Below are 72,089 nucleotides of genomic sequence, written 5' to 3'. Positions count from 1 at the left end.
TATTTAAATTTAAAACAATTCTGCATACAAAAGACAAGAAAACAGCAACTTTCAATTTATCAAGTATGGTCTTAATAAAGCATCACAGTATTTAGAAGAACATACTCCACAGTTTCTGCATAAATTTTTAAAGCTTGTCTCATTGAACTTTACTACTATGAAGCCACGCTGAAATGTGAATCCTGCTCCCAGTGCCAATTTTGTGCATAAAAGACAATGTGATATTTGGGGCCATTTAATTTATAGGTTTGGATTCACGGACAACACCGACTTCAGTTTAATAAAAATAGATTTTTCCAGGAAAGTAAGTAAAGAAAATAATTAAAAGATAGCAACTAAAAGTCTTAAAAAAAAGAGCATAGTTACATCACCAGGTAAGATGGCATTACCACCTGAAGAGAAGTGCTGGAGAATTTCAGAAGCATCATTATAACTCTCAGTAAAAATCCATAGCAATTTTGGGAACAGCATTCAGAGTCTCCTTAGTTAAGATACATAGCAAAGCATAAGATTTTTTTTTTTTTTTTTTTTTTTTTTTTTTTTTTTTTTTTTTTTTTAAAGAGAGAGGGAGGAAGGGAAGGAAAGACAGAGAGAAGGAAGGAAGGATGGAAGGAAGGAAGGAAGGAAGAAAGGGAAACATCTTTAAACATTTTCTTGTTTTATTGTATTTTTGTTTGTTCGTTTGTTTTTTACATGGGCTGGGGCCGGGAATCGAACCGAGGTCCTCCGGCATAGCAGGCAAGCACTTTGCCCGCTGAGCCACCGCGGCCCGCCCAAAGCATAAGATTTTGATGAGGTGCTGTCCCTCTCTCATAAGATTTTTTTTTATGATAACTTCACACAGTAGTGGCCAAATTCCAATTAGCTTATGTGACTAGGCCCAGTTTGGCCCTCTGGGAACTGGCTAGGGACCAAGAGGAGCTTCCTGGGACCTAGATATTTTTATTAAAGTACACCTCCTTCTGAGAGGATAGCCAGTCCTCCCAGCTAGAGTGCACATTTTACCTGTTTTGTTTGTTTTACCAAAGTTATGCAATGGCAACATTAATTGTACAGAACAGATTCTTTTCATGAAATCAATTTTAAAACCCTTATATAGATGTTTTCCTTTTACTCTGAAATGTGTAAGATTTAATTCATAAGACAGAGTAGTGATAAGCTGTAATATAAGAAAATTCCTTCTTTTTATTCTTCCTAAAAGTGGTCCACTTTAATTCATACAGTTTCCTAAATCAGTCAGGGGTCAGCTTGATTTCCCAGTCATTAGTGAAAGCCTCTTTTAAAAGTAGAAATCATGCATTTCAACTGTGTCTCACTGACTTCACCTTTCACATCTGTGGCACCAATGATTAGTGGGAGGGCTTGCAGACAAACAGCAAAGGGTTTTGAATAAACTGTCACTTCCTTCAGTCTGGCTGTTCCCCCATGGGGACATTGGGCACCTAACCCCACAGCCAGCCCCCTCCTTTCAAGGTTGCTCACCCTGAGCCATATGAGGATTGCCACAAACTTGCAGAATCCAAACTCATTCATGGCCTGGTGCACAGCCCAGGACTTCTATTCATTCACACAATTACACACACACACACACACACACACACACACACACACACACACACACACACACACACACTCCAACACCCCCCAACACCGCTCTTTCCAGAACTGAACTTGAAGACTTCCGTTTCCCCTGGTCCTCCAACTGGAGACCGGTACTTGGGTACTCTGTGAGTTGATCAGGCTCCCCTTCCACTCAGGCCCCCCTAGCCTTTTATGAGTGGGCTGAAATTGATGCACCCGAGTGCTTACCAGACAGACGGGTGGTGCTCCCAGAAACCTGGTTCCAGAAACTGTCCCGGATCTATTACCACTCTGGCGGTGACAGATGCCCCGTCCAGGGAGTTCAGGAATCTGAGAGATGGGGAAATGCCCTGCTGCTGGCACTGGATTCCATCGGGTCTCAAGTCAGGGCGTCGCCACCACCATGGGCGAGGGAGGTGAGAGTACACCTGCCTCATATCCCGGATGAGCCCCCAGAAATGTAGCGCAAAAACCAGGAATGAGGCCGCAGGGCTCCAGGAACATTCCGCAAAATTAGAACAGGCTGAGACTAAGGATCCGTAGTTTCGGGAAGCAGGTTTTATTTGCTATGGCCACAGGGCTCAGCCGAGTAACCTCTGAAAGTCTGAGCCCCCAACAAAAGGCAAACTTAGCTTTTATAGACTCTTTGACATGTTAAAGACAAGGTAAACAATTGGCTGATTTAAGTTGAGAATGGCCCAGAGCTGAACCATTGAGGGGCCCCCACCCCACGGATGTCTTCTCTTGCCTATGTGCATCTTCACCAGTTACTGAAGGCTAGGGGAGGGGGCTTCTATCCCAGGAAATTTGCCTTATCTTACTTGCCTTCAAGGAGAGGGGGTTTGGGGATTTTCCACAGAGAGCACAGCTAAACCAGAAAGAGGGGAAGGCCTGCCTGCTACAGCAGGAATAAGTTTCATAAGGGTGAACCCCAAAACTGTGGGTTCAGCCTATTGATTTGGTTGACCACCTGCTAGTGAGAATATCAGGAATTTTCCAAATGGGAAGTTGAATATTTCCTCCTTTCTCCCCATCCCCACAAGAGGATGTTTCAAATCCTTCTTTATTTATTGCCCAAACTATTCGGGGATATATTGAGGCATCACACTAACATGTACAAACCAGAACTCATGCCCTATTCAAGATTCCATGTACTCATGGTGTTTTGCACTAAATAAATATTTCTCCCTTTGGTCTCACAGATAAGTTGAAGTTTTATAATATGAACAAACATCATTCTTAACCCTGTATTCTGCTCTATGTTAGCCCTACCCACATCACCTTCCTTTATATCTCTACGTGAAGTCTGATCACTTTTTCAACAGTTCCTATATTGGGTACTACTGACTTTTATGCTTCAGAGCTCTAACTCTGAGTCTCAGGTGTCACATAAATAATCAAAGTTTCTGGGGATGACTAGGTTATATACAAAAAGCTCAGTATCTCAGGATTTAGAAATAACAGTTATGACTCCTGAATGTATATAACTGCTATAAGAGCTTACAGTCTAGGACCCTTTGCAATAGGCTCCAACCTGATAACCAATGTTCTTGACTTCAATTCACTGAATTTTTATACTATAGTTAGTCCATATTATTGAGGCATAATAATATTTTCCTTTTTGCTCCTGATATTTCATTTAATGTACTGCCTTCAGGTTCATTCTCCTAGCTGCATGCCCCACATCAGTAGCCCATTGTATGTATACACCATAGTTCACCCATCTCCTTCAATTTTGAAGGACAACTTGGCAAGATAAAGAATCCTTGGCTGGAAGCCTATCTCATTCAGGATCTTAAGTATATCATACCACTGCCTTCTTGCCTCCATGGTGCCTTTTGAATAGTTTGAATTCAGTCTTATGTGTTTTCTCGTGTATGTAGTAGATTGCTTTTCTCATGTTGCATTCAGGACTTTCTGCTTCTCTTCAACATTTGACAGTTTGCTTAATAAGTGTCTTGGAGTAGATCTATTTGGATTTATTCTCTTGGGGTTTCTTGGACATCTTTGATTTTCATATTTATGCCTTTTATAAGGGTTGGGAAGTTTTCCCTGATTATATCTTCAACTACATTTCTCAGCTCTTTACTCTTGTCTTCTTCTTCTGAGACACCAATGTTTCTTATATTTCTGTACCTCTTCTTGTCCATTATTTCCCTAAGAGCTACTTCCATTTTTTCCCATTGTTCTTGCCATTTGTTCTTTTTTTGTGCTATAGTTCAAATGTTCTTTTAGCTCACTTATTTTTCCTACTGCTTCTTCAAATCTGCTAATGTGCATCTCTAATATATTTCTAATTTGGTCTACTGTACCTTTCATATCTGTGAGATCTACCATTTTTGTATTTAATATTTGAGTTCTTCTTTATGCTCTTCTAGTATCTTCATTGTATCCTTTATTTCTTTATAAATATCCTTGAGCACTTTTTCTGTATTCTTGTCCCCTCTGGTGGTTTGATATGGTCATTTGACTGGAACATTTTTACTTGGATATTCATATGCTTGTGATTTTATGTTGTGTTCAGGGCACTTGACTATTTTAACAAGGTTATTTTTCAAGTTGGTTTCCTTCACTCATCTGAAGTTTTATTTATATTTACTTGATTTTGCAATGAAGATTCCCTTTATGCTTGGTTTGCTAGTAATTCCCTGCAAAACCAAGGCATGGATCTCCTTTAGGGGGTACAATTCTAATTAAATGTCTAGTAAAAGCTAGGGAGTGATGCATGGGTGGTTCAGTGGCAGCTTGCCCATACACCATGTGGGCAACCCAGGTTCAATTCCTGGCCCATGCACCCCCCAAAAATAATAGTAATAAAAATGAGAAAAAAAATGTACCTCAACTGTAGTAGGTTGCAAAGTCTGAAGGAGACACCCCAAGACATATTGGGAATGAATTTAGACTGGTGTCTACAGAATGGAGAAAAAATTAATAAAAAATAATAAATAAAATAAATACCAATAAAATATAAATATATAAAGTATACAGAGCTATGAAAAAATGATAATACTAATAAAAATATACAGAAGAAGTGTTAAATAAAACATTAGGCTGATAGGGAGTTTGCTAGGCTGCACTTACGCGCTCCTGAGGCACCTCCTACCCTCCAGCCCAGTCCTCCCGGACTGCAGCAGTGGCTCAGGAAATGGTGTGCACATCAGGTTGGGGCTGCTCACAGCCCGCAGCGGTGGTATGGGGGACCCCCATAGCAGTGTCCGCGGGAGCAGCTGAGCCCCACTGCCCAGTGCCTGGTAGATCCACTGTTCACTGCATCCAATGGCTATTTGTAGACCCTGGCTAGGTTATTGCTTCCAGTGCCTAGGATACAGCTTTTCATGTCAGATGGCCAGGTATGCCTCCAGGCTCCCCGTGGGTGCTGCCAGCTTCAGAGCCTTTTCTGAAGCAGGTGGGGTCTGGAGTGGAGGGATGGTCGACTCTCTCAGATCTTCCCTGTGTGCCACAGCCCACCTCTGGTGGATACCTTGGCTGATTAAACCCACCCTGCTTTCCCTGTCCTGATCCTCCCACTTCCCTTCTCCCCAAACAACCCTGGAGACCCTCTTCGATCACTTACACCCCAGGACCACAGTCCAGGTCATTCTCTCCCTATCCTCTATCTTGTCCCATAGAGCAGGGGTGTGTAATCAGTCCATACAGCTCCCACCATGTTCCCAGAAGTTGAAATACTTTTTTATTTTCCACCCCAATTACTCTGGGATATATTGGATTATGATACTAACCATATAAATCAACAAGATCTTACTCCCTATTCAAGGTTCAATGCGATTATGGTGTTAAAATTAACTGACCATATAAGTTAAATTACACAGTGTGCAACAGAAAATATGAATTTTGCACAATAGAAACATCTCTTCCTTTGGTCTTACACAAAAGTTGAAGTTTTAAAATACAATCCATCTCACCCTTTATCCTTCAGTCTGATTTACCTTAGTCCTAAGCAGATCTTCTTCATTCATATCCTTAATTGGAGTCTGATCACTTTTTCAGCTTTTTAGACAGCTACTGTATGGGGTACTGCTCACTTTCACAGCTGCAGAACTCTATCTCTGAGTGTCAGATGCCAAACAGACACCCAAGGTTCCAGGGACTGACCAGGTTATACAAAGAGCTCAGCGTCTCAGAATTTAGAAATAATAGTTACAATTCAGGAAGATATATGACTCCTGTAAGAGCTTATAATATAAGAACTTTTACAATAAGCCTTCCTCTGATAACCTATACTCTCAGATTCAATTCTCAGAGTTTGCACATTTGCTTAGTCCATATTAGTGAGGCATTATAATGTTTATTTTTTCATTTCAGGCTTATTTCACTCAATACATGTTCTCATGGTTCATTTGCTTAGTTGCATGCCTCATGAATTCATTCCTTCTTGCAACTATTCAATATATCATTGTATGTATACACCATAGTTCACCCTTCCATTAATCAGTCAATGCACCCTTAGGCCACCTCGATCCATTGCAAATTGTGAATACTGCCACCATAGGCCCACTGTGCAAAAGTCCATTCATATCCCTGCTTTCAGTTCTTCCAGGTATATACCCAATAATATTGTAAGATCATATAGCAATCAATCTTATACTTAGCTTCCTGTGGGTTAAGTATACACTCCTCTCCAGAGGGACTGTACCATGCTACTTCATACCAATAGTATATATTCTGGATGTTAAACCCTTATCTAATACGTGGTTTCCAAATTGTGTCTCCCATTGAGTAGGCTGCCATTTTACTTTCCTGGCAAAGTCCTTTGGTGCACAAAATTATCAACTTTGAGGAGATCCCATCTATCTGTTTCTTCTTTTTTCTTTTTTTACATGGGAAGACACCGGGAATTGAACCCGGGGTGTCTGGCATGGCAGGCAAGCATTCTTGCCTGCTGAACCACCATGGCCCACCCATCTGTCTCTTCTTTTTTTTTTTTTTCCCTTTTTTTTTATTAATTAAAAAAAGAATTAACAAAACAATTAGAAATCATTCCAATCTACATGTACAATCAGTAATTCTTAATAACATCACATAGTTGCATATTCATCATTTCTTAGTACATTTGCATCGATTTAGAAAAAGAAATAAAAAGACAACAGAATAAGAATTAAAACAATAATAGAAAGAAAAAAAAACAAAAAAAACAAAAACAAAAACCTATACCTCACATGCAGCTTCATTCAGTGTTTTAACATAATTGCATTACAATTGGGTAGTATTGTGCTGTCCATTTCTGAGTTTTTATATCCAGTCCCGTTGTACAGTCTGTATCCCTTCAGCTCCAATTATCCCTTCTCTTTTTTTTTTTTAATTAACAGAAAAAAAGAAATTAACCCAACATTTAGAGATCATACCATTCTACATATGCAATCATTAATTCTTAACATCATCACATAGATGCATGATCATCATTTCTTAGTACATTTGCATTGGTTTAGAAGAACTAGCAACATAACCGAAAAAGATATAGAATGTTAATATAGAGAAAAAAATAAAAGTAATAATAGTAAAATCAAAACAAAACAAAACAAAACAAAACAAAAACCTATAGCTCAGATGCAGCTTCATTCAGTGTTTTAACATGATTACTTTACAATTAGGTATTATTGTGCTGTCCATTTTTGAGTTTTTGTATCTAGTCCTGTTGCACAGTCTGTATCCCTTCAGCTTCAATTACCCATTGTCTTACCCTGTTTCTAACTCCTGCTGAACTCTGTTACCAATGACATATTTCAAGTTTATTCTCGAATGTCCGTTCACATCAGTGGGACCATACAGTATTTGTCCTTTAGTTTTTGGCTGGATTCACTCAGCATAATATTCTCTAGGTCCATCCATGTTATTACATGGTTCATAAGTTTATCTTGTCTTAAAGCTGCATAATATTCCATCGTATGTATATACCACAGTTTGTTTAGCCACTCGTCTGTTGATGGAGATTTTGGCTGTTTCCATCTCTTTGCAATTGTAAATAATGCTGCTATAAACATTGGTGTGCAAATGTCCGTTTGTGTCTTTGCCCTTAAGTCCTTTGAGTAGATACCTAGCAATGGTATTGCTGGGTCGTATGGCAATTCTATATTCAGCTTTTTGAGGAACCGCCAAACTGCCTTCCACAGTGGTTGCACCCTTTGACATTCCCACCAACAGTGGATAAGTGTGCCTCTTTCTCCGCATCCTCTCCAGCACTTGTCATTTTCTGTTTTGTTGATAATGGCCATTCTGGTGGGTGTGAGATGATATCTCATTGTGGTTTTGATTTGCATTTCTCTAATGGCCAGGGACATTGAGCATCTCTTCATGTGCCTCTTGGCCATCCGTATTTCCTCTTCTGAGAGGTGTCTGTTCAAGTCTTTTTCCCATTTTGTAATTGGGTTGGCTGTCTTTTTGTTGTTGAGATGAACAATCTCTTTATAAATTCTGGATACTAGACCTTTATCTGATATATCATTTCCAAATATTGTCTCCCATTGTGAAGGCTGTCTTTCTGCTTTCTTGATGAAGTTCTTTGATGCACAAAAGTGTTTAATTTTGAGGAGTTCCCATTTATTTATTTCTTTCTTCAGTGCTCTTGCTTTAGGTTTAAGGTCCATAAAACCGCCTCCAGTTGTAAGATCCATAAGATATCTCCCAACATTTTCCTCTAACTGTTTTATGGTCTTAGACCTAATGTTTAGATCTTTGATCCATTTTGAGTTAACTTTTGTATAGGGTGTGAGAGATGGGTCTTCTTTCATTCTTTTGCATATGGATATCCAGTTCTCTAGGCACCATTTATTGAAGAGACTGCTCTGTCCCAGGTGAGTTGGCTTGACTGCCTTATCAAAGATCAGATGTCCATAGATGAGAGGGTCTATATCTGAGCACTCTATTCGATTCCATTGGTCGATATATCTATCTTTATGCCAATACCATGCTGTTTTGACCACTGTGGCTTCATAATATGCCTTAAAGTCAGGCAGCGCGAGACCTCCAGCTTCGTTTTTTTTCCTCAAGATGTTTTTAGCAATTCGGGGCACCCTGCCCTTCCAGATAAATTTGCTTATTGGTTTTTCTATTTCTGAAAAATAAGTTGTTGGGATTTTGATTGGTATTGCATTGAATCTGTAAATCAATTTAGGTAGGATTGACATCTTAACTATATTTAGTCTTCCAATCCATGAACACGGTATGCCCTTCCATCTATTTAGGTCTTCTGTGATTTCCTTTAGCAGTTTTTTGTAGTTTTCTTTATATAGGTTTTTTGTCTCTTTAGTTAAATTTATTCCTAGGTATTTTATTCTTTTAGTTGCAATTGTAAATGGGATTCGTTTCTTGATTTCCCCCTCAGCTTGTTCATTACTAGTGTATAGAAATGCTACAGATTTTTGAATGTTGATCTTGTAACCTGCTACTTTGCTGTACTCATTTATTAGCTCTAGTAGTTTTGTTGTGGATTTTTCCGGGTTTTCGACGTATAGTATCATATCGTCTGCAAACAGTGATAGTTTTACTTCTTCCTTTCCAATTTTGATGCCTTGTATTTCTTTTTCTTGTCTAATTGCTCTGGCTAGAACCTCCAACACAATGTTGAATAATAGTGGTGATAGTGGACATCCTTGTCTTGTTCCTGATCTTAGGGGGAAAGTTTTCAATTTTTCCCCATTGAGGATGATATTAGCTGTGGGTTTTTCATATATTCCCTCTATCATTTTAAGGAAGTTCCCTTGTATTCCTATCTTTTGAAGTGTTTTCAACAGGAAAGGATGTTGAATCTTGTCGAATGCCTTCTCTGCATCAATTGAGATGATCATGTGATTTTTCTGGTTTGATTTGTTGATATGGTGTATCACATTAATTGATTTTCTTATGTTCAACCATCCTTGCATACCTGGGATGAATCCTACTTGGTCATGATGTATAATTCTTTTAATGTGCTGTTGGATACGATTTGCTAGAATTTTATTGAGGATTTTTGCATCTGTATTCATTAGAGAGATTGGTCTGTAGTTTTCTTTTTTTGTAATATCTTTGCCTGGTTTTGGTATGAGGGTGATGTTGGCTTCATAGAATGAATTAGGTAGTTTTCCCTCCACTTCGATTTTTTTGAAGAGTTTGAAGAGAATTGGTACTAATTCTTTCTGGAACGTTTGGTAGAATTCACATGTGAAGCCATCTGGTCCTGGACTTTTCTTTTTAGGAAGCTTTTGAATGACTAATTCAATTTCTTTACTTGTGATTGGTTTGTTGAGGTCATCTATGTCTTCTTGAGTCAAAGTTGGTTGTTCATGTCTTTCCAGGAACCCGTCCATTTCCTCTAAATTGTTGTATTTATTAGCGTAAAGTTGTTCATAGTATCCTGTTATTACCTCCTTTATTTCTGTGAGGTCAGTAGTTATGTCTCCTCTTCCATTTCTGATCTTATTTATTTGCATCCTCTCTCTTCTTCTTTTTGTCAATCTTGCTAAGGGCCCATCAATCTTATTGATTTTCTCATAGAACCAACTTCTGGCCTTATTGATTTTCTCTATTGTTTTCATGTTTTCAATTTCATTTATTTGTGCTCTAATCTTTGTTATTTCTTTCCTTTTGCTTGCTTTGGGGTTAGCTTGCTGTTCTTTCTCCAGTTCTTCCAAATGGATAGTTAATTCCTGAATTTTTGCCTTTTCTTCTTTTCTGATATAGGCATTTAGGGCAATAAATTTCCCTCTTAGCACTGCCTTTGCTGTGTCCCATAAGTTTTGATATGTTGTGTTTTCATTTTCATTCGCCTCGAGGTATTTGCTAATTTCTCTTGCAATTTCTTCTTTGACCCAGTCGTTGTTTAGGAGTGTGTTGTTGAGCCTCCACGTATTTGTGAATTTTCTGGCACTCTGCCTATTATTGATCTCCAACATCATTCCTTTATGGTCCGAGAAAGTGTTGTGTAAGATTTCAATCTTTTTAAATTTGTTGAGACTTGCTTTGTGACCCAGCATATGGTCTATCTTTGAGAATGATCCATGAGCACTTGAGAAAAAGGTGTATCCTGCTGTTGTGGGATGTAATGTCCTATAAATGTCTATTAAGTCTAGTTCATTTATAGTAATATTCAGATTCTCTATTTCTTTGTTGATCCTCTGTCTAGATGTTCTGTCCCTTGATGAGAGTGGTGAGTTGAAGTCTCCAACTATTATGGTATATGAGTCTATTTCCCTTTTCAGTGTTTGCAGTATATTCCTCACGTATTTTGGGGCATTCTGATTCGGTGCGTAAATATTTATGATTGTTATGTCTTCTTGTTTAATTGTTCCTTTTATTAGTATATAGTGTCCTTCTTTGTCTCTTTTAACTGTTTTACATTTGAAGTCTAATTTGTTGGATATTAGTATAGCCACTCCTGCTCTTTTCTGGTTGTTATTTGCATGAAATATCTTTTCCCAACCTTTCACTTTCAACCTATGTTTATCTTTGGGTCTAAGATGTGTTTCCTGTAGACAGCATATAGAAGGATCCTGTTTTTTAATCCATTCTGCCAATCTATGTCTTTTGATTGGGGAATTCAATCCATTGACATTTAGTGTTATTACTGTTTGGATAATATTTTCCTCTAACATTTTACCTTTTGTATTATATATATCATATCTGATTTTCCTTCTTTCTACACTCTTTTCCATATCTCTCTCTTCTGTCTTTTTGTATCTGACTCTAGTGCTCCGTTTAGTATTTCTTGCAGAGCTGGTCTCTTGGTCACAAATTCTTTCAGTGACTTTTTGTCTGAGAATGTTTTAATTTCTCCCTCATTTTTGAAGGATAATTTTGCTGGATATAGGAGTCTTGGTTGGCAGTTTTTCTCTTTTAGTATTTTAAATATATCATCCCACTGTCTTCTAGCTTCCATGGTTTCTGCTGAGAAATCTACACAAAGTCTTATTGGGTTTCCCTTGTATGTAATGGATTGTTTTTCTCTTGCTGCTTTCAAGATCTTCTCTTTCTCTTTGACCTCTGACATTCTAACTAGTAAGTGTCTTGGAGAACGCCTATTTGGGTCTAATCTCTTTGGGGTGCGCTGCACTTCTTGGATCTGTAATTTTAGGTCTTTCATAAGAGTTGGGAAATTTTCAGTGATAATTTCTTCCATTAGTTTTTCTCCTCCTTTTCCCTTCTCTTCTCCTTCTGGGACACCCACAACACGTATATTTGTGCGGTTCATATTGTCCTTGAGTTCCCTGATACCCTGTTCAAATTTTTCCATTCTTTTCCCTATAGTTTCTGTTTCTTTTTGGAATTCAGATGTTCCATCCTCCAAATCACTAATTCTATCTTCTGTCTCTTTAAATCTATCATTGTAGCTATCCATTATTTTTTCTATGTTTGCTACTTTATCCTTCACTTCCATAAGTTCTGCGATTTGTTTTTTCAGTTTCTCTATTTCTTCTTTATGTTCAGCCCATGTCCTCTTCATGTCCTCCCTCAATTTATCGATTTCATTTTTGAAGAGGTTTTCCATTTCTGTTCGTATATTCAGCATTAGTTGTCTCAGCTCTTGTGTCTCATTTGAGCTATTGGTTTGTTCCTTTGACTGAGCCATATTCTCAATCTTTTGAGCGTGGACAGTTATCTTCTGCTGCTGGCGTCTGGGCGTTTATTCAGATTTCTCTTGGTGTTGGACCCAGCAAGGTTGTAATATTTTTCTGTGAAATCTCTGGGTTCTGTTTTTCTTATCCTGCCCAGTAGGTGGCACTCATGGCACACGTTTGTCTGTGGGTCCCACCAGTAAAAGGTGCTGTGGGACCTTAAACTTTGGAAAACTCTCGCCGTCCTGGGGGTTCGCTAGCCGAAGCGGCTTGAGCCGGCCCGGGGTCCGAACGCAGGGAGGGTGTCCGAACGCAGGGAGGGTTGCTGGTCGCCGCAGCCAGGGAAAGAGCCCGTCTGAATTTCCTAGTCGGCCCTGGGCAACAAGCATGGCGGGAGGGCGCCAGCGGCAGCGGCCCGCCCGAGAGAGTGCACGTTCCCCGGGAGTCACGGGGTCACCGTTCTCCGCGGCCTGGGGGTTTCCGATCCAATTCTCTCAGTTGGTCCGGGGGCTGCGCGTGGTGTGGGCGCCAGTCGCCTTGGTTTCAGGGGACCACCTCTCCAATTCTCCCAGCCGGCCCGGGAAGGGTGAAGGGAGTGACTCCGGCCGCTTGCCACCCCGCCCGGTAAGGCCCGCGCGCCTCGACGATCTCACCCGAGCTGCTTCTCTCAGCCAGCCAGCCGTTCCAGGATGGGGTACGCTGTCTTTTTTATCTCTGTTGTGGCTTTGGGCGCTTTCTGTATCGTTTCTACTCCCCTAGTAGGTGTCCTGGAGAAGAAACTAAGATCCGCGCGTCTTACTAAGCCGCCATCTTCCAGGAAGTCATCTGTCTCTTCTTTAATTGCACTTACTTTGATTTAAGGTATAGGAAACCAGCACCTACCACAAGATCTTTAAGATATTTCCTTATCTTTTATTCTAAATATTTTATAGTCTTAGTTCTAATATTTAGGTATTTGATAATTTTGAGTTAAATTTTTGCATAAGTTGTGAGTTGGGGGTTCTCTTCCATTCTTTTGGATATGGCTATCCAGTTCTCCAAGCACCATTTGTTGAAGAGGCTGCTCTGTCCTAGTTGGTGGACTTGGCTGCCTTATCAAAAATCAATTGATTGTAGATGAGAGGGTCCACTTCTGGACACTCAATTCAATTACATTTTTCAGGATATCTATCTTTGTTCATTACCATGATGTTTTGACCACTGTAGCTTTGCAATACGCTTTAAAGTCAGGTAGTGTGAGAGATCCCATTTTATTTGTCTTTCTCAAGAAAATTTTAGCTATTTGGGGCATGCTGGCCTTCCAAATATTTGATTATTGTCTTTTCTATTTCTGCAAGTAAGTTGTTGGGATTTTAATTGGCATTGCATTGAATTTATAAATCCTTTTGGGTAGAATTGACATTGTAACTATTTTTATTCTTCCAATCAATGAACATGCTATGTCCTTCCATTTATTTAGGTCTTTCTGGATTTCATTTAGCAATATTTTGTAGTTTTCTGTGTGTAGGCCTTTTATGTCCTGGGTTAAATTTATTTGTAAAATTTGTTTCTTTTGGTTGCTATTGTAAATCAATTTTTTTCATGATTTCTTCTTCAGATTACTCCTTACTAACGTATAGAAACACTTGATTTTGGCATGTTGATCATGTATCCTGCCACTTTGCTGTACTTGTTTGTCAGCTGTAGTAGATTTGCTGTAGATGTTTTTGGATTTTCTACATGTACTACCATGTCATCTGCAAACAGAGAAAGATTTTCAACTTCCTTTCAAATTTGGACACCTTTTATTTTTTTCTTCCCTAATTGCTTTCCCTAGAACTTCCAGCACAATGTTGTATAAAAATGGTGACAATGGGCCTCCTTGTCTTGTTCCTGTTCTTAGAGGGAAAGCTTTCAGTCTTTCCCCATTGAGTGTGATGTTAGCTGTGGGGTTTTCATATGTTCCCTTCATCATTTTGAGGAAGTTTTCTTCTATTCCTATCCTTTGAAGTTTTTTCAAGAAAGGATGCTGAATTTTTTCAAATGTCTTTTCTGTGTTAATAGATATGATCATGTGGTTTTCCCCTTTGATTTATTGATGTCATGTATTACATTAATTGATTTTCTTGTGTTGATACAGCCTTGCATGCCTGAAGAAAACCAACTTGGTCATGGTGTATAATTTTTTTTTTTTTGCATGGGCAGGCACTGGGAATCGAACTCGGGTCTCCAGCATGGCAGGCGAGAACTTTGTGTGCTGAGCCACCATGGCCTGCCCTGTATAATTCTTTTCATGTGTTGCTCAATTCTATTTGTGAGTATTTTGCTGAAGATTTTTGTATTTGTATTCATTAAAGCAATTGTGTGGTATTCTTTTCTTGTTAGCATTTTTTCCTGGCTTCGGTATTAGGGTAATGTTGGCTTCATAGAATGAGTGAGGTAGGTTTCCATACTCTTCATTTTTTTGCAGAGTTTGTACAGGATCTGTATTATTTCTTTCTTGAATGCTTGGCAGGATTCACATATGATTCCATTTGGTCTGGACTTCCACTTTTGGGAAACTTTTCTTTTTTGTGACTAAGTCCACAGTCCATCAACATTCTCAATTTTAGATAATTTCATTGTTCTTAAGAGAAAGAAAACCAATATACACACCCTCACCAACTAGAAAATCTAAACCTCCTCTTACCTCTTGTCCCTCTCCCCATTATTTACCTCTCCTGTTCCTGTGGTAGTGCTGATGTTTTCCTTTTGAACATAGCTCATAGCATGAAATAGCAGTTTTTCCCCATACCCTGGACTTGAACATTCTTTGCACATGAATCATATCTTTGAAGTAATTCAGGCAAGAACTAATTAATATTTCTAGTGTTAATCAGTGGGACACATAGGTCTATACAACCCCTTTCAATTTTGTTTATCTTTGATATGGTAATATTACTCATAACCACTAGAGAACAACCTTCACTTCTATCTATTCCCTTACTTTGGAGTTCAACCTCATTAGCTAATGGCTCACCCATCTCTAGCTTCTATGTATCTCTAAGTCCCATATATTCTGTATTATGTCTCTGATTATTCCTTTATGCTGGTCATAAAAGTTAGAATCATACAGTCTCTGTCCTTTTGTGTCTGGCTTATTTCACTCAGCATTACATCCTCAAGACTCATCTGTCTTGTCATGTGCTTCAGGACATCATTTTGTCTTACTGCTGCATAGTATTTGCTCTAGTTTGCTAGCTGCTGGAATGCAACACACCAGAGATGGATTGGCTTTTAATAAAAGGGGATTTATTTTGTTAGTTCTTTAGAGGAAAGGCAGCTAACTTTCCACTGAGGTTCTTTCTTACATGGGAAGGCACAGGGTGGTCTCTGCTGGCCTTCTCTCCAGGCCTCGGGGTTCCAACAACTTTCCCCGGGGTGATTTCTTTCTGCATCTCCAAAGGTCTGGTCTGGGCTGAGCTGCGAGTGCTGAGATGAGTTATGCTAAGCTGCTTGGGCTGTGCTATGTTATGCTCTCTCATTTAAGCACCAGCCAATTAAGTCAAACATCATTCACTGCAACAGGCATGCCTCCTAGCCAACTGCAGATGTAATGAGCAACAGATGAGGTTCACATACCATTGCCTCAGGTCCACAGCAACAAAACTAGGTGCCTTCACCTGGCCAAGTTGACAACTGAATCTAACTACCACATGTCCACCCCTTGTCAACTTGGCGACTACAAGCATCACCTTAAGCAGGTGCAAAAAATTATCTTCTGGCTGTGGACCTATGAATCTCAAAACAAGTTATCTGATGCCAGTATGCAAAGGAGGACAGTCACAGGATCAGAGAAACTGGAAGGAAAACCTGCAGGGCAAAGACCATTGGATTTCAAAGCCTGAAAGTCATTTATCCTCCAGCTTTAGAAAGCGACAGTCCCACCCTTTCTGAGGGCCTAGGCAGTGGCCTGCCTCTTTCCAAATCAACCTCAGGGAACATCGAGGAGACCACCTTTTTCTCAGCTCCACTCTCTCCAGGCATCAGGGCCACCCCTTGGCTCTCTGCCATTTCCAGGGCACATGCTCAACCCCTCCATGTGGTGGCAGCCAGGGTCTCCCCAGTTCCCCAAGGAGCATGCTCTACCTTCTCCAAGGCCTAAGGCTGCATAATTTTTCCACTGCAACAAGGTGGGAGACTCATCCTCACTTTTCAGGGCAAACTCACCCTCTCCATGTATATGGGTGGGTCCACTCTCCTGGCTAAGGTTTCTTGGCTGCAGACCCGAGCTTCCACGGTTCTTACTCTGCAAACTCCAATTTTTTCCCTTTTGTGTCCTCCTTTGTCAAGATTGGCAGGGGTTCCATTTACACCAACAGTCTCTTCAAGCTCTCCAGGACTTCTCTTCACAGTTCCTCCAAAATCTTCCCTTTAGCCATCCAAAAAACTGTTCTAACAGTTATTGAAAAGACTATTCCAATTATTGAAAAGACTATTCTGTCCCAGTTCAGAGGATTTGGGGGCCTTGTCAAAAATCAGTTGACCATAGGTTTGGTGGTCTATTTCTGCACTCTTGATTCAATTCCATTGGTCAATGCTTCTCTCTTGGTGCCAGTACCTTTATGTTTTGACCTCTGTGGCTTTATAATAGGTTTTAAAGTCAGGGAGTATTAATCCTCTCACTTCCTTCTGCTTTTTTTAAGGATGCTTTTAGATATTTGGGGTCTCTTTTCCTTCCAGATTGTAGGAGTCAAGGGTTAAAACAAGACCTGCAGAATTTATTGGGAGCAGCTGGCATAAGAGTGGTGGCAGGAAACTGAGGAGATTTTTATCTGCTTAATTGGAGGACAGTCTGAGTGGGAGAGAATGTTTGTTTCTTCTTTTAACCCCAAGATCTTGTTAGCTATCTCTTGTATGCAGGGAGTAATATACTGAAAAGTAGGCACTCTGTTTTATCATGAAATGTACACATGCTTTTAGTCACATAAACCCTGCAGTAAGTAAGTAGGAACTAGTTAAGAATAAAGTTGTCTGTTGTCTGTTATGGCTGAGGTTCAAACCCCCTGATCCCATCTGTCTCTTTCTTTCTTTCTTGTCATTCCTTAATATCCTTTGAGCTCCATTTAATAGGAAGCAACACCAGATGAATTCGGTACTTAGCTTTTCCAAGTCCTCAAAGTAAGTTTTTAGAATTTTGATTGGTACTGTGTTGAATCTGTAAATCAATTTGGGGAGAATTGACATCTTAACTATATTTAGCCTTCCTATCCATGAGCAAGGAATGTCTTTCTACCTGTTTATATCTCCTTTGATTTCTTTTAGCAATGTTATGTAGTCTTCTGTGTATAGGTCCTTTATGACCCTAGTTAATCCCTAAGTACTTGATTCTTTCAGTTGCGATTTTGAATAGAATTTCTTCCTTAACTGACTCCACACAGGTCATTGCTTGTGTATAGAAATGTTGCTGATTTTTGCACATTAATTCTATATCCCACCACCTTACTGAATTTGTTTATTAGCTCAAGTAACTTTGCTGTAGATTTCTCAGGATCTTCCAGGTATAGTATCATTTCACCTGCAAATAATGAGAGTTTTATGTCTTCCTTTCCAATTTGGATGCTTTTTATTTCTTTGTACTGCTTGATTGCTCTCACTAGAGCTTCAAGCACAATGTTGTATAGTAGTGGTGACAATGGGTATCCTTGTCTCATTCCTGATCTTGGGGGAAAACTTTCTGTCTCTCTCCATTGAGTACGATGCTGTCTATTGTTTTTCCATAAATGTCCTTTATCATATTGAGGTAGTTACCTTTGATTCCTATCTTTTGGAATGTTTTTATCAGATAAGGATGTTGAATTTTGTCGAATGCTTTTTCAGTATCAATTGAGATACCATGTGATTTTTTCCCTTTAGATTTGTTAATGTACTGTATTACATTAATTGATTTTCTTGTGTTGAACCATCCTTGCGTTCATGGTATAAACCCCACTTGGTCATGGTGTATAATTCTTTTAATGTGTTGTTGGATTTGACTTGCTAATATTTTGTTGAGAATTTTTGCATCTATGTTCATTAGGGAGATTGGTCTGTAGTTTTCCTTTCTTACAGCATCTTTACCCGGTTTTGGTATTAAAATGATAGTAGCTTCATAAAGTGAGTTAGGTAGAATTCCTACTTCCTCAATTTTTTTGGAAAAGTTTAAGCAGGATTGGTGTTAGTTCTTTTTGGAATGTTTGATAAAATTCCCCTGTGACGCCATCTGGCCCTGGACTTTTCTTTGTAGTAAGATTATTGATGGCTAACTGAATCTCTTCATTTGTGATTGGTTTGTTGAGATCTTCTATTTCTTCCTGAGCCAGTGTAGCTTGTTTGTGTGTTTCCAGGAATTTGTCCATTTCATCTAAGTTGTCTAGTTTGCTGGCATGTAGTTGTTCACAGTATCCTGTTATGATTTCTATTATTTCTTCAGGGTCTGTGGTTATGCAACCCTTCTCATTTCTGATTTTGTTTATTTGCATAATCTCTCTCTTTTTCTTTGTCAGCCTTGCTAGTGGCCCATCAATTTTTTTTTTATTTTCTCAAGGATCCAACTTTTTGTTTTATTGATTCTTTCTATTGTTCTTTTGTTCTCCCATTCATTTATCTCTGCTTTAATCTTTGTTCTTTCTCTTATTCTATTTGCTTTGGGGTTAGTTTGCCATTCTTTCTCAAGTTCCTCCAGGTCTGCTGTTAAGTCCTCAATTTTTGCTCCTTCTTGTGTTTTAATATAGGCATTTAATATAGGCATTTAATATATGCCAATACTTTCAGAGACTTTTGATGGCTGACTTCATCTTTTTAATTGTGATTGGTTTGTTGAGGTCTTGTATTTCTTGTAGAGTCAATATTGGCTATTCATCCCTTTTAGGAAATTGTCCATTTCATCTAAGTTGCCTAACTTGTTAGTATTTAGTTTCTCATATTTTCCTCTCATTATCTCCTTTTTTTTTTTTTACGTGGGGTCAGTAGTTTTTCTTTTTTTGTCTAATTAAGGGTCTATCAATTTTATTGATTTTCTCAAAGAACTTCTAGGTTTGTTGATTATTTCTATTGTTTTCATATTCTTAATTTAATTTATTTCTTCTCTAATCTTTGCTTTATTTTTTTATATTTGCTTTGGCATTACTTTGCTGTTCTTTCTCTTGCTTATCCATATGAGCTGTTGAGTACTTGATATTTGTTTTTTAATTCTTTTTTAATATAGGTGTTTAGGCAATACATTTTCTTCTCCATGTTGCCTTTACTTCATTCCATAACTTTAGATGTATTATGTTCTCATTTTCATTTACCTCAAAATATTTACTGATTTTTCTTGTAATTTCTTCCTTGACCCAAGGTTGTTTAAGATTGTGTTGTTAGTCTCCTATATTTGTGAGTTCTAGCCTTTTCCCAGTTATTAATTTCTGATTTCATTCCATTTTGCTATGAGAAAATGGTTTGTATAATTTCAGTCTTTAAAAATTTCTTGAGAACTGCTTTGTGACCAAACATGTGGTCTCTGTTGGAGAATGATCCAGTGAGCACTTGAGAAAATGTGTATTTTGCTGTTGTGGGGTGTAATGTTCAGTAAATGTCTGTTAAGTCTAGTTAATTTATCATATTATTCAAGATCTCTGTTTCCTTATTTATCTTCTGTCTAGATGCTCTAAACTGTTGAGAGTAGTGTATTGCAGTCTCCCACTATTATTTTAGAGTTGTCTACTTCTCCCTTCAGTGTTTGACTCATTTAATTTGGAGCACTCTGCCCAAGTGCATAAATATTTTTGATTGCTATTTATTCTTGATGAATTGCCCCATTAATTAATACAAAATGTCCTTCTTTGTCTCATTTATTTTACATCTGAAATCTAATTTGCCTGGTATTAGCATAGCTACCTCAGTTTTTTTCTGATTCTTGTTTGCATGAAATATCTTTTCTCAACCTTTCACTTTCAACCTGTTTTTGTCCTTGGGTCTAAAATCAGTCTCTTGTACCTAACATGTACATGGATCCTTCTTTTTCTTTTAATCCATTCTGCAAGTTTCTGCCTCTTGATTGTGGAGTTTAGTTCATTAACCTTTAATGTAGTTACTATAAAAGCAGTACCATTTTGTCTACCATTTTGACTTTTGGATTTCATGTCATATCTATTTTTTTTTTTACTCTTTTAGTTACCTTAATGATGATCTTGATTCGTACAACATCTTCTAAGTCTCTCTTTTCCCATCTGCCTGTGGCATACCCTTTAATACTTCTTATATACAGGTCTCTTTTTCACAAAATCTCTTAATGTCTGTTCATTGATAAATATTTTAAACTCTTCCTTATTTCTGAAGGACTATTTTGCTGGATATAGAATTTTTGATTGACAATTTTTCTCTTTCAATCTTAAATATATCATACCACTGCCTTCTTGATTCCATGGTTTCTACTGAGAAATCTGTCCTTTGTCTTATAGAGCTTCCCTTGTATGTGATAGATTGTTTTTCCCTAGTTCCTTTAAGAATAACTTTGCCATTGATATTTGATAATCTTATTAGCAAATGTCTTGGAGTTGATCTATGTGGGTTTCTTCTGTTTGGGTTATGCTGCATTTCTTGTACATGTAATTTCATGTCTTTCCTAAGAATTGGGAAATTTTTAGTTATTTCCTCCAGCATTCTTTCCGCTTCTTTCCCCTTCTCTTTTCCTTCTGGGACACCAGTAACACATATATTAATGTGCTTCATGAATACATTCAGTTTCCAGAGACCTTGCTCATATTTTACCAATCTCTTTTAAGTTTTGGATTTTGGATGTCCGGCCTTCTAGTTCTCTAATTCTTTCTTCCGTCTCTTTGAATTTCCTATGATATGTCTCATTGTGTTTTTTAGCTCTTCTGCTGTGCCTTCTATTCCCATAAGTTTTGCCTTTTGTTTTGGTGTTTTTAGTTCTTCTTTATGTTTAGCTTGTGTCTTCCTTATATCCTTCATCTCTTTTGCCACCTTTTCCTTTAACTCATTGAATTGGTTTTGAAGATTTGTTTGAACATCTTTAGTTAGTAGTTTCAACTCCTGTATATCATTTGAAGTGTTAGTTCCTTTCTCTGGGAATATCTTGAATGTTGATCTTGTAACCTGCTACTTTGCTGTACTCCTTTATTAGCTCTAGTAGTTTTGTTGTGGATTTTTCCGGGTTTTCGACGTATAGTATCATATCGTCTGCAAACAGTGACAGTTTTACTTCTTCCTTTCCAATTTTGATGCCTTGTATTTCTTTTTCTTGTCTAATTGCTCTGGCTAGAACCTCCAACACAATGTTGAATAATAGTGGTGATAGTGGACATCCTTGTCTTGTTCCTGATCTTAGGGGGAAAGTTTTCAATTTTTCCCCATTGAGGATGATATTAGCTGTGGGTTTTTCATATATTCCCTCTATCATTTTAAGGAAGTTCCCTTGTATTCCTATCTTTTGAAGTGTTTTCAACAGGAAAGGATGTTGAATCTTGTCAAATGCCTTCTCTGCATCAATTGAGATGATCATGTGATTTTTCTGCTTTGATTTGTTGATATGGTGTATTACATTAATTGATTTTCTTATGTTGAACCATCCTTGCATACCTGGGATGAATCCTACTTGGTCATGATGTATAATTCTTTTAATGTGTTGTTGGATACGATTTGCTAGAATTTTATTGAGGATTTTTGCATCTATATTCATTAGAGAGATTGGTCTGTAGTTTTCTTTTTTTGTAATATCTTTGCCTGGTTTTGGTATGAAGGTGATGTTGGCTTCATAGAATGAATTAGGCAGTTTTCCCTCCACTTCGATTTTTTTGAAGAGTTTGAGGAGAATTGGTACTAAGTCTTTCTGGAACGTTTGGTAGAATTCACATGTGAAGCCATCTGGTCCTGGACTTTTCTTTTTAGGAAGCTTTTGAATGACTAATTCAATTTCTTTACTTGTGATTGGTTTGTTGAGGTCATCTATGTCTTCTTGAGTCAAAGTTGGTTGTTCATGTCTTTCCAGGAACCCGTCCATTTCATTTAAATTGTTGTATTTATTAGCGTAAAGTTGTTCATAGTATCCTGTTATTACCTCCTTTATTTCTGTGAGGTCAGTAGTTATGTCTCCTCTTCCATTTCTGATCTTATTTATTTGCATCCTCTCTCTTCTTCTTTTTGTCAATCTTGATAAGGACCCATCAATCTTATTGATTTTCTCATAGAACCAACTTCTGGTCTTATTGATTTTCTCTATTGTTTTCAATTTCATTTATTTCTGCTCTGATCTTTGTTATTTCTTTCCTTTTGCTTGCTTTGGGATTAATTTGCTGTTCTTTCTCTAGTTCTTCCAAGTGAACAGTTAATTCCTGCATTTTTGCCTTTTCTTCTTTTCTGATATAGGCATTTAGGGTAATAAATTTCCCTCTTAGCACTGCCTTTGCTGCGTCCCATAAGTTTTGATATGTTGTGTTTTCATTTTCATTTGCCTCGAGGTATTTACTAATTTCGCTTGCAATTTCTTCTTTGACCCACTCGTTGTTTAAGAGTGTGTTGTTGAGCCTCCACGTATTTGTGAATTTTCTGGCATTCTGCCTATTATTGATTTCCAACTTCATTCCTTTATGATCCGAGAAAATGTTGTGTATGATTTCAATCTTTTTAAATTTGTTAAGACTTGCTTTGTGACCCAGCATATGGTCTATCTTTGAGAATGATCCATGAGCACTTGAGAAAAAGGTGTATCCTGCTGTTGTGGGATTTAATGTCCTATAAATGTCTGTTAAGTCTAGCTCCTTTATAGTAATATTCAGATTCTCTATTTCTTTATTGATCCTCTGTCTAGATGTTCTGTCCATTGATGAGAGTGGGGAATTGAAGTCTCCAACTATTATGGTATTTGTGTCTATTTCCTTTTTCAGTGTTTGCAGTGTATTCCTCACGTATTTTGGGGCATTCTGGTTCGGTGCGTAAATATTTATGATTGTTATGTCTTCTTGTTTAATTGTTCCTTTTATTAGTATATAGTGTCCTTCTTTGTCTCTTTTAACTGTTTTACATTTGAAGTCTAACTTGTTGGATATTAGTATAGCCACTCCTGCTATTTTCTGGTTGTTATTTGCATGAAATATCTTTTCCCAACCTTTCACTTTCAACCTATGTTTATTCTTGGGTCTAAGATGTGTTTCCTGTAGACAGCATATAGAAGGATCCTGTTTTTTAATCCATTCTGCCATTCCATGTCTTTTGATTGGGGAATTCAGTCCATTAACGTTTAATGTTATTATTGTTTGGATAATATTTTCCTCTACCATTTTGCCTTTTGTATTATATATATCATATCTGACTTTCCTTCTTTCTACACTCTTCTCCATACCTCTCTCTTCTGTCTTTTCGGTTCTGACTCTAGTGCTCCCTTTAGTATTTCTTGGAGAGCTGGTCTCTTGGTCACAAATTCTCTCAGTGACTTTTTGTCTGAGAATGTTTTAATTTCTCCCTCATTTTTGAAGGACAATTTTGCTGGATATAGGAGTCTTGGTTGGCAGTTTTTCTCTTTTAGTAATTTAAATATATCATCCCACTGTCTTCTAGCCTCCATGGTTTCTGCTGAGAAATCTACACATAGTCTTATTGGGTTTCCCTTTTACGTGATGGATTGTTTTTCTCTTGCTGCTTTCAAGATTCTCTCTTTCTCTTTGACCTCTGACATTCTAACTATTAAGTGTCTTGGAGAATGCCTATTTGGGTCTAATCTCTTTGGGGTGCGCTGCACTTCTTGGATCTGTAATTTTAGGTCTTTCCTAAGAGTTGGGAAATTTTCAGTGAAAATTTCTTCCATTAGTTTTTCTCCTCCTTTTCCCTTCTCTTCTCCTTCTGGGATACCCACAACACGTATATTTGTGCGGTTCATAGTGTCCTTGAGTTCCCTGATACCCTGTTCAAATTTTTCCATTCTTTTCCCGATAGTTTCTGTTTGTTTTTGGAATTCAGATGTTCCATCCTCCAAATCACTAATTCTATCTTCTGTCTCTTTGAATCTATCATTGTAGGTATCCATTGTTTTTTCTATCTTTTCTACTTTGTCCTTCACTTCCATAAGTTCTGTGATTTGTTTTTTCAGTTTTTCTATTTCTTCTTTATGTTCAGCCCATGTCTTCTTCATGTCCTCCCTCAATTTATCGATTTCGTTTTTGAAGAGGTTTTCCATTTCTGTTCGTATATTCAGCATTAGTTGTCTCAGCTCCTGTATCTCATTAGAATTATTGGTTTGTTCCTTTGACTGGGCCATATTTTCAATTATTTGAGCGTGATCCATTATCTTCTGTTGGCGTCTGCGCATTTAGACAGATTTCCCTGGGTATTGGATCCAAAAGTTAGGAAGATTTTTCTGTGAAATCTCTGGGTTCTGTTTTTCTTATCCTGCCCAGTAGGTGGCGCTCGTGGCACACGTTTGTCTGCGGGTCCCACCAGTAAAAGGTGCTGTGGGACCTTTAACTTTGGAAAACTCTCGCTGTCCAGGAGGTTCGCTAGCCGAAGCGGCTTGGAAGAGTTCTAGCCGGCCCGGGGACCAAACGCAGGGAGGGTTGCTGGCCGCCGCAGCCCGGGAAAGCGCCCGTCCAAATTTCCTAGTCGGCCCGGGCGACAAGCGTGGCGGGAGGGCGCCAGCGGCAGCGGCCCGCCTGGGAGAGTGTACGTTCCCGGGGAGTCACGGGTTTGGAAGTGGCCTCCCCTGCCCATCACCGTTCTCCGTGGCCTGGAGATTTCCGATCCAATTCTCTCAGTTGGTCCGGGGGGCCACGCGTGGTGTGGTCACCAGCCGCGGCGGTTTCAGGGGACTGCCTCTCCAATTCTCCCAGCCGGCCCAGGAAGGGGGAAGGGAGTTACTCCGGCCCGGGAAGGGGGAAGGAGCGCCACCCGCACGCCTCGGCGATCTCACCCAAGCGGCTTCTCTCAGCCAGCCAGCTGTTCCAGGATGGGGTACGCTGTCTTTTTTATCTCTGTTGTGGCTTTGGGCGCTGTTCTGTATCGTTTCTACTCCCCTAGTAGCTGTCCTGGAGAAGAAAGTAAGATCCGCGCGTCTTACTAAGCCGCCATCTTCTCCGGAAGTCCCTCTGGGAATATCTTAATGCTTCCTAGATGATTATTGATTCTTGTGGTGTCTAGGCATTGGATTTTCTTGATTAGTTCATTTTGTAGAACGTTTCTTTCTTTAGTCTAAGGTCTTCTTTTTGGTTGGCTTTGTTCTCTAACTGTTCTTTGACATTCTGTTCAACTTACTCTAGACCTCTAGCTTAGCTTCTGTTTAACTCACCTGAATTTTTCAGCTCTTGTTCTTTTTTATCCTTGCCATACCTGTACAGAAGTTTTTTGAGATTGTTCTTTTTTTGGAGTGTGCTATTGTTTCACCTCCCCCAACCCATGAAAAAGCACTCTCTTCCCTCTTCATATTAAGGGAAAGTTGATCTACTGTTGGCTTTTCTTTTTTTTCTTCCTCTATATATTTTTTAGCACTTGTTTCTATCTGTTCATTTCTAAACAGTTTTATTCATGCATCATACAAGCCAACCTAAGTATATAGATGTAGCAGATAGGATTAACATAAGACCTGCAGAACTGCTTGGGAGTAGATGGCATTAGGGTGGTGGCAGCAGTAAGCTGCTTTATGTTATTTGATTTATGTAGAACAGTCTGGGAGGAAAAGAATGTTTGTTTACCCCAAATGGTAATTTTAAGTATGAAGGAAGAACACTGAAAGATAAGAACTTTCTTCCTTCAGGAAATGCATGCATGCCTATTGTCATCCTGCAGTATATAACCAGGATCTGGTTAAGAATAAAATTGTCTGAAGTCTGTTGTCTGTTAAAGTTAAACTTCAGACCCCCCTGAACCTGTCTTTCTTCCTTTCTTCCTTCCTTTCTTTCTTTTCCCTTTCTTCCCTTCTTTACTTCCTTTCTTCCTTTCTCTCTTTCTCTTTCTCTCTCTCTCTCTTTCTTTCCTTTCTCTTCTTTCTTTCTTTCTTTTTTTCTTTCTTTCTTTCTTTCTTTCTTTCTTTCTTTCTTTCTTTCTTTCTTTCTTTCTTTCTTTCTTTCTTTCTTCCTTCCTTCCTTCCTTCCTTCCTTCCTTCCTTCCTTCCTTCCTTCCTCCCTCCCTCCCTCCCTCCCTCCCTCCCTTCCTTCCTTTTCTTCCTTTCTCATCATTCCTTAATATCCTTCAAGCTCCGTTTCATAGGAAGCAACATATAGACATGCCTTTACCACAAAATCTACATGAAGACATTTCCTTTTCTTCCACTAAAAAGAATCCATACGCCTTCTCCATGCCCTTCTCCCCACCTGTTGACATTTAGTTTTAACATAATGCCTTGGTTATATTCAGTGAAAGCATATTCCAATGTTACTGTTAACTATAGACCCTAGCTTGCATTGATTATACTTTTTCCTGTATACTATTTACTTTCAACACCCTGCAATATTGAAATTCATTTGTTCTCTCTCATGCAAGAACATTTTTTTATTTGTACATTTAATCACCATCATTGTCCACTCTAAATATTCCTAAACTATACCATCTCAGTCTTTATCCTCTATCTTTCCTTCTGGTTTCATACATACCCCCAGCCCTTCTTCTTTAATCACACTCATATTCAGTTTCATTCAGTGTACTTATTTTATCATGCTACAATCAGATAGTATTGTGCTATCAACTTCTGATTTTTTACACTCAGTCCTGATGCACAGTCTGTATTTCTTCAGTATCAATTGTCTAATTTCTACTTTATTTCTATCTCCTGATAAACTGTATTCTTTACTTCAATTCTCCAAGTTCATTCTGATGCTAGTTCCTTTTAGGGAGATCATACAGTATTTGTTCTTTTGTTTCTGACTAATTTCACTCAGCATAAAGTCCTCAAGATTCACTCACATTGTTACATGCTTCATGACTTTATTCTGTCTTACAGCTGTGTAATATTCCACTGTATGTATATACCATACTTGTTTAGCCACTGGTCTCTTGATGGACATTTGAGCTGTTTCCATCTCTTGGCAAAAATAAATGATGCTGCTATAAACATTGATGTGCAAATGTCCATTGTGTCTTTGCCTTGAGGTCCTCTGAATTTATACCTAGTAATGGGATTGCTGGATCATATGGCAGTTCTCTGCTTAGCTTCTTGAAGAACTTCCAAACTGCCTTTCAGAGCAGTTGTACCATTTTACATTCCCATCAACAGTGGATAAGTGTGCCTCTTTCTCCACATCCTCTTTAGCACTTGTCATTTTCTTTTCTTTTTTTAAATTTTTAAAATCATGGCCATCTAGTAGGTGTCAGATGATATCTCATTGTGGTTTTGATTTGCATTTCCCTAATAGCCAGTGGAGTTGAACATCTGTTCATGTGCTCTTTAGCTATTTGTATTTACTCTTATAAAAAGTGTCTACTTATGTCTTTTGCCCATTTTTAAATTGGGTTTTTTGTATTTTTCCTGTTGGGTAGAAGAATCTCTTTATATGTTTTGGATACTGTGGTATCCAAAATCTGTGGTATCCACACTGTGGATATCCACTGTGGTATCCACAATATCTGTGGTATGTGGTTTGCAGATATTGTCTCCCATTGCCTAGGCTGATTTTTACTTTCCTGACAAAATTTTTTGATGCACAAAAGTGCTTAATTTTGAAGAGTTCCCATTATCTATTTCTTTTTTTTCAATGTGCTTTGGGTATAAGGTCTATGAAACCACCTCCTATTACAAGATTTATAAGATATTTATGTACACTTTCTTATGGTCTTAACTCTAATGTTTAGGTTTTTGATCCATTTTGAGTTAATTTTTTATAGGGTGTGAAACATGGACCCTCTATTATTCTTTTGCATATGGATATCCAATTCTCCAAGCACCATGTATCAAAGAGGGTGCTGTGTCCCAGGTGGGTTGCCTTGACCACATTATCAAAGATTGATTGTCCATAGATAAGAGGTCTATATCTGAACACTCTATTTGATTCCATTGGTTAGTATATCTATCTTTACACCAGTACCATGCTGTTTTGACCATCGTAGCTTCATAATATGTTTTAAAGTCAGGTAGTGTGAGACCTCCCACTTTAATTTTCTTTCTCAAGATATTTTCAGCTATTCAGGACACACTTCACTTTCAAATAAATTTGGTTATGGTTTTTCTAATTCTGCAAAGTAAATTTTGGGATTTTAATTGGTATTGCATTGAATCTATAAATCAATTTGGGTAGAATTGACATCTTAACTATATTTAGTCTTCCAATCCATGAGCACACTATGCCTTTCCATGTCTTCTTTGATTTCTTTTAGCAATGTTGTGTAGTTTTCTGTGTATGGTTCTTTTGTATCCTTATTTAAATTTATTCATCAATATTTGATTCTTTTGGTTACTATTGTAAATGGTACTTGTTTTTTCTTCTGATTTCATCCTCAGATTGCTAATTACTAGTGTATAGAAACACTACTGTTTTTTTGGGTGTTGATCTTTTCCTCTGCCACTTTGATGTATTCATTTATTAGCTCTAGTAGCTTTACAGTAGGTTTTTTTTTTCTTTTTTTTTGATTTTTGGCATATAGTGTCATATCATCTGCAAAGTGAGAGTTTTATTTCTTCCTTTCCAACTTGGATGCCTTTTATTTCTTTTTCTTGTCTAATTGCTCTGGCTAGAACCTCCAGCACAATGTTGAATAACAGTGGTGACAGCAGGCATCCTTGTCTTGTTCCTGATCTTAGAGGGAAAGCTTTTAGTCTTCCCCTATATATTTTTAACACTCCTTTCATCACCCCTAGGAACTTTTACATGGAGGTCTGTCTCTGGGAGGAGTACCTTCCCTGATAAGATGAACCCTATTCAGATTTTCTCAGGCAAGACAGGCTAAGTCCTCACAGGGGTTATAATTTCTATCAAGGCTTCCTAGGGATGAGACCCAGGAGGGTGCCAGTCTTTCCTGTCAAATCTTTTAATTCTGAGCTTTTCCTGTCCTCCCCAGCAGATGGTACTTTTCAGATCCTGCTCCCCATATGTGTAAAGGAGTACTGTATCTTTAATTCTCAATAGAATTCCCTGCAATGCCATGGTTGAGAGGGAGGCAGAGGCTGAATGTGGGCTTAAACTGTTTCTGAATTCTCTAAATAACAGTCATCACTTTTGCTGGGCCTTGCCCCACCAATTATTTTTGGTGGGGGGATGGAAGCTACTCTTCAGTCTTTTGTACCCTGCAGGCTGAAAATGTTACAGACCCCTCAAGCCTCCCCGTCTCCCATGCTGGAAATGTTTAAGATAGGCTGACACTTTTATAGGTTGAAATAGTTGTGCGTTCGAGACAGGAGGACTCTGGTTTTTGTCAGTTGAAACTGCTGCCCCTGGGATCTAAATTCTCTTAATTTGAGCCACCATTTGTGCTGGACTCTGATGTCCCCTTTTCTTGGTGGGAAATGATGCTTTCAGGGAACTATCTCCTTCAGCAGACTAGTTACTTTGTCTTTCAATCATTCCCTGATTCCACCATTGCCTGAGGCAGGGATGAAAATGAGAATGCTTGCTGCTTTCTTTAGTGAGCTGCTAAACAAAGAAGAAGAAAAGAAAGGAGCTGGTCCCCAGCCCCAGCTCCCTGTGTTCACCAATCAAGAGCTGGAGTTGGCACTTGGCTCTCTTTATCCCCCTTTTTGGGGTCCAGCTTTTTTCCAGTATTCTGAGCTCAGCCAACTCCAGAAAACAGTTTTTCTTTGGTCAGCCCTGTTTCATCTCTACTGGGGTTGGGGCTCCTATTGGTATCCCAGTTTCTTTTTTGTTTGCATTGTAGATTTATCTGTGCTCAGAGCTGGTTTTCATCAGTTAATCAAGACTGCAATTGGAGCTTCTTTGAACTCTCTTCCCCCTGTTCCTAATAGAGAAGGCTTCTTCTCATCAGAAGAAGCTCTGAGTTAGCTTTTCCCACCAGTGGGGGAGGGGCACCAGTCTCCACAGCATAGGAAAATTTACTTACAGTTCTGTGCTGTGATCTCAGCCCTTCTACGTTTTCTGAGCTGTTGTACTATGTGCATTTGGTCACAGAAGTCCCCAAAACAGTTGCTCTAGACAATTACTATATATTAGCTACCCTAGAGGATGAACCAAGTCCCATACCTCCTTACATTTCCTTCTTGCCCTGGCTCTGATGTTGACCTTGGTTACTTAGCTGAGGGCAGGTAATGTGTGTCAGTTTCCTCACTGTAAAGTTACTTTTTTAAAATCCTTTTCCTACTCTGCTCTTTGGAAAGAATTGATTATGCACAGCATATAATTATGCTTCCCCTATTGAGGATGAAGGATAAAATAACTACATAATTACTTGGACATTTTCCACACAGGTACTTTGTTTCTGTCTCCTGATTAATTAATTACTTAAATCATTTATATCAGTATGAATTTATAGATATTTATTATATTTATTATTTACTTTTGGTAATAATCTGATACTACTTAATTTTGTTCTTGCTCAAATTTTCTGCTTTTGCCTTTGTGATGCATGTTTGTTATTATTTTTATTTTGGAATATACATTTTATGTGCTCATATACATTTGGTTGGGATAAAGGATAGAGCATTTAGCTCCAAACCTAATGAACATATAAAGATCCTTTAATAAATATCTTTGTATATATATATCCCCTGCAAATGGATTCATGTATCTTTCCTTTTTATTAAGGAAGTTGTAGATTTATAGAAAAATCACGCATAAAATACAGAGTTTCCATATATCTGTGCTGGTTTGAAAGGAAGTATTCCCCTTAAGAAAAGCCATGTTTTAATATAAATCCCATTTCATAAAGGTAGAATAATCCCTATTCAATACTGTATATTTGAAACTGTAATCAGATCATCTCCCTGGATGATGTGATTTAGTCAAGAGTGGTTGTTAAATGGGATTAGGTGATGACATGTCTCCACCCATTTGGGTGGGTCTTGATTGGTTTACTGGAGTCCTATAAAAGAGGAAATGCTTTAGAGAAAGAGATTCAGAGAGAGCAGCACCACAAAGCAGAGTCCACCAGCCAGTGACCCTTGGAGCTGAGGAAGGAAAACACCTCCCGGGGAGCTTCATGAAACCAGAAGCCAGGAGAGAAAACTAGCAGATGATGCCGTATTCGCCATGTGCCCTTCCAGCCAAGAAAGAAGCCCTGACTATGTTTGCTATGTGCCTTCTCATTTGAGAGAGAAACTCTGAACCTCATCGGCCTTCTTGAATCAAGGTATCTTTCCCTGGATGCCTGTGACTGGACATTTATATAGACTTTTTGTAATTGGGACATTTTCTCGGCCTTAGAGAAACTTGTAACTCATTAAATTCTCCCTTTTAAAAGCCATTCTGTTTCTGGTATATTGCATTCCAGCAGCTAGCAAACTAGAACATCACCCTGTTATTAATACTTTGTGTTAGTGTGGTATGGTCATTCCAATTCATGGAGAACATTTCAATACTTACACTATTAATTATAGTCTCTTAAAAAAAATTTCTTGTGTTGAACCATCCAAGTCCTTTTTTTTTTTGGCATGGGTAGGCACCAGGAAATGCCTAGTCCATTTTTAACAATGGGTTTCATTATGTTGTAGAATATTATGTTATATTTATTTAAATTTTTTTTTATTCTGGTAACATATATACAACCTAAAATTTCCCCTTTAAACTGCATTAAAATATATAATCACAGCTATTTATTTATGTTCACAACGTTGTGCTATGATCAGCACCATTCATTACCAAAACTTTTCCATTGTCCAAAACAGAAACTCTACATTTTACAGATGAATGATATGTCATTGTGTGTATATGCTACATTTTGTTTATCCATTCATCTGTTAATAGATTGCTTCCACCTTCTGGCAATTGAGAATAATACAATTATGAACTTTGGTTTGCAAATATCTGTTTGAGTCTCTGCTTTTAATGCTTTTCCTTTATGATGAGTACTTTTTGTGTCCAGTTTAATACATCTTGTTTATTCAATGGTCATGGAGATATTCTCCTACATTTTAAGCCAGTTTTTATTTTCACATTTAAATCTATAAGTTCATCTGGTATTGTATTTTATGTATGGTACAAAGTCACTGCTATTATTTTCTTTATGGTTATGCCATTTACCCATACCATTCACTGAAAAGACCCTTTCGTCACTGCTCTGCAGAGTCACCTTTGTTATACGTCATGTGTCTGTGCATGTCGATCTCTGTTCATGGCTCCATTGCTCTGATACTTTTATCTATCTGTCTATCTATCTTGCAGTAATACCACCCTCTCTTCATTACTCTATTTCTGTATATTTATATCTGATAGAATAAACCTCCCTACATCGTTTATGTTTCAAGAGTCTTGCCTGTTTTAAGTCCTTTGCATTTACATGCATATTTTTCAATCAGTTTGTCTATTTTAGCAAAGTATCATGGGATTTTTTGGGGGAATACATTGATCTAAAGAAGAGAACTGACAACTTTTTGCAATATTCAGCAATCAAATAGAAGTATATGGAATAGCCTCCTTTTTACTTTAGTTGGACCTCTTGAAATTTATATCTGAATTTTAAATTATTTTCAGTTTAGGCATTGTATCCATTTTTCCTTATATCTGTTCTTAAATGTTTGTAAGTTTTAAGGTCATTTTAGCATTGAGACCAACTTTTGTCTTAATAAGGTACTCTATGCTGTTTTCATCAGTGTAATTACTAATATATTTAAGTTAAAATTACCATATTCCTATTTACTTTCTATTTGTGGTGACTTTTACTTTCTTGAACATACTATAATTATTTTAAAGTATTATCTCTACATGTTTTATTATCTGTATCTCACATGAATTTCTTTCTAATGTTTTTTCTTCTGTTTTTTGATTAAGACTTGCCAGTTCATATACTTAGCCACTTTTGAGTAGGGCTAGTCATTAGACATGAAAAATTGTAAGGATAATTTTAATTTCTGAGAATATTAACTCACTTTGGAGAGGATTTCCTTTTGCTTATTCTGTGAAGAAAGTCAAAGGAGAGACATCATCTTAATCCAATCAGTTACTTAAATGATCTGAAGCTGAATTTCATTCTCTTAGACTGGCTTGTCCTGCTGAACCCTACTCTTAGTGTGTAGAGCTTACAGTCTGACATGACCTAAATACTTCTTGTGTTAATCATTACTGATGAGGCTTGTTTTCATTCTGCTTGTTTCTATGAAAGTAATTTATTTTTCTCTCTGTTTGCTTGTAAGTTTTATTTTCCTTGCTTTTTTTTCTTTCTTTCAGTTTCACTATGATGTATCTAAGTGTAGATTTATTTTCATCTTTAGTCTGAGAGATATGTGATTTCCTTCATTCTGAATAGTGTGGGCTACTTCAATTTTGGAAAATTTACTTTGCAAGCATCATACTTAATGATGAGAGATTGAAGGCATTTTCCTTAAGATCGGTAATAAGGATGCCCATTGCCACCACAATCATCCTAAATTTTACTAGATGTCCTAGCTGGAGTGATTAGACAGGAAAGAGAAATAAAAGGTATCCAAATCAGAAAGGAAGAAGTAAAGCTTTCATTATTTGTAGTTTGAGGTGATCTTATATTAGAAAATCCTGAGAAAATCTACTTGAGCTAAGAAATTCAGTAAAGTGATGAATACAAGATTATAGAAAAATTAGTAATGTTTCTATACAGAAGCAATAACCAATCTGAGGAGAAAATTAAGTAAAAATTTCATTCAAAATAGTGACCAAAAGAGTCAGGTATCTAGGAATAAACATAACCAGGGATGTCAAGGACTTGTACATACAAAACTACAAAAATTGCTAAAATAAATTAAAAATGACCTAAATAGATGGAAAGGTATTCCATACTAATGGATAGGGAGTTTGAATATCATTAAAATGTCAATTATATGCAAATTGATCCACAGATCCAATGTTATACCAATCAATATCCCAAAAACCTACTTAAAGACTTGGAAAAACTAGTTATCAAATTTCTTTAGAAAGGAAAGAGACCCTGAATAGGCAAAAATATCCTAAAAAAGAAAAGCAAAGTTTGAGGACTAATATTTCCTGACTTTAAAGCTTATTATAAAGCCACAGTGGTCAAAACAACATGGTACTGGCACAAAGATAGAAGTATTGACCAGTGGAACAGAATCAAGAGTGTGGAGCTAGACAACAAAATCTATGGACAATTGATCTTTGATAAGGCCCCCAAATCCACTGAACTGGGACAGAATGGTCTTTTCAACAAATGCATATGGGAGAATTGGATATCATTAGCCAAAATATTAAAAGAGGAACCCTAGCTTATACTCTATACAAAAATTAATTCAAAATAGATTAAAGACCAAAATATAAGAGCCGATACCATGAACTTCTAGAAGTAAATGCGTATAAACCTTTTCAAGATGTAGCTTCTTAAGCTTTACACCAAAGGACAATTATAGCAAAAGAACAAATACATAAATAGAAACTCCTTAAGATCAAAAGCTTTTGTGCCTCAAAGGATTTTGTGAAAAAGTGAAGAGGCAGACAAGTCAATGGGAGAAAATATTTGGAACAGACATGTATTAGTTTGCAAGTAGCTGGAATGTGAGATACCAGAACCAGAACAGCTTTTAAAAAAGGGAATTTAATAAGTTACTAGTTTACAGATATAAGCCTATAAAAATGTCCAACTAATGCATCTAGGGAAAAAATACCTTGGTTCAAGAAGGCTGAAGATGTTCGAGATTTCTTTCTCAGCTGGAAAGACACATGGCAACATCTGCTAACTTTCCCTTCAGTGACTTCCCCAGGGCTTCTTCAATGACTTCTCCAGGGTTCTGTCACTTCTGTTAGCTCTCTCTGTTGGCTCTGAGACTTCTGTCACTTCCTGTCAGCTCTAACTGTCTCCAAAATTTTTCCTTAAAAAAAAAATTCCAGTAAACTAATCAAGACCCACCTAGAATTGGTGGAATCACATCTTCATCTAATCAAAAGTTAATACCCACAATTGGGTGCATTACATCTACATGGAGATAGTCTATACTGTCTCAGTCTTTATCCTCTATCTCTCCTTCTGGCATCATACTCCAGCCCTTCTCCCTCAAACATACTCACATAGGTTCATTTGGTGTACTCATATTATTATGCTACCATCAGATAGTATTATGTCTCCCATTTCTGAGTTATCACAATTAGTCCATATGTTAGTTTGCAAGCTACCAGAATGTGATATACCAGAACTGGAATGGCTAAGAAGGGGGGAATTTAATAAGCTACTAGTTTACAGTTTTAAGCCTATAAAAATGTCTAAACTAAGGCATTGAGGAAAAGATGGATATAAGGAAGCTGATGGGCCATGAACACTCTGTCAACTGGGTAGTCATGTGGCTGGCATCTACTGTTCCCTTGCTCCTGGGCTGTGTTGCTTTTAGCCTCTGTTCCTGTGGGGGTTCCTCACTTTGCTTCTCCAGGGCTGGCTTTAATTTCTTGGCTTCTCTTGACTCTCTCTATGTTTTGGCTTGCTTAACATATCAAGGCAACATCTGCTGGACTCCATGCATCTTCAAACACCTGTGCCTCTGTTCTCCAAGTGCTGGCATCTATGCCAACTCGGCTCTGTCAGCTCTGAGGCTTCTGTTATTTCTGAGGTATCTCCAAAATGTTCCTCCATTTAAAGACTTCTAGTATTTAAATGTTTCTATCAAAAAACACTGAGAGTGGGTGGAGTCAGATCTCCCTTTAATCAAAAGATCATACTCACAGTTGGGCATGTCACATCTCTGTGGAGATAATCTAATCAAATTTTCCAACCTGCAGTGTTGGATCAGGATTAAAAGACATGGCTGCTCCTGCAGGATTGAATCAAGATTAGAACATGGCTTTTCTTGCATACATAATACTTTCAAACTGGCACAGTCCTATTGAACATTGTGTACTTCTCCAGCACCAAATGCCTAATCTCTATCCTCTATCTCCTGATAACCTGCGGTTTTTATTTGAACTCATATATTAGTTCATACTAGTGAGACCATACAGTATTTGTGCTTTCATTTCTGGCTAATTTCACTCAGCATAATGTCCACAATGTTCATCCACATTTTTCTGTGGTTTATGACTTAATTCTGTCTTACAGCTGTGTAATATCCCATCGCATATATCTTCCACAACTTTGTTTAGCTGCTCATCTTTTGATGGACTTTTGGGCTGTTTCCATCTCTTGGCACTCATGAATAATGCCACTATCAACATCAGTATGAAAATGTTCATTTGTGTCCTTGCTTTCAGCTCCTGTGAGCATATACTTAGTAAAGAGATTGCTGTTTCTTGTGGAAATTCTCTATTTAGTTTCTTGAGGAACTGCCAAACTGCTTTCCACAGTGGGCACACCATTTTACATTCCCACCAATAGTAATAAATTTATCTCTTTCTTCACATCCTTTCCAGGTCTTTTAGTTTTCTGTTTTTGTTTTTTTTTTGTTAATGGCCATTCCAGTGGGTGTGAGGTTGTTCTAGTTTGCTAGCTGCCAGAATGCAATATACCAGAATCAGAATGGCTTTTAAAAAGTGTAATTTAAAAGCTGCTAGTTTACAGCTCTAAGGTCAAGAAAATGTCCCAATTAAAGCAAGTCTATAGACATGTCCAATTTAAGGCATCTTGGAAAAAATACCTTGGTTCAAGAAGGCCAATGACGTTCACCGTTTCTCTCTCAGCTGGAAGGGCACATGGCAAACATGGTGGCATCTGCTGGCTTTCATGTGGCTCTACCAAAAAGGGACTGTCTCCAAAATGTTTCCTCTTTTAAAGGGTTCCAGCAAGCAACTCCACCTTCAGTGGGTGGAGATACATCTCCATGTAAATCATCCAATCAAAAGTTACCACTCACAATTGGGTGGGTCACATCTTCATGGAAACAGTCAAAATGCTCCTACCCATCAATATTGAATGAGGATCAAAGGGCATGTCTTTTCTGGGGTCCAGCACAGATTCAGACTGGCACAGAGGTTATATCTCATTGTGGTTTTGATTTGAATTTTCCTGATAGCCAGTGCAGTTGAGTATCATTTCATATGTCTTTTAGCCATTTGTATTTCCTCCTCTGAAAGGCATCTGTTCATGTTTTTTGCCCATTTTTTAATTGGGTTGTTTGTGTTTTTGTTGTTGAGTTTTAGAATTTCTTTATATTTCAGGATATTAAACCCTTATTTGATATGTGGTTTCCAAATATTGTCTCCCATTGCATAGGCTGCCTTTTTTACTTTCCTAAGTTCTTTGGTTCACAAAAGTGTTTAATTTTGAGGACATCCTATTCATCAATTTCTTTTTCCATTGTTCATGCTTTGGGTGTAAGGTCTAGGAAATGCTTCCTATCACATGGTTTATAAGATATTCCCCTGTAATTTCTTCTAAAGGTTTTATGTTCTCAGCTCTAATGTTTAGGTCTTTAATTTGTTTTGAGTTAATTTTTGTATAAGGTGTGAGACATGAGTCCTTTTTCTTTCTTTTTTATATGGATATCCAGTTCTCCAAACATCATTCATTGAAGAAGCTGCTCTGTCCCAGGTGGGTTGGCTTGACTACCTCATAAAATATCAAGTGTCTTTAGACAAGAGGGCTTATTTTTGAACTCTCAATTATCAATTCTATTGTTCAATATATCTACATTTATGTCAGTACCATGCTGTTTTGACAACTGTATCTTTCTAAAATGCTTTAAAGTCAGGGTAGTGTGAGACCTTCAACTTCATTTTTCTTTGTCAAGATGTTTTGAGCTACTCAGGGCACACTGGTTTTCCAAATTAATTTGGTTATTGGTTTTTCTATTTCTGAAAAGTAAGTTTCAGAAATAAGTAAGTTGTTGGGATTTTGATTGGTATTGCATTGAATCTATAATTAAATTTCAGTAGAATTGACACCTTAAATATATTTAGTCTTCCAATCCATGAAATGGTATGTCTTTCCATTTGTTTGGATCTTTCATGATTTCTTTTAGCAATTTCTGTAGTTTTGTGTATCAGTTTTTTGTTCCCTTAGTTAAATTTATTCCTAAATATTAGATTATTTTGGTAGCTATTGTAAATGGAATTCTTTTCCTGGTTTCCTTCTCAGACTGCTCATTACTAGTGTACAGAAACACTACCAATTTTTGGAAGTTGGTCTTGGACGTTGCCACTTTGATGTGGGGAAATGTACTCATTTATTACCTCTAGAAGCTTTGTTGAAGATTTTTCAAGATTTTTGACATATAGTGTATTAGTTAAGGTTCTCTAGAGAAACAGAATCAAAAGGGAACACTCACAAATATAAAATTTATTAAAGTGTCTCACATGACCATGGGAACACAGAATCCAAAATCCACAGGGCAGGCTGTGAAGCTAACGATTCTGATGGAGGGTCTGGATGAACTCCACAGGAAAGACTCACCAGTCAAAGCAGGAAGAGAGCCTGTCTCTTCTGAATCCTCCTTAAAAGGCTTCCAGTGATTAGATTGAGCATCACTCATTGCTGAAGACACTCTCCTTGACTGATTACAAATGGAATCAGCTGTGGATGCAGCTGATGTGATCATGATTTTATTCTATGAAATGTCCTCATTGCAACAGACAGGCCAGCACTTGCCCAACCAGACAAACAGGTACCACCACTTGGCCAAGTTGACACATGAACCTGACCATGACATATAGTATCATGTCTTTTGCAAACAGGGTTTTACTTCTTCTTTTCCAATTTGGATGTTTTTTATTTCTTTTTCTTGTCCAATTGCTATTTTTAGAACTTCCACCACAATGTAATTAATGATGGTGACAGTGGGTATCTGTGGCTTATTCCTGATCTTAGAAAGCTTTCAGTCTTTAGCTCTTCTATTGTGACTTTCATTCCCATATGTTCCTTCTCAGCAATTTATTTTTTCAGACTTTCTAGTTCTTCATGTTCAGCTGATCTCTCCTTTATATCCTTCATCTCTTTTATCTTTCCTTAACTCATTGATTTGATATTTGCTGTGATTTTGCATGTCTGTTCAAACATCCTTAATCATTGTTTCAACTCCTGTGTCTCATTTGAAAGTTTGTTTTGTTCCTTTGACTGGGCTGTATCTTCAATTTTCCTAGTATGACTCGTTTTTTTTTTTTGTTGGTATTTAAGTGTTTGATTTTCTTAATTTGTTTATTTTGGAGTTCATTTTCACTATTCTACCTAGAGTGTCCTTGTTTATTGGCTTTGTTCTCTATCCTTTCTTTGGCAATACTTTAAATTATTCCAGAACTTTAGCATGGCTTCTGATAAAAAATTTTCAGTTCCTGTTTGTCTGGTTCTTGCCCTGCTTCTTGACTGCTTACCCCAGTCAGATTTCTCCAACCATATAGGCCTATATATCAAGAGGAGGGTGTGGTCAGTGTCAGGTTTCTCTGAGGTTGAGACACAGCAGGTTGTCAGACTTTCCTATGTATTGTCTTTACCCTGTGCTTTACCTATTCTGCCTGGGATATGAATTTTGTCAGCCCACAGTTTCCCACTAGCATAAAGTGGTGTAGTATCTTTAATTCTTCTCACCTCTCCCTTCCAGTGGTGTGGTTGAGACAGAGGCTGAAGTAGAAGAGGAACTTAGGTTGTGTCTGTTTTCCAGGCCCTGGGACCTGAACTTCTTGAAAGGAGGCCATCACTTGAGCTGGGCTCTGATCCCCTTCTCTTGGGGAAGATATACCCTTTCAGGGATTATCCTCATTCACCTGACTACTTTGCTTCTCAGATATGCATTAATTTCACCCTTGCCTGGGGCAGTGCTGATGCCTGAGAATGCTAGCAATTTTAATGATCTGTTAGGGAGTTAAAAATCCAGACCCCACTTCCCTGTGTTTGCCAATCAAGAGCCAGAGTTGTTACATGGCTTCATGTGTCCCCAAGCTTTCTGTGTTCCCTTTTCTTGAGTTCTTGCCCTTTTCAAGTATTTTATGCTGTCCTCCTTAAAAAGTTCTGCTTTTTCTTTCTTTTCTGTTGACTTTGTCTCTCTCTGCTGGGGCAAAAACTCCTAGTTCCTTTAATGCTTATTCTAGGTTTATGTGTGCTCAGGGCCTGTTTTCAGTGGTATGAATTTATTAATTAATTCCACAATTCAAGCTTGTTTGAACTACTTTTCTTAGAGTTTGTTTCTTTTTCCCTTGGGGAATTAACCTGCCATGCCCATGGTAGAGAGGTTCAGGCCTCTGCAGTTTGGGAGACTTAAGTTCTGTGTGGGGTTTCAGCTGTTCTACCCATTCCAGACTGGTGTACAATGTGTGTTCAGTCACTGGAGTCTCCCCAACCATTGTTCCATACAGATCCTGGGTATTTACTATCTGCCCTGGAGAATGAACTAAATTCCACACCTTATTATGCTGTCATCTTGCCCTGCCTCCTTCTCCCCCCTATTAACTCAAGAACACCTAGGGCTTAAAATAAAACTATATAAAAGTTTCATGCATTAAGTTTGACTTCATAGAAACTATAATTTCCAGAGGGTTCCTGGGCGAGATAAATTCTGAAACACAGAGGGACCAGCGTCTCCAAGATTATCAATTAATTTCATTCCCCTATCTCTTAATATTGACTTCCCTTCTCAACATGAAAAAGAAAGGTCAATGCTAAAGATCCCTATAGATTGGGAGAAGGACCAAAGAAGGAGGAGGAGGTATAACAGAGAAAATAGGATTTAAGAAATGAGTATGACTGCTGATTCACTATATTGATATTCCCACTAGCCTCCATGTTTTGGAGAAGTTAGAAGGAAAAATCTGAAATAGTGGAATGGTGACCCAAAACAAACTCTGAAACATGTTCTGTAACTACTTGTTGAAGTGTACTTTGAAAATTATTGCTTCCCCCCCTTTCTTTGTACATGTTACATTTCATAATAAAAAAACTTTTTTTTGTGTGTGTATGGCACATATATAATTGTTGGAGGAGATACACTATTATCAACTAAACAAAAAAGGTTATTTTATACAGGGAAACCCCTTTGGGGATAAGACATTTGATCAGAGGGCTGGAAGAAAGGTACTAACCATGTGTTCCCAGGCAGAGGGAATAACAAATAAAAAATCCTTGAAATGGGAATGTGGATATATGAATGTTTTAGGAATAATTTGTTACAAGCAAAAGAAACTGATTCTGGTTAACTTAAAAAAATGTCAGAAGGATAGTGTGTAGTTCCAATAATTAAATAGAGTCTCAGATTTTCACCTCCACGAAGGTGAAAACCAAAGCAGTTTCAAGGATCTCAGTACTAGGGTCTCATGGACCATTTCTCCAAGATTCTGGGTTTGTATTATTTAGCTTCAAGTACCTTGCATCCATGTTTCTCTCCACAAGATCAAAATTCTCTGAGAAGACAGTCTGAATAAGTTGGGTCTTGTACACCCGCTTCTGTTATCAGAAGATCAACATTTTTGATTTTGAATCAAACTGGATTCATACTGTTTGTTGGATATGTTCAAGGAAGGACTTCTTGCAAACTGCTAAAGGATTATAAGCAGACTTCACTTGTCAATTCCATCAGAGTTTTCCTCAGACACAGATCCTTACCTTGCCCAAGTGCATGTCATTCTTGGTATATTTACATCTAGTGACTGATTCTAGAGGTGAGCCATTTGGCACACCTCAGGACAACTACAATGGACCATATATGCTACAGAGCTCTCTGTAGGCTTGCCCAAAGCTTAATTGGGATTACATCACAGTTTGCTATTTTTTTCCTCTGTGGCACCCTAGCTTCCTTCCACAAGTGTTGATAACTATCTTGAAAGTCATACTGCAGCTCAACATCTGCTTTCAGACCACTCAACCTTATGTTTGCTGATACCTGGAGTAGTCCAAGAAAGCAAGCTATAAGGTGAGGTTTTGGAGAGTGATCAATTGCTTCCCAGCTGGCAATGAGAACTCCATCACAGGTGGTTGGTAAAGCACAGACAATTCCTGGCACAAGGCAATAGTTTGTTTCAGTTATTTAATGTGGCATACAAATTACCCCCCAATTTAGTAGCTTATAACAAAAATATGGCTTGATGAAGATAATTTGTCTCTTTCCCACATGGTGTTGGTGAGGCAGTTTGAAGGCTAAGCACTCAAATAACATGAAAGCTGACTACTAAAATTTAGATGCCTAGGCTTGGACAACTCAAACAGCTGTGGCTCCTAGGGCATCTTAGACATCTCTTTCTCTATATGGTCTCTCCAAGTGATCTCTCCAGCATGGGAAGTTCAGGATTTCTGGTTTTTTTATATCTTGGCTCAGGATTCCAAAAGTGCCAGTCAAAAGAAAGAAAGAGAGAAAGGGAAAGGGAAAGAGAGGAGAGAGAGAGGAGAGGAGAGAGAGGAGAAAGAGAGAGAGAGAGGAAAGAGAGAGAGAAAGGAGAGAGGAGGAGGAGGAGGAGGAGAGAGAGAGAGAGGAGAGAGAGAGAGAAAGGAGAGAGGAGAGAGGAGGAGGAGGAGGAGGGGGGGGAAGAGAGAGAGGGAGAGAGAGAGAGCAAGAGAGAGAGCAAGAGAGAGAGTGAGAGTGAGCGAGCAAGTGAGAGAGACCCTAGGTTCTATCACCCTTTATGACTAGCCTCATGAGTCATCACTTCATCTGCATTCTATTTGGAGATGCTATATTCAAGGTAAGGGAACAAAGTTCCTATCTCTAGGTGAAAGAGTTTCAATGGCACTCCACTAGTTAATGTTCAATAAGGGACAGAAACCACAGAGTAATTTGAATAAGGAAGCTTAATGTAAACAATTATCATCAGGGGATCGGAGCAACAGTGAATTGGTTAAGAGGGTAAAAAGGATACTGTAGGGTGAAGGTAGCATACCCAAAGAAGGAATAAACTTAAAGAAGAATCCTCACCAAGGCTGTGATTCACACCTTGATGCAGGGGTTATAGTTGAAACATCCTGGATAACAGAAGTTGACAGCCAGAACTGGTCAACTGATGGCAAGCTGAGGCTGATGGGCAGAGAAACACCTACTGTAATATCACTGAAATTCTCAGGGATGCTTCCCACAGTGGGTTGTGTTAACCTGCTGGAAAACCATTTGGGGCCACCTACTGGACTTGCCTGAAAGTTGCTGTGAAATCATCTGAGGAGGAGCAGTTGCTGTTGATGTCTCACAAATCCATTATCAGAAAAAAATCTGGAAGCAAAGTGGGACACTTGAGGAAGTTCTTATCTGTCTAGGGACTGACACTGAATCTACAGCCCAAAGCTATTTATAGGTAGGTGCTGCTTGCTGCTGAAACCACTCAGTGGGACAGGATGTGACTAGGGAAGCTGGATAGATTCCACTTTCTGCTGGCTACAACATGGCCATTTTTTAAAATTGGGTTGCTTGTCTTGTTAACTCTAAGGATTTCTTTATGTATTTGGGATATTAAACCCTTATTGGATATGTGGTTTCCAAAAATCTTCTCTCATTGGGTAAGTTGTCATTTTGCTTTCATGATAAAGTCCTTTGAGGTGCAAAAGTTTTTAATTTTGATGAGGTCTCATTATGTATTTTTCTTTTGTTGCTTGTGCTTTGGATGTTAAGTCTAAGAAATCATTGCCTAATACAAGGTCCTAAGGATTCTTCCTTATGTTTCCTTCTAGGAGTTTGATAGTTCTAGCCCTTATATTTAGATCTTTGATCCATTTTGAGTTGATTTTTTTTTATATGGTGTGAGATAGGTATCCTCCTCTTATTGTTTTGGCAGATGGAGATCCAGTTTTCCTAGCACCATCTGTTAAAGAGACTGTTTTTTCCCCAACTGAGTGGCTTTTGTTGTCCTGTCAAAATTCATTTGGCCATGTATGTGAGGATTGAGTGCTGAGCTGTCAATTCAATTCCATTTCTATATGTCTGTCCTTGTTCCAGCACCATCCTGTTTTAATTAGTGTGGTTTTGTAATAAGTTTTAAGATTGGGAAGTGTGAGTCCTCAAACTTCATTCTTTGTTTTTTCAAGATAGCTTTAGCTATTTGAGACCCCTTATTCTTCCATATGAATTTGATGATTGGCTTTTCCATTTATGCAAAGAAGTTGTTGGAATTTTCATTGGGATTTCATGAATCTATAAATTACTTTGGTTATTATTGACATTATAATGATTTAGTCTTCCAATCCATGAACACAGAATGTCCTTCCATTTATTTAGGTCTTGTGATTTCTTCTAGCAATGTTTGGTAACTTTCTGTGTATAAGTCCTTTGCATCCTTGGTTAAATTTATTACTAGATATTTGATTCTTTTATACTGTGCAGGAAAACAATAGAATGAGCACACAAGAACCAAGGAGAGAAATCATTTATACTTCCAATATCCCTCCAGGTTTCTTCACTGAGAGCTTAACATCATTCCTGCTGGGAAAAGAGGAATATTAATAAGGCCCATTTCCATTATCAAAGAACAGGCAAAAATGATGAATTTGGAGCTGAGAATCAGTACATTGGTTGTAGGAGCAAGGGTTAAAACAAGACCTGAGGAATTTATTGGGAGCAGCTGGTGTTAGAGTGGTGGCGGCAGTAAACTGTGGAAATTGTTATCTGCATAATGGCGAACAGTCTTGGAGAAAGAAAATATTTGTTAACCCCAGGTTCCTTAGGGTTATCTTAAGTATGTAGGGAGTAAGCACTGAAAAATAAGCACCCTGTTCCCTCACAAAATGCATACATGCTTTTTGTTACGTACACCCTGCAGTATATAAGTAGGATCTGGTTAAGAATAAAGTTGGTTGTTGTCTGTTGTCACTAATCTTCAGACCCCCTGATCCCATCTCTATCTCATCATTCCTTAATATCCTTCCAGCTCCAGTCCATTGGAAGCAACATCTGGCATCCAACATGGGGCACAAAGAAGAAGACAACTCCAAAATAATATTGAGGAACCAAGGAAAAGTCTCCCTTAGAGGGACTTTAGTCCAGGTGATAGAAGAGGACTTTGAGTCATATTGGCAAGTAAACATTTGCCTTATAGCATCAGGGTAATGGGTAATCACAACAGGAGGCTGGAGGGGCATGTTTATGTGTTGAAAACATTGTTAGAAACTACTGGGGTCTCTGTTAAAACATCTGAATTATTAAGCGCATTTGATCTCATTCAAAAACATTGTTATTGGTTTTGCCCCGAGGGTCATAATGTTTTAAATTTAAAACAATGGCATTTGGTTATGAAGGCTCTTTGGAGGGCTTATCAAAATGGGGAGACTGTCCCATTATCAGTATGGGCACTGTGTCATTAGATAGTTGCAGCATTAGATCCCTTACAGTTAGAAAGCGAAGACGGGCAAACTGTGATTTTTTTCCCGAGAAAAATGTGACTGTGACTGCAGACATAAATGAAAAGGAAATGAAATTTAGTGAGGAGGAAGGTGTAAGGATAGATGAGGAAGATGTTAAATCTCTGCATTCTCAGTGTTCTTACACTGCAGTCCATACCAACCCTTTTTAAAATAAGGCTAATTTCACTTGCCCTCAAGACTTCCCAAATTTTTGTCAAACAAAGGCTGCATATGTCACCCCACAGGAAAACGAAAGTTGGAAAATGCTTTATACCTCAGCCCAGCACATTAAATTAGCAGCTGTAATTCAAGTATTACAAAAATTTCCACAACATCTCAATATTGTTTCTGATTCTGAATTTGTCTGCCAAACAGTTACTTATATTGAAACAGCTTCTTTATTTGAAGGAGATGAATTATCCTGAATGTTTTTACATTTACAAACACTAGTCAGTAGTCGAATTAATCCCCTTTTTATCATGCATATAAGAGCTCATACTAATCTTCTGGGTCCTTTGTCATTACAAAATCAGCAAGTAGATACTCTTGTGAGGGTAATTCAAGATCCCATGACATTTCACAAATTGACTCATATTAATAGCAAAGGGCTGTGAAAGAAATTTTCATTTTTATCTAAATAGCAAGCTCAGGACACTGTTCGGACTTGTCCAACATGTGGACCTTTAAATGCACTCCCCTTTGCATTAGGAGTTAAACCTTGAGGTCAAAAAGCAAATGAATTATGGCAAATGGATGTAACTCATATCTCACATTTTGGTAAAATGCAATATGTACATGTTATAATAGACACCTTTTCTCATTTCATCTGGGCTACTGCACAACCTGGAGAACAATTCTGCCACGTTCGATCACATTTACTTAGTGTCTTTGCTGTTATGGGATGCCCTCAGTCTATAAAAACTGACAATGCTCCCACTTATACGGGGAAGCAATTTCATAAATTTTGTACTACTTTTCATGTTACTCATTTCACAGGAATTCCACATAATCCCTCTGGGCAAGGAATTATTGAATGAACAAACTGGATGCTGAAGTCTATGCTAATGAAGCAAAAAGGGGAAGATGATAATCAGGAGAATGATGTTGTGGAAATAAGTACACCAAAAGATCAATTAGCAAGACCACTGTTTAAATTTTTTAAACATTTATGCTAATTCATCACAGACTCCTTCAGAACAACATTTTAGTAATCTGGAAAAGAAAAGTGATATGACCCAAACAGAACTGCAACTGCAGCCGATCTATTGGAAAGATGTTAAGGACAATTTATGGAAACCAGGCATGATACAGGTGTGGGGCAGAGGATTTGCTCTTGTTATTACAGATGACAGAAACTTGGTTTGAATTCCTTCAAAAAGAATAAAACCCAAACATGTCAACCCTGACAAAAATAACTAAATAGGTTATTTTATAACTAAATATAATAACTAAATGGGTTGTTTTATATAATAAGGTCCTACATTATAGGACATATAACTTTAATTGCTGAAGGACAGGGAAATAATTATACTTACTGGGTTTATATTCCTAACCCATCTCTGCTGTGGGCCCTAACATGGGCAGACCCAACTTTACCAATATATTTGTGTACTAATTTAGGATTCCCAGGTCCAGTAGATTCAAGGTTTCCAAAACTACTTAAGGAAGGAGGAAAAATGGTGTCAAATTTAACTCTTCCATTTTTAGAAAGACCCATACTCATAGGTAATGAATTACCGTGCATGACAATAAGTAATCGAACTACATGGTTTAAGATCAAGAACGATTCTCGTAATTACCTATATGTATATCCCTCTTTTAACTCTACAGAATCAAATGATACTTGCCTATTAGATGGAAGGGAAAGTTGGAATGGATGGCAGTTCTGTCATATGTATCGAGCAGTTATCATAATTAATGATTCCTATGGAATAGTAAGAGATGCAGCCCCTGTGGGATGTCCCATCTCTAACTCAGGGATAACTGAGACTACATGGACAGGCAAGCTAAATCAGAGTTTAATACATAGAGGATGATTTGTGCCAAATCCATGGGATGATAAATACAACATTAGTCAGGAAATTTATGGAAAATTTTCCTGGGACTGGCACCAATTTTTATAGCAAATTCTAGCAATTATAACTTCTCTTTAAATAGCAGCCATAAACAGTATATGCAGATATGTACTAGAGATCCATATGTATTTGTTAAAGGTCATATGTGAATAAGAAATTAAACTTTTAATTGTGATAATTGTTCTCTATTCACTTGTTTCCAAGCCTTTATATTGCAGGAAATGAGATGATTATAGCAGCGAGGAGAAGAAGAGGTATTTGGCTGCTGGTGCAGATGTCAAGATCTTGGCAATCCTCTCCAGAAACACAAATCCTAATCCATTTGCAAAAGAATATCTGAAAAGGACTAAGAGACTAATTGGACTCATTATTGCAGCTGTCAATGGAATCACTGGAATTATCACTGTGGATGCGGTTGCTGGAACTGCATTGCATCAAACTATACAGACGCAGCATTATGTTAGAGAATGGCATAAAAATGCCAGTGAGCTGTGGCATAGTCAATCTTATATTGATGAGTAAATTATTAATAGGCTAAATGATACAGAGATAGCATTGGTTCATATTGAAGATCAAATGTATAATTTAAATTTTTTACAAAGTTTAAAATGTGACTGGAATGAGAGCAATTTTTGTATTACCCCTTTAAGATATAATCAATCTGAAATATAATGGGAAAAGGTAAAGAGGCATCTTTTGGGGCATTCAGATAACTTAAGTCTCAATATTTTAGAATTACAAAAAAGAGTATTAGAAATATCTCAGAATAATTTACATATAGCTGATGGAGATGATGTTATACAATCATTTACCCAAGAGCTAAAAAATTTTAATCCTATTTACTGGTGGAAATCATATCATTTTTTGATTACTATAGGCTTAGGTTTGGGCTGTTTTTACTCTTTCTCTTCCTCCTCAGCTGTGTTAAACAACAAATGTTCAAAATAGCATGCTGCACCACTAAGCAAAGCCATGCTACCAGTATGATTCTGATAAAAGCCCTTAGCTCTCTCCAGAATCAAACACAGAGAGCTTGGCTGGTAGCCAATGACAGGTAAGACCCTTCCTTCAGAGCTTAAGGGCAACCTAAGATAGGCACAGTCACCTTGGCTAATAAAATAAAAAGGGGGGGGGGGCAGGCCACGAATGCTTGCCTGCCATGCCAGAGGACCCGGGTTCGATTCCTGGTGCCTTCCCATGTTAAAAAAAATAAAATAAAAAAAATAATAAAGGGGGAAATGTAGGAGCAAGGGTTATAACAGACCTGCAGAATTTATTGGGAGCAGCTGGTGCCAGAGTGGCGGCAGCAGTAAACTGTGGAGATTGCTACCTGCATAATGGAGAACAGTCTGGGAGAAAGAGAATGTTTGTTAACCCCAGGTTCCTTAGGGTTATCTTAAGTATGTAGGGAGTAAACACTGAAAAATAAGCACTCTGTTCCCTCATGAAATGCATGCATGCTTTTAGTTATGTACATACTGCAGTATATAAGCAGGATCTGGTTGAGAATAAAGTTGTCTGTTGTCACTAATCTTCAGACCGCCTGATCCGGTCTCTATCTCGTCATTCCTTAATATCCTTCGAGCTCTGGTCCATTGGAAGTAAACTGGCACAGTCCATTACTTTGACTACTCAGCTTTCATATTCACCATTGTGCACCTAACTATAACATACAGTTACCCTTTTACAATTGAATACGTTCCCATCGTGTCTTCAAAATGAGGAGGTATATAACAGCCATTGCTGCATTTCCTTTGCTGTGAAATAAATAGTACACCTGGGATTGAGTAAGAGCTGCTCTTACACAGTGGGGCCAGGGAAAACTATATCTTCACAGGTGATACTCTTAAATGTCAGTAATCAGAAGGGGCCATTTAACAATATGACAGGAATATGGAAAGAATGAGTGGACAAATATTTTTCTTTCTCTTTTTCCTTTTAGTTTTTTTTTTCCATATATGTTTTTGCCATTTAGAATACCAAATATGTGCTATGAATTTTAAATGAATACTTTCTAATCTTTATAGTGACCTTGAATTGTGTTCTTTTCCTCATCTTATTACTTTCACATATAAGATCTAGCCTAATAATGTCCTAGCAAGAGAGAATTACTAATGCCACAGAGTTAATGACAGGAAGACAGAAAGGAAAGCTATTGCCCACTAAGAAAAGGTGGATGAGGGTCCTGAATAAGATGTGGAAAGATGAATCTTCTATGATAAGACCATGGGACCTTTGTATTACCTGGGTTTGGGATAAGAATGGCTGAGGCTCTCAACAGCCTAGAGGAAGGGGTATTATGAAGTACAATTTAGCTTTACTGGAAATATAGTCAGTAAACAAAAGTAGACACAGCCGTTGACTTTGTGGAGTTTAGTATCTAATGAAGGAGAGAAAAGTAGTGAAAAAAATCAGAAGAAAAAGTGTATTATATGGTTAGAAGATTATTCACTCTCAAAGTTAGGTAAAAGAGAAATAAGGAAAATAATTATCTGCCTCTGCACCTTTGATCCTGTCTACCATCATCAAATTAAAATGTCCTTTCATTGCTCTTTTAGCTTGCCATGGTAATGGAATTATTAGCCATTCTTTATCTAGTTTGCACTTCAGCATCCTCACACACATACCTTTCTATCCCATTTCATTTTTAAAGGGGTATTCTGCATCGAGTGGTTTTCAGTGGATAGATTGTGAACAGACTGGGGAAATGATTTATTTCTCTTAATGTGCTCTTCACTATAAGGAGATATTCATCCTTTGCCTCTGGTATGAGGAAAATTTGGACTACTGACTCACTGTCATTCAATTTCTCAGTCTCACAAGTCATCTTGGGATAACTCCCTAGATATCACTGAAATTTCTTCACTGTTTTTTAGTGCCACCTTATTCTTCCACCTCGCTCTCCAGTCTAATACTTCCAGAAATCCTTGAGTGACTAGGCAGTTAAAAGACTTGTCTGAGTTGATGGTAGTAAAAACTGGATCTGCTTACTCTTGGTCCAGCAAATGTTTTATTTTAGATGAAAAAAAACACAATAGAAAATTATGAGGAAAGAGAGATGTAGTGGTATAGAAGTAGGAATTCATTACTGGTATTGGGACAGGGAGGGGGGAAGTTCAGGAAGCAAAACTGAGCACTTAAAAAGTTGGATTTTTTATTTATTGGTTAATTTTGTAAACCTTTTTGACTGAGATTGGATGACCTTTTCTTGCAGCTAAGAAAATTATGATGATTAATAACTTGGACAATAGAACAAAATGCAAGTATAAACTGTCACTTACATGTTGTGTATTCCATGAATGCCTTTAAATTTGTTAAGATAACATTCCAAAGGGAAAAAACACACAAAAAACATGTACAGATACACATATAGATGATAGGAATATGCAATTCTATTTAATACAGTTTGGCTTTGATAAAGCGAAGTACAATTTTCTGGCAAATGGAGTTAGAGAAAAATTTTAGTCTACATTATTTCTACTTGAAAAATGGGAGAGATGGAGTAATCAGTTTTATCAAGCAAGGAGATAACATAATAATTCTTGCAGACATAATCACTCATGTTTCTGGAAAAATTGGGACTCAGATAAGGCCATATCAGTGCAAGAGGAGTAGATGAGGACCACTGTGATAGTAAATTGATAATGTCTACATTTATTGGTTGTTATTATAAATGTTTACTGATGATTTATTCCCATGCATTTCTGGGAAAAGATTGAGTATGAAAAAAGATTAATACCCATATCAAATCAGGCTGTAGGTGTACCAGACTGTAGTTGTGACATATAAAAAATTATGGGCAATGTAGAATTAGGAGAAATGTGAAATGGAAATAGGAAATTCTTCTATAATTTTTCATTTTGCACTAAGTAGTCCTTTAGTTCTTTGAGATAGATGCGACCCTTTTGATCATGTCTTTGAAAGCCCGAATCACTTGCTTGTTCCTCAGAGTATAAATGAAGGGATTCATAACTGGGGCAACCGAAGTGGTAAGTACTGACACCACCTTATTAACAGCGACCCCTTCCTTTGCAGATGGTTTAACATAGATGAAGATGCAGCTTCCATAAGTGATAGAAACCACAATTATATGGGAAGAACAGGTAGAAAAAGCCTTTTTCCTTTGCTGGGCAGAAGGGAATCTTAGAATGGTCCTGATGATGTATGTGTAGGATGTAATCACACATACTAAGGTGAAAAGGAGTGTCAGCACAGCCAAGACGAAGACAAACCGCTCTATAAATTCTGTGTCAGAGCAGGTAATCTTCAGAATGGGAGCAGCATCACAGCCAAAGTGATCTATGACATTGGAGTTACAAAACTCGAGCTCAAACCCCATGCCAAATGGTGGGATGACGATGATTAGTGCAATAATATAACAGCCAATAAGGAACCTGAGGCAGACTTTGTTGTTCATGATGGTTGTGTAATGCAGCGGCTTGCAGATGGCTACATAGCGGTCATAGGACATGGCTGTCAGGAGAAAAAACTCAGTCACACCGAGGACAACAACAAAAAATAATTGAGTGGCACATGCATTGTAGGTAACTGTATTGTCCCCAGATGCCATTGTGTAGAGGAATCTGGGAATACAGACTGTTGTGAAGGAGACTTCCAAGATGGAGAAATTTCGGAGAAAAAAATACATGGGTGTTTTCAGGTGGGAATCTACGAAAGTGAGAGTGATGATGGTCAGATTCCCAACAACACTCAACAAGTAGGTAAGAAATAAAAAGATAAAAAGCAGAATCTGTAGATTTGGGTCATCTGTCAGTCCTACCAGGATGAATGTTGTTAGTGCTGTATAATTTTTCATCACCGATTCCTGGCCAAGGCCTCATCTGGGTGTAAAAGTAAGAAGAAATTAGATCTGAGAAAGGGATTGTCAGCATATGTTAGCAGTGTGGTGGGGTTAAAATGTTAACTAAGTCCAGATTTTATTTTGTTACCTGCTAACCAATAATGCAATTTGAATGATAGTTAATTGATAATTAAACAATAATGCTATGGGACTACTATTCCTGAGCATTACATTGGAGACCATCCAGAAGGCTATTATTAAAGATTATTGCAATTATATTGATATAATATTAATATAGTAGTAAAGGGATTCTTAGATTAACCTCCCATGTAAATGAAAGTATTTTACATTATCTGTGTTACAAAACAAAAAACCCTATAAAAAATTTGCATGGTTTGTAACTTCATGATAATAATACTTTTGGTATGTTCTTCATCTTTGCCCCATCTGATGTAAATGGAGCTGATTAGTTAAGGTTGTGAAGATAAAATTCTTCTGCTCTCGGCCTGTTTCCTACTCCTCTATGATAAATCCACATCTTCCTTTAAAGTACCTCATGCCCATCTACTTTCTCCCCTCTTTTAATTGCACACAACACTTTTACAAGTCCATTCTATTGACAGAACCAGAGTGAATTTAAAACCATACATGAGATCCATTCCTCTATTTGAAATTACTCAATGGAATTTCATTGCCCTTGGAATAAATTCAAACTTCATGATCTCGTCCCTGTATACCACTCCTAATTCATCTCTTGGTGGTCAAGTTGTACTGGGCTTCTTCAGTTCCTTGAAGATGCCAAGCTCTTTCCTACCTCAAGACTTTTGTGATGTTTCCTCTCTTCCTGAAATGCTTTCTTTCTCTCCTCCAATGTGTCCATCCCTGGCTGAACCTTATTTTTCAGGCCCTGGTTTAAGACAATACCCTCAAAGATGCCTTCTTGAGGAGTCCTGTCTGAACTATGCTTTCCTTATGCCCAATATTGTAAGCACACTGTGTTCATTCATTTTATGATATTTATTATACTTTTTTTTTTTTTTTGCATGGGCAGTCACCAGAAATCGAACCTGGGTCTCTGGCATGGCAGGTGAAAACTCTACCACTGAGCCACTGTTGCATGGTCTTATACTTTTAAATTATATAATTATTTACTTTTTGCCTTCATCCTTTACTGGATAATAAGCTCCACAAGAGCATGGATCATATTTATTTTATAAACCACTGTAAATAAAGTGACTAGCCCTGTGACTGGCACATAGTAGTTACATAATAAATTCTTGAATGAAAGAGACCAGGCATCTTGTGTTTGACAGCTGATTGTATGATTACATTTAAAAAGTGTAATTAAATCATTACATCACTCTTTAAATCTCTAGTTAAGGATCTCAATGTATTGAAACAATTTTAGTAATTAGAAAGATTAGTGGTCACTGAAAGATTAATCCCCTGAAATTATACTAGACTATTTTATCTGCACCTAAGAGCAAATAACAATCTTTTTTCCCCTCTCCCTCTCATTTTAATTGTAGAACCACAGACGTGAACACAATCATGCAGAATCCCATACCAAAGTCAAATTATGTTTTCATTTGTCTGTGAATTTTACTGATGTCTTTAGTCATATCTATATTTTATTTTTCATGTTTCCAGTGGCACATGTCATTTATGGTTTTATATTCTGCCATAGCTTTTTAAAATTTTTTTTTTAATTAAAGAAGTTGTAAGTATACTGAAAAATCATGCAGAAGGTACAGGGTTGCTACAAACTCCACCATACAAGAATAAAAAATTTAAAATCCATACATACAATACAGTGAACCCTAATGTAAACTATGGATTACAGCTAATAGTATATTATAATAATATTGTTTCATCGATTGAAAGAAAATAATTAATCTTTTTAAAAGTTACTGGGGGATAAAAGTAGAGTGGCAGAGGGAAGACTGTTGGTGGAAAGGGGTATCTTAAGAAGTGAGGCTTCTATAGTTGTCAATCTCTTTTCCCTTCATTTTCTGTGACTTCTTTTAAAGCACCTTGCATCATGCCGGGCACAAAACAAATATTGAATTTGATTTACTATTTCTATTTCTTCTTCTAGGACCAGTTTGCTACTGCCTACTTCCCTGAATGAAGAAGGTTGGTTGCAGTCTCCCACACTTTCTCTTATCTTATCCCTAAATATGTTCTTACTATATCCCAAAAACATATTTAAAGTTTTCTGTTACTCTAGAAGTACAAAATTATAATGTCTACTTAAGTTCTAAAAGTGTTGCATTTTGTTAATCTGTTCATAACTGATAGAGTTCAAGTACATGATATATAAGGTCTGATTTATTCTTTGTGCATCTTCTTTACCTTTATATTCTATACCTTTTTCACTTTCTAATGTGCTGCCCTTACTAAATCTCTTAATTCAAACATTGTTCCTTGGGTCATTTACTTCCCATCTCCTAGTGACCAACTTGAGTTTGTCTTAGGATCTTCTTCCTTCATCACATCATGTTACCTGTGAATACAGCCCTTTAGTCCCCTACTGAATCATCGGCAGTCTTTTTCATGCCCTGTATGTCTCCCTGTCTTTTTCTCTTTGAACTAAGATAAAGAACAAGAAAGAAAAAATTAGCCAAATGGGTACTAGGTTCCTAGAGATAAAATGATCAAAGGCTTAAGAGAGTTAATGAGAGTATGAGAGTATTAGTTAAAAGTTATTTTAGCTAATCTCCTGATTTTGAAGATGAAAAACAGAGCTTGCAGTCACCAGGTTTGTTAGGAGCAAAGCCAAAGAAAGAATTCAAGTTTCCTAAATCCTAATTCATGCTCTTTCCACTATAACAAGTTAAGAAAAAGAGTTTCAGGATTTTTTTCCCTGGTTTTCTGCATTTTCATTCCCCCATTAAGACGAGTTTCCAATTTACTGTGCAAATCTCTTCAAGGATGGTAAAGATAATAGGTAGCATAGGGCAGTTACTTAATGTTAGATACTATGTTAAATACTTTACTTGGATTACCTCATTTAATCCTCAAAACAACTTTCTGAAGCCAAGTGTAATTTAATCCTCATTTTACAGATGAGGTAACCAAGGCCCAGAAATGTTAAGAATGTTGCCCAAGGTCATTCACCTAGGAGGACTATGAACCCAACCAATGACTATACAGAACCCCAACTCATAACCACTACAAAACACTGCTAGGAATATGAACCCAGCCAATCTGACTACTGAACCCCAACTCATAATCACCCCAAAACACTGCCTTTTCAACCATTTATTTGGTTGATTGATTTCTCCCCTTTTGAGAAAATGATCAACATCTTTGTGATGCTGTTTCTCAAGTAATCATTAGGGAACTAGGTGAATCATTGCCTGGGACTTTATTTCTGATTTTATGGACCATTGCAGACAGATAATTTTTCTTCAACTATAATAATTAATTACATTTTTAGCAACTGATATGCTTCCCATTTGCAGTTACTGTCTCTAGAGTTCCCAATTTCTCTGTACTGGGATAGAATAGGATCTTCCCAGGAGACTCCAATTAGTTTGCAAAATGAATGTTTTTCTCTTGGCTGTTTCAACATAATTCCTCAAATAGTCTTCAGGTATGTTTCCCCTAAGACTGGGGTTATGTGGCTTTTTCCTTCTTACTGTGGGTGAAGTCCCTGTTTCCAACATATGTTCAGAGCACACTTCAGAGCCTTCTGTCCCTGAATTTATGGACAGGGATCTGACTTGTGTGTATAATAAATGACTAGCCTATTAGCTATGTCCTCCCAGGCACTGCAGAATCCCTCAGGAAGTAATCACTTTAGACCAAAATGTTGAAGTTGAGAAGCATTCCTATTGTTCTTTCATGTTTTCTGACCCAGGTTCCAAGTGCCCTTATATGGTATATCCACTAAATTCTTCTCAATCTGGCCAGATCCTTGTGTACCCATAATAGTCTAATACCTGACCTTGCAGAAATCAATATGTTAGTGTCCTCATCATACTTGAACATAATTATGCAAAAAACATGAAAATTCATGTTTTTAATTGCAATAAAGTTTCTTGTGAGATTTATTTCTCAACTGTGTTATCTAGCTAGTAACAGAATGTTTTACCATTTCAAGCATGCCTTGTGGTATTGCTCATTAAGCAGGAGGAATTATTCCTCCTAGTAGATATTCAATTTGTGTATCAAAAAATAAACAATACTTTTTATTTTTTTACTGGATTTAGGAAAGATGACTTTCCAAGGATTTCATAGAGGGGGGATTATAATTTTTTCCCCCAAAATTCACTGACTTATCATTATAACTTCTCCCTAAGGCAGCTTTCTAATATCTTATTAAAATTTAAATGTCACATGTGAAAGAATAGTGTGACATTTTGGATATAATCATTGACTTCTACTGGGAAACATTGTTCATAATTATTTGTGACCTGGGTTTCCAAGCACACAGGTCAAACCTTTTGCCCTGTAACTTGTAGCTGCCTGCATTCTGGATGGTCAGCAACTAGCATGATTAAGTAAATCATACTCACCTTTCTGATTGCTCTTCATGGCCTCTGTGGTCACCTTCACCATGAAAATCCTCAGGGCAACTCAGAGTTGAGCAGCAGTTTGTTAATGGAGGTGTATATTATAATATTTTTGATATGCCTACACACTTGAATTCCCTGGCAAAGCTGTGTGTGGGCAGAGGTCTCTTAGGTTTCCATTGCCCACTACTTCCCAGGAGTCTTTCCCATGTCTCCTTTGCCCTCAACAAGTCTTAAAAATACTAAATCAGGATATTTTCTGACCTTAGTTCTAGCAAAACACTCATGTATTCTGTATAGTTGAATGCATTACAGACAGTCGTGATGGTGAGGAGCTTTTTAGTCTGGGCAGAGTCAATATCCTGACCTCTCTATCAGAAGACAGGTTTCTCTGCAAATGCAACATTAACAAGAATGTTGTAAGTTTTATCTGTTTGGTCCTCAACAGGTGTATAGGGATCATCTGTTTAAACTAACAAAAGGACCTCTTGGGATTCAGGTTCAAAAGTCACTAATTAACCTATAGAGTAATGAACTTCAATGACCTTTGAGAGAAAAAAGATTAAACAGCCATCGTTTGGGACAGTGTCCTTGGAGACAGGAAGATGCAACAATAGAATCAGAAACAGATCAGGTGCAAAATAACAAGTGTCAGATGACAAATCATAAGTCTGGTTTCTCTTTCCTTTTCTTCTCATTGCTTAAGGAATTCTCTAACTGGGTTCAGGAGAGAAGCTGTCCAGGATGTCTTGAGGGATGATGGATTTTGGTGAAACCCTATCATCTCCTATCATAGGAGAAAAAACTTTTCCTCTTGGTTCTGGGCACTGCTTCACATTCTGTATGTTTTGCCCATTCACGTGATTCATTATTATAAGTTGTCCACTCATTTTTTTGCAATAAAGTTTACTGTGAGATTTATTTCTCAACTTGTTTATAACCTGGGTGGGAAAGAGCAAAGCTAATTATTTTGGATCCATTCATAGCTTGCTTTAAGCTATGAATTGAATGTTGAATTTTATCTTTGTGTATTTAGTAAAATATATGATTTTCTCTGAATATGAATAAAATAGAAGTATGTGGATTTTGATATATGCTCTTTATCAATTGAGGAAATTTACTTCTATTTCCTTCTTTCACAGTGTTTTTTTTTTTTTTTAATCAAGAAAGGATGCTGGATCTTGTCCAATCCCTTTTCTACATCAATCAAGATGAGCATATGGTTCCCCCTTTTGATCCTTAATATGATGTACTATATTAATTGGTTTTCTTGTGTTGAACCACCCTTGCATACGTAGTACAATACCCACTTGATCATACTGTATAATTCTTTTGACATTCTGCTGGATTCGATTTGCAAGTATTTTGTGGATTTTTGTATCTATATTCACAAGAGAAATTGTAATTTTCATCTGTAATTTTCTTTTCTTGTAGTATCTTTATCTGACTGATATCAGGGTGATGTTAGACTCATAGAATGAGTTAGGTAGTGTTTCTTACTGTTCAATTTTCTGGAAGAGTTTGAGCAGGATTGGTATTAATTCTAGGAATGATGAGTAGAATTCACCTTTGAAGCTATCTGGCCCTGGGCTTTTCTTTGTTAGGAGGTCTTTGATGACTGATTGAATCTTTTTTACTAGTAATTGGGCTGTTGAGATTTTCTGTTTCTTCTACAGTTAGTGTAGGTTGTTGTGTGTTTCTAGTAATTTGTCCATCTTATCTAGGTTGTCTAATTAGCTGGCACATAGTTGTTCATATTGTCCTCATCATCAACCTTTTTATTTCAGTGGCGTTGGTAGTAATATCAACATTCTCATTTCTGATTATATTTATTTGTGTCTTCTTTTTAAAAAAATTTTTTTTAACATGGGCAGGCACCGGGAATCGAACCCAGGTCCTCTGGCATGGCAGGCAAGCAGTCTTGCCTGCTAAGCCGCCATGGCCTGCCCTATAAATTTTTTTTTGCATGGGCAGGCACCGGGAATCGAACCCGGGTCTCCCACATGGCAGGCTAGAACTCTGCTGCTGAGCCACCGTGGCCTGCCCTCTCTGTTGTTTTTAAAATTTTTTCCCCACTTATTTCTGCACCAGTATTTGCTACTTTTTCCTTCTGCTTATTTTGAGGTTAGTTTGTTGTTCTTTTGTAGTACCTCCAGGTTTGCAGTTAGATGATTGATTTTAGCTCTTTCTTCTTTTTTTTTAATATAAGTTTAGGACTACAAATTTCCCTCTCAGCACTGCCTCTGTTGCGTACCATCATATCAAGATATTTATTCATCCTATTACTGAAATCCCTAAGATATTGCTCATTTTTTCTATTGTTTCAATATCTGTTCTTCTGACTATACGATTTTATTTTTTGTTGCTTTTAAATTTTTGTTTGACTATATGATTTTGATTGTCCTGTCTTCTAGTTCTCTGATTCTTTCTTCTGCCTTTTAAAATCTGTTATTATGGGTGGGCCATGGTGGCTCAGCAGGCAGAGTTCTTGCCTGCCATGCCAGAGACCCAGTTTTGATTCCCAGTGCCTGCCCATGCAAAAAAAAAATCTGTAATTGTATGCCTGTAGTGTATTTTATTTTTTGCATGGGCAGGCACTGACAATCGAACCTGTGTCTCTGGCATGGTAGGTGAGAATTGCGCCTGTTGAGCCACCATTGCACTGCCCAAAAGTCTTTTTTTTGACATGGGTAGGCTCTGGGAATTGAACCCAGGTCTCCAGCATGTCAGGTGAGAACTCTGCTGCTGAGCCACTATTGCCCACCCTAGTGTATTTTAAATCTCTCCTATTGTGCCTTTCATCCCCATAATGTGTTTCTTTCTATAATTTAAAATTCTTCTTTATGCTCACACATTGTCTTCTTAACATCCTGTAGCTCTTTATGCATATTTTCTTTCATCTTCTTGAACTGATTTAGGAGATTTCTTTGAACAAATTTGATTAGTTGTTTCAAACTTCTGAGTCTATGCTGAAGTTTTAATTTTTTCCCCTGACAGAGCCATATCTTTCTGTTCCCTGACTGAGCCATATCTTCCTGTTTCTTAATATATCTTGCAATTGTTTGCTGATGTCTAGGCATCTGATTATACTGATGAGTTAACTCTGAAGGTTAGTTTCCCCCTCTTGTGTAGGGTTTTATTGTTGATTGGCTTTGTGTTAAGGCTCTTCTTTGATACTTGGTCCAACTTATTCCATATCTTCAGAACAACCCATATTTAACACCTTAGATTTTCTTCATTCTTCTTGTGATTCTTGCCCTGAATAAGTGGAGCAAATTTTAAGACTGCAGTTTTTTCCTGTGATTGTTTCACCTCCAGGAAAAACTTCTTTTCCTCTGTCCCTTCTCTGGGAATCTTGATCTTTTCTGTTTGTATTTGTGCAGAATTGTCTCCCCAGCTCCTATGATTTATTTAAATTCTCTCCCTCACTGAGTGTCCCATTTTTTTTACACTTTTCAGGTCTGGAACCCATCCTGTCCTATAGCAACTTAGTTTATCCCCTCCCTGTGACACTTTTCTGCCTCCAGTTTTTTCCCAATATACTGTCCTGGGTAGCCAGATGGGTTCCATCTAGGAAAGCTGGTCAGTTCAGGAAAGTCTGTTTTGTGTTTTGGTGGTTTAGCCAACAGTAACTGGATTGAGTGAGGCACAACTGTTCTTGCCAGCAGTTCTACCATGGTCTTTTCCCTGACTGCACCGTGGGGACTCTTTTGTAAGGAGCACTCCTGAGCAGCTTGTGTTCTGCCTTGGGTCTCTGTGGACTTGGGTTCCTTTGCCTAGATATTCATGGGATTCCTACTTACTGCTGTGAGTGACTCTATAACCCCTGTCCATGGTTGGAAGGATCCAGATCACGGACTCTGAGAACTCCTAAGCTGCACCAGACCAAGTGTCGGAAAGGAGAACAAACTGGTTGTCCAGGACAGAAATTTCCTCCTTGATCATTTTCTTTTTCTTCAACTCAGCATTTTTTGGGGTCCTTCAATGTCTACCATCCTCCAGATCCTAAGCAAGTGGTAATTGTCCTCTTACTTGCTAAATCTCTGGGAAGGCCTTTTTCAGGGAATGTGTACAAATATGGTTTTAGTGGATGAGAAACATATAAAAGCCACATCCTCAAGATCGTAGAAAAATGATTTTGATTCAAGAAGCAATAATCATTGTCAAAGGGTTCAATCTCAGAAGTTATCCAGAAGGATTAACAGCAAGCACAATGTCTTAAAATTCTATAAAACCCAAGAAGCAATGGAAGGGGAAATATGTAACTTGACAATTTTACCAAGAAAAAACATTTGGATACTGTTGAAACAGTAGCATTTGTTGAAACAGAAATTAAGATATATATATATAAACTATCAGGTCTCCTAGGTCTGTGTTATGACAGTATATAGAAATGATATTTTCCTGTGATTTCCTCCCCTTTTTTCCTTCCTCCCTCTTTCCTTCTATTCTTTTAATTGTTATCTTTGTTAGGATTTTTATTGATACCATGCTTACTTCATAGAAATAACTGAGAGGTTTCCCTTTCCCTCCATTCTCTGGAACAGTTTAAATATTAGAGTTATTGACTCTTTAAAGGATTTGAAAAGTTTTCCTATGAAACTATGTAAGCTGGCTAGCTGCATTTTGAAAAATATTTCTTTATCAATGGAAATCTCCTCACGATAATCAGTTAAGTTCTTTCTGCCTTCCTGGGTCAATTTTTTGGTTATTTCTTAGAAAGTTATCTCTTTCATGTAGCTATTCAAATTAATTCACATAAATCTGAGGAAAGTATTCTCTTGATTAAAGATCAAAGTTTCTAGGGTCATTTTTCCTTAATTATTAATTTAGCAATTCATTTATAAATAAAGTATATATGAAACATTTGTGCACTTTTGAAAACACCAACATAAAATAATCATTGAAATTTAACTACACATTCAGTTTATGAAATATATTATTGCCACAACCATAGAAAAATTCCACTAACATTTCTACTTCATGTTTCCCTTTGCCCCTTCCCCACAACAAGTATGCTTCTATTTCTATGATCATTTCTTTATTTTTGGCTATAATTCTATCATCAGTGTATTCTATATTAATTAATATTGTCTACTTTTGTCTATTTTACATGTTTGTATAAATAGAATTATGCTAAATATATATACATCCTTTTGTGTCTTACTTGTCTATTTATTTATATTTTAGAAACAAATTTATTTTCATACTGTGCTGGCTTAATTTTCCTTTTTTATTGTGAAAAATAAAATATATACAGAAAAGCAATAAATTTCAAAGCACACTGCATCAATCAGTTGTAGAACAGATTTCAGTGTTCAGTATGGGTTACAATTTCACAGTTTTAGGTTTTAACTTCTAGAGGTTGCTAGGGACTGGAGACTAAAAAAAATCAATATAATGATTCCACAATCATACTCATTTGTAAAATCCTATCATTTCTGTTATAACTCCACTTTCTCCTTTGAATCTTTCTCTTGATCTTTATGGGTATTTGGGCTGTGCCCATTCTAATTTTTCATGTTGGAAGGGGCTGTCAATAATATGGAATAGGGGAATGGAACTAGTTGATATTCTGAAGAGGCTGGCGCCTGTGGTGTTCAGGACTTATCTGGCCTAGGAACCCATCTGGTAGTTGTGGGTTTCTGGAAAGTAATCATAGTGCATGGAAACTTTGTAGAACCTCAGATAAAGCCATAGGTGTTTTTTAGTGTTGATAGAAATGGTTTTGGTTGGGGTTTGGCAAACCATGATAAATAATAATGTCTAACTGCAGTTGCATAAGAGTAGCCTCCAGAGTAGCCTCTCAACTCTATTTGAACTCTCTCAGCCACTGATACCTTATTTGTTATACTTTTCCCCCCTCTTTTGGTCAGGATGGCATTGTTGATCCCATGGTGCCATGGCCAGGCTTATCCCTGGGAATCATATCCCACATTGCCAGGGAAACTTTCGCCACTGGATGACATGTCCCATGTAAGGGGGAGAGTAATGATTTCACTTGCAGAGTTGGTTTAGAGAGAGAGAGGCCATATCTGACCAACAAAAGAGGTCCTCTGGAAGTAACTCTTAGTTAGGCCTAACTATAAGTAGGCTAAACTTCTCTGCTACATAAATAAGTGTCACAAAGCAAGCCTCAAGATCAAGGGCTTGGCCTTTTGACTTGGCCTATTGACTTGACTTGACTAATGCTTTACAACATACAGTCCATCCATAGTATACAACAATGGCTTGCAATATCATCACATAGTTATGTTTTTCACCATGATCATTTTTAGAACATTTGTGTTACTCCAAAAAAAGAAATAAAAGGAAAAAAGAAAAAAACTCGTACATTCCATCCCATACCCCTTACCCCTCCCTCTCATTGACCACTAGTATTTCAATGTACACAATTTTTTACCCTTTATCCCCCCCCCATTATTTATTTATTTTTTATCCTTTTAAAGATTTGTCTGTCCATACCCTGGATAAAAGAAGCATCAGACACAAGGTCTTCACAATCATATGGTTGCACTGTAAAAGCTATATAGTTATGCAATTGTCTTCAATAATCAAGGATATTGGTACACAGCTTAACAGTTTTAGGTTCTTTTCTACAGCCACTTTAATACCCCATAAGCTAAAAAGGGTATCTATATAATCCATAAGAATTACCTCCAGGATAACGTCTTGACTCTATTTGAGATCTCTTAGCCACTGAAACTTTATTTTGTTTCATTTCTCTCTTTCCCCTTTTGGTCAAGAAGGCTTTCTCAATTCCATGATGCTGGTCCTGGCTCATTCCAGGAGTCCTGTCCAATGTAGCCAGGAAGACTTACACCCCTGGTAGTCATGTCCCACCTAGAGGGGGAAGGCAATGAGTTCACTTCAAGTTGACTTGGAGGAAGAGGCCACATCTGAGCAACAAAAGAAGTTCTCTGAGGGTGACTCTTAGGCATCATTATGAACAGGCTTAGCTTCTCCTTTGCAAGAATAAGTTTCATAGGGGCAACCCCCCAGATTGAGGGCTCAGCCTATTTCTTTGACTTTCCTTACTGCCTGTGCGAATATCAGGAATTCCCCAGTTGGGGAAGTTGAATATTTCCATCTTGTTCCCCAGTTCCCAAAGGGGACTTCGCAATAATTTTTTATTCTCTGTCCAAATTACTCTAGGAGAAAATAGAGCATCACACTAACCTGTACAAACCAACAAGATTTCATGCCCTTTTCAAGATTCCATGTAATTATGGTGTTCAAGTAAACTGACTGTACAAGTTAAATTAGATAATGCACTACCCAAAATATAAATTTTGCACCAAATAAACATCTCTCCCTTTAGACTTGTACAGAGGTTAAGGTTTTAAAATATAGACCATATCATCTTTTATCCTAAATTCTGATTGACCTTAGTCCTATCCAGGTCAACTTCATTCATATCTCTAGTTGAAGTCTGACCACTTTTTCAGCTTCTTAAATAGTTGCTGTATGGGGCAATACTGACTTTCATAGCTTCAGTGCCCTAACTGTTAGTCTCAGGAGTCACATGAATACCCAAAGCTTCAGAGAATGATGAGGTTATATAGAAATAGCTCAGTATATCAGAATTTAAAATAACGGTTACAATTCCTGAATATCTGTGACTGCTATAGTGCTTACAATCCAGGAACCTTTAAATTCCTTGGTTAATGTACACTTAGGCCACCTCCATCCATTGTGAATCATGAATACTGCTACCATAAACACCAGTGTGCAAATGTTCATTCATGCCCCCACTCTAGTTCCTCCAGGTATATACCTAGCAATGGGGTTACGAGATCATTTGACAACCCCACCTCTAGTCTCCTGTGGAACCATCACACTGCCCTCCAGAGGGGCTGCAACTCTCAGCTTCCCTACCAACAGTGAATAGGTAGATCTCTTTCTCCACATTTTCTCTAGCACTTCTTTTTCTCTGATAATTTTTAAATGGTTTTATTCACACATCATACAATCTAACCTTAGAAAAGTGCCATGATTTCTCCACTATAATCTATATGAAGACATTTTCTTTTCTTCCAGAAAGAATCAATACCCCTTCCCTATATCCCCCACTTGTTGACATTTAGTTTTGGCATAATGCCTTCATTGTATTCAGTGGAAGGATATTACTATTCTACGGTTGACTATAGACCCTAGGTTGCATTGATTGTATTTTCCCTGTTTATCATCCCATTTTCAACACCTTGCAATGTTGCATTCATTTGTTCTCTTCATGCAGAACATTTTTACATTTAATCACCACCATTGTCCACTCTAAGCATTCCTAAACTATACCACCTCAGTCCTTATCCTCTAGCTTTCCTTCTGGTTTCATACATACCCCCAGCCCTTCTCCTTCAATCACGCTCATATTCAGCTTCATTCTGACTTTTGGGTTTGATGTTGTACTCTGCTACTTTGCTGTACTCATTCATTAGCTCTAGTAGCTTTGCTGTAGATTTTCAGCCATTTCAACATATAGTGAAATGTCATCTGCAAACAGTGAAAATTTTACTTCTTCCTTTCCAATTTGTATGCCTTTTATTTCTTTTCCTTGCCTAATTACGCTAGCTGGATCTACCAGCACAATGTTGAATAACGACAATAACAGTGGGCATCCTTGTCTTCCTCCTGATCTTAGAGGGAAAGTGTTCAGCCTTTCCCCATTGTATATAAAATTAGCTATGGGTTTTTCATATATTCCCTTTATCATGTTGATGTAGTTCCCTTTATTCCTATCCTCTGAAGAGATTTCATCAAGAAAAGATCTTGAATTTTGTCAAATGCCTTTCCTGTATCAGTTGAGATGATCATGTGGTTTCTCTGCTTTGATTTATTGATGGTATATATTAGATTAATTGATTTTCTTGTGTTGAACCAGCCTTACCTACCTGGAGTAATTTATTTAGTCATCATACATAATACTTTGAGTGTGCTGCTGCATTTAATTTGTAAGTATTTTGTTTAGGATTTTTGCATCTATATTCATTAAAAAGATTGGTCCATAATTTTCTTTTCTTGTAGCATTTTTTTTCTCGGTTTAGTATTAAGGTGATGTTGGCTTCATAGAATGAGTTAGGTAATTTTCCCTCCTCTTCAATTCTTTTTTGAAGATTTTGAGCAGGATTCATACTAACTCTTTCTTGAGTGCTTTGTAGAATTTACAGTTGAAGCTATCTCACCTTGGACTTTTCTTTTTGGGAGCTTTTTGATAAGTGATTCAATCTCTTTACTTGTGATTGGTTTGTTGAGGTCATTTGTTTCTTCTCAAGTCAATATTGGTTGTTCATGTCTTTTTGGAAGTTGTCCTTTTCAGCTATGTTGTCTAACTTATTAGCATATAGTTGCTCATAGTATCTTCTTATTACTTCTGTTCTTTCTGTCGGTTCAGTGGTTATGTCCATTCTACCATTTCTGGTTTTATTTATTTACATTCTTTCTCTTTTTTTTTTTTTGTCAGCCTAGCTGATGGTCCATTGATTTTATTGATTTTCTAAAAAAAAAATGATAAATTTTTTTTGTTGATTTTCTCTGTTTTTATGTTCTCAATTTCATTTATTTCTGCTCTAATCTTTGTTATTTCTTTCCTTTTGTTTGCTTTGGGTTTAGTTTGCTGTTCTTTCTCTGGTTCCTCCAAGTGAACAGTTAATTACTTGATTTTTGCTTTTTCTTCTTTTCTAAGATAGACTTTTAAAGCAATAAATTTCCTTCTCAGCACTGTTTTTGCTGTGTCCCATAAATTCTGGCATATTGTGTTTCATTTTCATTTGCCTTGATATATTTAGTGATTTCTCTTTTAATTTCTTCCTTGACCCACTGGTTGTTTAAGAGTGTGCTTTTTAGCCTCCATGTATTCATGAATTATCTGACCCTCTGCCTGTTATTGATTTCTCATTTCATTCCATTATGCTCTAAGAAAGTATTTTGTATAATTTCATCTTTTTAAATTTATTGAGACTTGCTTTGTGACCCAGCATATGGACTATCCTTGAGAATGATCTATGAACACTTGAGAAAAATGTGCATCCTGTGGGATGCAAATATCTGTTATATCTAGCACATTTATCATATTATTCAAAACCTCTGTTTCCTTATTGATCCTCTGTCTAGATGTTCTGTCCATTGATTTGAGCAGTGAATTGAAGTCTCCAATGATTATGGTAGAAGTGTCTACTTTTCCCTTCAGTGTTGTCAGTGTTTGCCTCCTGTATTTTGGAACTTTGGCTCAGTGAAAAAATATTTATGATTGTAATGTCTATTTGTTGAACAGTTCCTTATATTAATACGTGTCCCTCTTTGACTAAATTGTTTTTACATTTGAGGTCTAATTTGTTGAATATTGGTACAGCTACCCCTGCTCTTTTCTGGCTGTTGTTTGTATGAAATATCTTTTGCCAACCTTTCACTTTCAATCTGTTTTTGTCCTTGGGTCTAAAGTGAATGTCCTATTGACTGTATATAGATGGGTCCTGTTTTTTAATCCACTCTGTCTTTTGATTGGGGAGTTCAATTATTACTGCAAAAACAGTATTTTCTTCTATCATTTTTTTCTTTTGGATTTTATGTCAGATCCATTTTTTTTCTCTTTTTACCTTTATTGATACTTTTCATTTCTACACTTTTCTCCAGACCTCGTTCTGCTGTCTTTTCCTATCTGCTTTTGTATAGCTTCCTTCGGTATTATAGAGTTAGCCTTTTTGTCACAAATTCTTTCCATGGCTGGTTTTCTGAAAGTATTATACTCTCCCCCTCATTTTTGAAGAACAGTATTCCTGTTTATAGAATTCCTGGTTGACAGTTTTTCTCTTTCAGAATCTTAAATATACCATACCACTGCCTTCTTGCCTCCATGGTTTCTGCTGAGAAATACACACATAGTCTTATTGAGCTTCCCTTGTATGTGATGGATTGCTTTTCTCTTGCTGTTTTCAAAATTCTCTTTTTTGTCTTTGACATTTGACAATCTGATTAATGTCTTAGAGTAGGTCTATTTGAATCTATTCTGTTTGGGGTATATTGCACTTCTGTGATCTGTAATTTTATGTTTTTCATAAGAGATGAGAAATTTTCAAGGATTAATCCATCCATTAGTCTTTCTCCTCCTTTTCCCTTCTCTTCTTCTTCTGGGACACCCATAACACATATACTCATGTGCCTCATGTTGTCGTTCAATTCTTTATGTTCACCCAATGTCTTCTCTATATCCTCCTTCAAGTTGTTGATTTGATTTTTGAACAGATTTTGCATGTCTGTTTGGAAATCCTGAATTAGTTCTTTCAACTCTTGTATCTCATTTGAAATGTTGGCTTGTTCCTTTGACTGATCTATATCTTTGATTTTCCTAGTATGACTTGTCATTTTTTTGCTGATGTCTAGGCACTTGATTTCCTTAATAATTCTGGAGGTTGTTTTCATAGTTTTACCTAGGGTTTTCTTTTTGGATGGTGTTGTTCTCTCTCTGTTCTTTGGCATTCAGTTCAACTTACCTAGACCTCTAGTATAGGTTCTGTTTAACTGATCAGAAATTTTCAGTTCTTGTTTTTCTGTTTCTGCCCTGCTTATATGGGGCCTTTTTTTGAGGTGGGTCTCCTCAGATCTGATCAATCCCAGTCTGATTTTTCGAGACCAGATGGGCCCACATCTCAGGAGGAGAGAGTAGCCAGTATCAAGTTTCCTTGAGGGTGAGACCCAGCAGGTTTCAGACTTTCCTATGAAGCCTCTGGACTCAATGCTTTTCTTATCCTGTCCAGCATGTGGCACTTGTCTGCCTATAGCTTCTCACCAAAGTAAAGTTATGTGGTGATTTTAATTTTAACAGCCTCTCCATGCTAGGGGCATGGTTGAAACTGAGGCTGACGTAGTAGGCATGCTGTGGTTGCTTCTGTCTTGCAGCCCCTGAGGCCTGAATTCCCTGAAGAAGAGCCTCCATTTGAGCTGGTCCCTGCCCCCCTTTTTCTTGGGAACACTCTTCAAGGAATTGTCACCATTCACTTTAATTTGTCTCTCAGGCATACCTTCTGTCCTTGCTTAGGGCAGTGCTGGAGCCTGACAGTGCTCACACTTCTTTTTTTTTTTTTCACCCTTCTTTTTAATGACCTGTTAAGAAGTAAAAAGAAAAAACCTTTTCAGAGTCATACCCCCACTCCCCAGACTTGCTAATCAAGAGCTGTGGTTGGTATGTGGCTGTATATGTCCCAAGGCTGTATGTGCTTACTTTTCTTGGGGTCCAGCCCTTTTCCAGTATTTTGTGGTGTCCCTCTAGTTTTTAATATTTTTCTTTCTGTTAGTCCTGCCTCTTCTCTGCCGGGGTGAAAACTCCTGGTTCTTTCAGTGCTTACTCCATGTTTTCCTATACTCAGGGCCTGTTTTCTTTAGTCAGAATTTATTAATTCCAGAATTAGAGCTTGGTTGAACTAACTCCTTGCTGCTAATAAAGTTTGTTTCCTTTCCCCTCAGGGAACCATACTTCTGTGCCTGGGGGCAGGGATTCTGGTCTCTGTATCTTGGGAGACCTACAGTTTTGTGTGGAATCTTGGCTGTTTCACCCATTCCAGACAAATATATGATGTGTGTCCAGTTGCTGATGCCTCCTCTCCCCAGCAGTTGTTCTATACAGTTTCTGGTTATTTACTAGCTGCTCTCGGGGATGAATTAAATTTCACACCTCACTATGCTGCTATCTTCACCAGGTACTATCCCCTGTTGGCAAAGTTTAATAATTCTGTGTTTTTTCCTCCTATCCATTAAGGGATTTGGATAATACTTTTTAATTATCTGTCTAACATACTCTTGGATTTATCCAGGTATTGTATTAAGCTATACAGAGTTAAAAACCCTCATTCCCATTCTGGGTTCCCTTGTATTTGGATTGTTTAATTGATCTATCCAGATAGGTTGAGTTAGATCATTTGCTCAGCTAAAACTTAGGTCCTGGGCAAAATAAACCTTTCAAACTCTCATAGAATAGGTGAAATTGTAAAATATGGACAATGTCTTCCTTACCCCTTGTTGTAGCCTGTAAGATGCCAGAATGTGATATACCAGAAAAGGAATGGTTTTTAAAAAGGGGAATTTATTAAGGTGCAAGTTTACAGTTCTAAGGCCATGAAAATGTTCAAGTTAAGTCAAAGCCATAAAAATGTCCAAATTAAGGCATCCAGGAAAAGATACCTTGGTTCAAGGGGGCTGATGATGTTCAAGGTTTCTCTCTCAGTTGGAAAGGCATATGGTAATGTCTGCTTTCCTACTTTCCAGGAATCTTCAATGGCTTCCCCTGAGGTGTTTTCTTCCTTCATCTCCGACTATCTCTGGCTGTGTGGGCTCTGTTGGCTCTAAAGCTTTTTCCAAAATGGTTTCCTCTTAAAGGGCTCCAGTAAGCCACTTTGAATGAGCAGAGACACATTTCAATGGAAACCAACTAATCAGAAGTCACCACCCAGAATTGGGTGGGTCACATCTCCATGGAAACAGTATAAAAGATCCCATCCAGCAATAGTGAATAAGGATTAAAGGACATGGCTTTTCTGGGGTACACAACAGATTCAAACCTGCACACTGTTGTGTTCTGATTTACCTTACTCCTGACCTGATTGGTTTTGTTCTTATCTCTAATGAAAACCTGATGTCTTTTCCAATTTCTTTAGCAGTTGTATGTGGCAATGTTGACCTTCATAACTACAGAACTCCTCTGAGTATTAGATGTCACACAGGTACCCAGAGTTCGAGGGAAATACCAGATTACACATATTACAGCACAGCCTCTCAAAATCTAGAAACAACAATTACACTCCAGACTAAATGTAACTGCTATAAGAGTTTACAGTCTAGGCCCCAATTTTCTTATAAGTATTTTCTAAATGAAACCATACAATATTTGCTGCTTTGTTTCTGACTTATTTTGCATTACATAATGTTCCACAGTTTCATTCACAACTCTGCATGCCTCGCATCTTTGTTTTTTTCTGTAGCACAATATTTAGTCATATGTATATAACACAGTTCACCATTCTACTTCCCAGTCAGTGTGTCCTTTAGCTACCTCCAACCATTAAGCATTATGTAAGATGTCTAAAGTTAATAGTCCATCAATATTCTCAAATTTAGACGATTTTCATTGCTCCCAAGAGAAAAATAACCAGTAAAAACACCCTCACTGTTGCAGTCTTTCAGCAACCCCTGTGAAATAAGAAACACGGATGTGGACACTTCCTGCGGAATGAGTCACACAGACAGACACAGAAGACAGACAAGATGACTGCAGCCCCGAAGAGCTCCAGCTGCTTTATTTTATATCATTTCTCAAAGCTCTTTTGCTGACCAAGCCTGTTTTTTCAGTATATTACTCCCTTGTTCTCTTGTTACTTTCAATCTAGCCTCCTGGATATCTGGGTAGCAAAAAGGGAACATTCCATACTTCGTGTGCGAAAGTAGGAACAAAAGAAGTCTGTTTGCAGAACATGTTCTTCCCCTTCGTCCCCAGGTAAGGCTCACGGCTGGGAGCTCGCTGTTTGCAGCAGACCTCCTCAAGGTCACTCTGAAGCCAGTCACTTCCAATAAATTCCGCAGGTTTTCTGTTAACTCTTTGGCTCCTACACCTCACCAAATAGAAAATTAAAACCTCCCCTTAACTGTTGTTCCTTCTCCCCATTTTTTACTCCTGGTATTGCTGTGGTACTGTTGACATCTTCTTGTTAAACATAGTCCATAGCATGGAATAGTAGTTTAACCCCCCACCCTGATGTTATATACTCTTTGTACAAGATTCATACCTTTGAAGTAGTTCATTCAAGAACTTATTTATATTAGTGGTGTTAACCAGTGGGATAAATGGCTCTCTACAACCACTTTCAATCATGTTCACCTTCAATATGGCAATATTATTATAGATCCATTAATGAACTGCCTTCATTTCTATCCATTCTCTTATACTTAAGTTCACCTTATTGGCCCGTTCACCCTCTATCATCTGTGTATCTCTAGGTCCCCAGTATACTGTATGATAAGCCTCTGAGTTTACCTTTACCATGGTCATAAAAGCAAAATTATACAGTATCTATCTTTTCGTATCTGTCTTATTTCACTCAGCATTATGTCCTCAAGGTTCATCTATCTTGTCCTGTGCTTGCAGACATCATTTCATTTTACTGCTGTATAATATTCCATCATATGTATATACAACATGTTGTTTCTCTACTAGTCTGTTGATGGCTACTTGTATTGTTTCCAACTTTTGGTGATTGTGAATAATGCTGCTATGAACATCTTTGTGCAAATGTCTGTTTGTATCACTGCTTTCAGCTCTTCTGGATATTTACTGAGCAGTAGTTTGCCAGTTCATTGGGCAACT

General features: G+C 37.6%; 1 protein-coding gene across 1 annotated transcript; it reads right to left on the bottom strand.

Annotated features, from left to right (window-relative positions):
• Window positions 1-51,299: 51,299 nt before the first annotated feature.
• Window positions 51,300-52,238, bottom strand: LOC143690112 (olfactory receptor 6C2-like). Its single transcript, XM_077168100.1, has one exon. It carries the CDS (start codon window positions 52,236-52,238, stop codon window positions 51,300-51,302), a length of 939 nt encoding a protein of 312 aa, XP_077024215.1.
• Between the last annotated feature and the right edge of the window lie 19,851 nt (window positions 52,239-72,089).

This window comes from Tamandua tetradactyla, chromosome 7 (assembly GCF_023851605.1).
Source record: "Tamandua tetradactyla isolate mTamTet1 chromosome 7, mTamTet1.pri, whole genome shotgun sequence".
Classification (NCBI taxonomy): domain Eukaryota; kingdom Metazoa; phylum Chordata; class Mammalia; order Pilosa; family Myrmecophagidae; genus Tamandua; species Tamandua tetradactyla.
This window is presented reverse-complemented; position numbering and strand designations above follow the sequence as displayed.

Excerpts from the sequence above, each read along its gene's own strand:
- LOC143690112 (XM_077168100.1), bottom strand. The coding sequence starts at position 52,238 with ATGAAAAATTATACAGCACTAACAACATTCATCCTGGTAGGACTGACA.